The sequence below is a fragment of the Saccostrea echinata genome, unplaced genomic scaffold, assembly GCF_033153115.1.
Source record: "Saccostrea echinata isolate AGI-Se365-2 ecotype Australia unplaced genomic scaffold, CSIRO_AGI_Sech_v1 ptg000030l, whole genome shotgun sequence".
In the NCBI taxonomy this organism is placed as follows: domain Eukaryota; kingdom Metazoa; phylum Mollusca; class Bivalvia; order Ostreida; family Ostreidae; genus Saccostrea; species Saccostrea echinata.
This window is the reverse complement of record NW_026889779.1, coordinates 23,908,751-23,980,839: the sequence shown is the minus strand read 5'-3', so window position 1 is coordinate 23,980,839 and position 72,089 is coordinate 23,908,751. Positions and strand designations below refer to the sequence as shown.

General features: G+C 33.3%; 3 protein-coding genes across 5 annotated transcripts; all 3 read right to left on the bottom strand.

Annotated features, from left to right (window-relative positions):
- Positions 1–17,765: 17,765 nt before the first annotated feature.
- Positions 17,766–42,832, bottom strand: LOC133197564 (SH2B adapter protein 1-like). The gene is made up of 7 exons (XM_061333661.1): positions 41,935–42,832; positions 37,768–37,872; positions 32,860–33,020; positions 31,553–31,602; positions 30,451–30,627; positions 18,990–19,186; positions 17,766–18,587 (listed from the first exon to the last, which is right to left on the bottom strand). The coding sequence occupies exons 1-7, from the start codon at positions 42,736–42,738 to the stop codon at positions 18,177–18,179; spliced, it is 1,905 nt and encodes a 634-aa protein (XP_061189645.1). The 5' UTR covers positions 42,739–42,832; the 3' UTR covers positions 17,766–18,176.
- A 3,148-nt stretch (positions 42,833–45,980) lies between these two features.
- On the bottom strand, positions 45,981–46,838 carry LOC133196968 (uncharacterized). The gene is made up of 2 exons (XM_061332811.1): positions 46,696–46,838; positions 45,981–46,560 (listed from the first exon to the last, which is right to left on the bottom strand). The coding sequence occupies exons 1-2, from the start codon at positions 46,836–46,838 to the stop codon at positions 45,981–45,983; spliced, it is 723 nt and encodes a 240-aa protein (XP_061188795.1).
- A 2,423-nt stretch (positions 46,839–49,261) lies between these two features.
- On the bottom strand, positions 49,262–70,879 carry LOC133197560 (rab GTPase-binding effector protein 1-like). 3 transcript variants are annotated; one of them, XM_061333651.1, is made up of 22 exons: positions 70,689–70,879; positions 70,006–70,110; positions 69,469–69,672; positions 68,725–68,851; positions 67,355–67,469; positions 66,842–67,042; positions 66,331–66,466; positions 65,956–66,114; positions 65,437–65,541; positions 64,756–64,797; positions 64,092–64,123; positions 63,586–63,856; positions 62,727–62,851; positions 61,735–61,956; positions 61,404–61,502; positions 61,235–61,273; positions 60,924–61,025; positions 60,227–60,416; positions 58,881–59,047; positions 57,038–57,154; positions 55,384–55,494; positions 49,262–53,160 (listed from the first exon to the last, which is right to left on the bottom strand). In XM_061333651.1, the coding sequence occupies exons 1-22, from the start codon at positions 70,741–70,743 to the stop codon at positions 52,993–52,995; spliced, it is 2,892 nt and encodes a 963-aa protein (XP_061189635.1). In that variant the 5' UTR covers positions 70,744–70,879; the 3' UTR covers positions 49,262–52,992. The 3 variants fall into 3 exon arrangements, with proteins under 3 accessions (XP_061189635.1, XP_061189636.1, XP_061189637.1); XM_061333652.1 differs by lacking the exon at positions 64,756–64,797; XM_061333653.1 differs by lacking the exons at positions 64,756–64,797; positions 65,437–65,541.
- Positions 70,880–72,089: the final 1,210 nt, after the last annotated feature.

Sequence of the window (72,089 nt, the reverse complement as noted above, 5' to 3'; positions counted from 1 at the left end):
GGACTGAACAGCAAGATAATTCAATGCTAAACAAACAAACATACATCTATACACAGGTATTGCTAAATCAAGGATTAAATAGCACATGTAGATGTTCTAAATTTGTTTCCTGTCAAGAAAACAATCAACATTGCATTAGGGAAAAGAATTAAAACAAATTAATGCTGAATTTAACAGCTTTAACAAATATTTTTATGATGTTCCAGGGCTAGAACCAAGCAATATACCCGTAAGAATGATGCACCAACAAAATAATCATTTTTTAAGGGGGGGGGGGGGCTTTACTTACTGTGAAATCACTAATTCAGAGGGAGTTTAAAAATATTCATTGCATATGTGGTATGAAGAACCTCACAAATTCATTTCCTTCACAAAATTTTAAGTATCATGTTCATGTTTTGAATCATGAAATCAAATCCCCATGAACCAATATTCCTTCCTCAAACCATGTAAATTGACCAATGAAAATGATTTTACAGTAAATAAATATCATAAATAATTGGTCAGGGAACAAATCAAATATTTTAAGTTATATATTCTCTTTTTAAAGTAAATCAAATTTTATCTATCCTAGAGAAAATACTAAGATATTTAATTCACTGTAAACAAATATGCAATTTTTTATCTATTTTAAAAATCAATCAAAAACATCAAAGCTCCTCTATTTTACAGAAACTAGGGCTACAGCTCAAATCAAACATCCTAAAAAAAATGGGGCTTAATTTATTGATGTTAAAACTGGCTAGCTTTCAAAATTCAAATCATTTTCACAAAATCCACATAGCTATTGACATTTAAATAGAGGAAGAATCTTAACAAAGTGGGTTTACAAATGTTATCATCCTGCTCTGTGCTATAAAGTAATCCCCATATATTACCGTGGCCAGTTTATTATCCTTGAGCTGTACCTGTTCAGGTAAGGACAGGTAACACACACTACCTGAATCAGACAGATTAATGTTGAAGTATTTTTTTAATAATGAATTTACTGGACAAGTGAAAATGTCTTATGATCTTAAGGTAAGTAGTACACTTATATTTGTGTTTAAAAGACTTTTCTTTTTTAAAAAGCAAAATAGAATTTATCATTAAAGATTCCTGGATAAAATATGTACACACATCTAAGGAACAGTAACTCTGATAAATATCATACTGGAAGTTTCAAGAGTTGTCCACTCTTAGTTCTGTATTTTAGCAAGCTTATTTCAATAGCCAAATTAATTCTTATCAAATGCATTGATTTACATGCTCATCATTTGACACCTGCTATCCATTTACCCAATCTTTCATTTTAAATCGGTGTAATTCTCCAATGTTCTATCATTCAAACTTTTACACATGACAAAAATTTGTCTACCATTTTTTTCCCCTTCACAACATTTTTATACAATGAAAGGGGAATAACAACTGCTCAGTCACTTAAATCTCTTTTTCTGATAACATGATTTCAAATGAAATCTTAGTCAGGTGAAAGTGAACAGAATATGTAAAGTGCTGCGAGTTCTGTAACATACAAATTAAAATAAAAATGCTTCAGCCATGATCTTAATGAACACAATACATTGTTTAAAAAAAATGGTGGCACGTACCACCCATCTTAGTGAACAAAGTTTGCACCATCAATCTGAATAAACTCAGTGAAATAATGTGTGCACCACCAATCTAAATGACACACAGTGAAATAAATACTAGAGCCATAAATCTAAATGAACATACTGAAATAAACATGATAAATGCTTGAACCTTGGTCTGATCTGAATGAATAATCAGGCCTTTAAAAATCTGCTGGTACATGTATCCAGTATTTTTACCCAGCTGAAAACCATAATAGTACTGTCTAAAATATTTGGAGAAAAAATGGATACAATATATAATTAAAATTGCCTCCACAATTAAGATATCTCCTATTTTTGTAAAAGTACTGCCTGTCTCTAATCTTTTTGAAAGCCCCGAATAATGCTTAAGTGATATACACACAAATCAAACACACAAGGTTATTGACAATGCAATGTTTTAACAAGAGGCCCATGGGCCAAAATGCTCACCTGAGTCACTACCCCCCTACTGTTCTTCAGCAGCATTTTCCCCCCTATATATCCCATTATTCCTATGTAAAACTTAGATCATCATCACATATATAGAGGATATTCAATGTTTTGTAGATTAATATGGAATTTATTTCATGAGTGCGACAGGATTTTTTTATATTTTCACGAGTGCGAAGTGCGAAATGTTTATTACATTTTCTTTGATTTTCCCTTTGCCTCTGTCTTTTAACACAGTGTCATAGGCTTGACGTCATAGTTGAGCGGTTGAGACGTCAATCGTAGCTTAGGAGTTGTGTGATTGAAAACATTACATAGCATGGATTTTAGCAACATATTTGGGAAGAAATTTGCAGTTTTAGCTCTATCAAGATGCTAAGTTACGATCTTTATCTTATGACAGGCCAGAAATTATTTTTTACTTACTTTGATATCCTTTCACACTGTGAGAGAATATCATTTTGGTATCCTTTCATACTGTGAGAGAATATCACTTTTATTCAATAAATAAATCACAGTATTTCACTGCTGAAATTGTAATAATGGGTGTACCTCCCCATCTCTGGGGGGTCATGATTTGAACAAGCCTGAAACTACACAACCCAAGGATGCTTCAGTATATATATATATATATATATATATATATATATATATATATATATATATATATATATATATAAAACTAATTATGACTTTGCTGTTCTTGAGAAGAAGATTTTTAAAGATTCCCCCCCCCCCCATGTTTTCTTATGTGAAACTTTGAACAACAAAAGTGGCCTCACCCTAAAATTTAGCACCTGAATGAAGTCTGGTATGCATCCCTAGATGCATCATCCATGCAAGTTTGGTCAGCCTATGGCTTATAATAACCTGGAAATGAATCTCTTCAAGGAATTTAAATCTGGTAACTAATCTATAAAATGTTGGTCAGATTCAGAATCTAAGCAAGTCTAGTATCATCCATGCAAGTTTGTTTTTTGTTGATGTAGGTTTCATACATGTAGATACTTGAGAAGGGACCAGCTTCAGAAACATTAACTGGTCACTCATCTGGAAAATGTAGGCAAGATCCACCATCCATAGCAGGTCTGGTAGTGTGCACTGTGCAATCCCTAGATGCATCATCCATGAAGTTCATTTACCATGAGGCTTAAAGTCATGACAGTAGACTTACTCCTAAAACTTAAACCTGCACTTTATTTTTAGAGATATTTTTTAAATATTTCAAATTCTTTGAAAATGTAGATTGTGTTCCTTTATTTCAATATGGAAAAATTTGTTAAACAATTGCTGAAAAACAATTTAAACTCTCCTGTTTGATTTTCTTGAGGTGACCTAAGAAATCACACCAAAATCAATTGGGCACTTTTGAAAAGGTGTTCAAAATTCTTATTTTGAACAAAAAAGCAAGCCTGGTTAAATAATTGAAAGGGATATTAAATGAAATCAATTGAATAAAATGCCCTTGACAGCAGAGCTGACATTTACTTCAATGAGCTCAGTCTGGTTGACATACTACTTAATAAACTGTATATGAAAATATTTGTTTTCATTGTATAATGTACATGAAGTGTAAAGTTATTACTTGTATTCATTCATGTATCACTGAACATATTTACAGGATTTTAGAAACAGAAACATACTCTAAATGTGCTAGAAAACCATAAAACACTGTACTACTGTCTATCTCTTGAAGGTGAAATTTAAATTCACATTGTCTGACTTGGATTTTTTTCCCCAAATAATGAGGGTATAATATCTTCATAGTCTTACTGTCCATGTGTTTAAATCAAACAGAACAAATTCAGGATTTTACTTTTAGATGAAAGCACAATTGTATTTGATCACACTCTAATCATGTTAATACAGACAGTCAGAAAGATCATTTTCTTACCAAACATCAGATAGGGATCCAGATTCCTATTCATGCAGGTGTTTACCAAGGTGATGTTCAAGGCATTTTTTTTTTTATTTAATTTAATCCTTTTGAACCCTAATAAAAAATGTGAACCTATCATCCATCCACCCAGAATTATGTATACAGCTGAGCATTCATAAAAATTGGTTTGGTTTATACATTCTGTACATACAAATTGATGCAACAATAATTTTTCTCTCCATGTAAAACATGATTTGTTTACATTCCTGATAAAAGCTAACACCGTAAGTCATATCTTAATTATTATATCTACCAAAGAATTCTGCTCCAAGGAGAAATCAACAAGACTTACAGAAAATGATGCAATTTCTAGTGTCTGATGACTACTCTCTAAAAGACTGTTTTTGCACTTTCTATTTGATCAATTAATTAAAGAGCATTTTTAATTTCGTATCAGCTTACCCAAGATAAAAGCTCAAGTGAGATTTTCATATTATTTGTCAATCCTGATTGACATTTTTTCTATTTTTCACATTTTTTACATCAATAAATTGCAAACAAATGCACATAGACTTTTTTTTTTTTTTTTTTTTTTACATTATACATGTAATACATGTATAACATATACACACCAATATAACACATGGTAGTAACCATGTACAATCAATCACAATTGATCAACAGAGCACTATCAAAACACAGATATCTGATGAGATCAGACAAGGGCCTGCCAAAAATGTCAGTTCTGTCATAAAATTCTGCTAACTGTATGAAGATAGAATGTTTATACCTAATTCTACATAAAAATACCAACATACACACTGATCTCTTTTATAGCACTTGATGTACTTCTGGGTTTTTTTATGTGGAATTTTTCTCCATCCAGCTCAAGTTTTTCCATTTAAAGAATGTTAAAAGGATTGTCTTGTTCTGTCACACATTCCTTTAGTCTAGGGTTTAATTTTAAAGAAAGACTAAATATTTCAAAGCTATGTCAGATTTCAAACATCTTTGATTAAGGTATTCAATGTATAACAACCATATTTTGAACCTAATAAATGAATGGTCCGAAATGATTAATCATGGTAGCATTTTGAAGGTGGTGTGAAATAAACATGCTCCACCAAAGGAATTTACAAATTTTTAATTATTGTCCAATTTATTGCACCTTAAATTTTACATTGACGTCTGTGGGCAGTGCATATTTTATTAAGATATTGTAAAAAGTAATGTGAATTTCATACAAATCTCTTGGTGAAAATATGCATAAACTCTCTTTATATTAAAATATGAAATAAAATGAATCATTTACCACAGATATTTTGACAAAATTAAAATTTTCTTCTTTTCTTCAAGGGCAGATAACTCTTCAAAAACTTTTCAGGTGCAAAATGATCAGCTTCTCACTTGTTATCAGTCATGTAAATTTGGTTCATTTCACTTTCATCGTTATCTAGCAATGTATTTTTAACTAGTTTAAAACGATTCAAAATTGTTCAAAATCCCTTCGTTATACATTGAATACCTTAATTCTGAATATCTTTTCCAGCATGCAGAATGATGCATGGTCTATTTATCCCCCCCTGCTATGCTAGACTGTTGAAGCATTGATTATAATCATTGCACATGCACATTACATGCTTAGTTCCTTTTTTATCATTAATATGTGGAAGCCTAGTAACTGATTAAATGAAAGAAATAATTTGAAAAATGCACATTTCTTCATTCTACACACACACACTGACCCCTTGATTTCATGTAAAATTAACTTCTACAGTACTTCTTAGAATCCAACCCAACTTTGCTAAGATGTACATATACTAACAGCTTATGTATATTTTACTGATACTACCTCTTCAAAACAATGCGTTGTACGTATTTATACAGCTGTTTTATGTCTATTTCTGTTTCAGACGGATTCTGTGAAAATTTAGTACGTTATCTTTCCTGGTTGTCAAGAGCTTGATCATGTTGTAGTAAAGTTTAACATCACTTGCTAGAACAAGTATGTAATAAAATAAGAAATAATAAATTCTCCAAAAAACTGCAACATTATTCATGCATTTGATAGAAGTGCTTATCCCACACTTTGATAAATTTATTTATACATGTACTGATAACACACATGAAAGCCAAATAGCTAACCAGCCATGTTTTGAGTTTCCTTAAATTTTGAAAAATATTACAAAACTTTTAAAATCAACAACATTCAAATGCTTTCTAGGTTCCAAGATTAGCAATTTTTAAGATCTTTTTCCTTGTATCAGTCTACAGAGAAAATGCAATATTTTTTGGCATTGCCTGAGCCACCTAGATAGAATTTCTGTTTGATTGCAAGAATTATCTTGAAATTTTGGATAACTTGGTCAAAATGATGCAAGAAATCACTGTAATGAAATTATGTTGATAAATTATCAGTACAGTTTCTGGTTGCACCTGGTGTGTCAAATCATCAAAATACCGAGCACAGTACCTCACAGCATTCCACACTAGGGCTGTCACAGTTCCCCAAAATAACTGAAAACCGTGGTCCAAATTGTTTGGTTTGGTTTTGATTCCACTTTTCCAGATTTGGGTTCGGGTCTGGTTTACATATTAGAATCTGTTTTATGCAAAAAATGGCGACGAAATCAAAAGAATGATGACGATAATTGAAATTTACTTCATCCATGACAAAACACTTGTCACAGAAGGATGGGATAATTATCAAAACAAGCAAGATGGTCATGTTGTAGTTAATAGTCGGCCTAGTAGTCCTAAACACTGATGTTAAGATGTTGACATGGTTAAGACTTGTATTCAAGGTGAATTTAATGTAGCATATAAAGATTTTTTAAGTTTAATTCATGAAATTAAGGTTTAAAATAGATGTAAATAACCAAACGAAAAAACTTGAAACCCAACCAAAAATTTACAGAACTGACCAGACCCAAAAAATTTTGGAACCGTGACAGCCCTACTCCACACACGTACACATCAAAATTTGTTGCTGGGTATAAACTATACATTTTTATTAGATTTAATGTGTACAATAATTGGTGGAAATTGATTTTTGAAAGGTAGCGTAGATTTGATTTAGCACATTTTTTAATGTTCTTATTTATGTGTATATGCTAGTGCAAGACATTTAGCATTCTACTTGAATTAGCAGAAGTTAATTTCTGCCAAAGGTGCATGCTTAAAAGAATACACAGCCAATCGTAATATGTTAAGAGTATATACCAGTGTATACTTTTCATTTATTGCCTTCATCATGTACATGTAAAATTCCTATGTATAATATATTTATCAGTTTTTTTCTCTGTTCTTCCTCAATGCATTCAAAATTGTGTAATATTGTTCAAGTGTTTATGAACATATACATAGAAATGAAATCTAGAAGGATGAGACATCTATGTATATAATATAAGTACAATTTTAACAGTATCAAGCTCTACTGAAATTCTTCCTTCTTTGTCTCGGGTACTTGACTTAAATCCATTGTTATTTTAAAAAGAAAACAAGTTCTTAAAATATCTGATATCAAACATGTTAAATGCAATATCATATAAAAATGTACAATGTAATATGTGTAATGTTAAATTACTGGGGCAAATCATGTCAAATCTGACTAAGATATCGATTTGTGATATAAAGTTTAAAAGAACATTATGCCAAAAAAAAGCTTACTTCGTAGAATGAAATATCCAATAATGTTTTCAAGTTATAAAAAATGTTACATGCAATCACTGATAGTGTAAGAGCAGAAAAAATATATTGTGTCTCAAATAGTCAGTGTAGTAATTCAACAAAAACATGCACATTTAAAAAAAACTAATGTTTCATTCAATAATCTTTATCAAAATTCATATATAGGCTATCTTTACATAACTTGACTCTCTTTCAATCAGAGACATGTGAATGAACAATACCCTACTTTAACTGTTTAAATCTTGATAATGAGTTATTTCTTTGTCTACTAAACTTCTAAATCTCTAGCTGTGTCCAGTTATTGTCTTAATCTCTCCCTCTCTTTCAGAACCCTGCCATGACTGACCACTGAGTCATGAGGATAGATCAGCCTCATCCGCACCCAGACAATCACGTGAAAAAAAATCCCCTTACCTGTCTGCCGTCTGCTCATCGCCACATGCAATAGACAAAATAACTGATAAACGTTTCTGATGGTGAATTTATTTGTTTGTAAAATAAATACTTTACTTGTACGTTAAAATATTCAAATAAAGAAATCTGTACACAAACCTGTCGCCATCTTCTTATCCGCCAAAGATGTCAAATGTGATTTCCGGTTCAAGGGGGGTAACTCGATTTTATTTTCATTTTTGGTAAGGGGCGGATCTTCATTTTTTTCTAGTAAGTCAGAAATTCTTCGTATATTATTTTTAGAAAACCCAGGAAATTAAACTTGCTCATTGATATGCATCTGCAGTTTGTTGTGTTGTATCGTGTGTAAGTAAAGTGTAAATTGTGGGGCCTAATATCTTTAAAGCTAACAGTTATATATGGCGTATCTGAGCTAAAAACAAAAAAAAAATAAATAAATAAATAAATAAAAATACGAGATTGAGTGTAAATGAACTTGATATTTGTTATTAAAGTTCAAATTTAATTTTTACCGATTTTCAACTTGAATAACCCCTCGTATGTCTGTCATGGTGCCACAGCCATGGACTTGTTTCTGTACTGATTTTTTAACCCACAGTATAGAACAGAACAGAACAGAACATTTATTTTCTAATTTAGAGCCCATAACAGACAAGTATGAAATTATTACAATAATAAAGAAAAGATATGCCAATGGATAGTGTAACAATTTGTAAATGACATTGTTCATTTCAACAATAATATTGTACTATTTCAGTTAAAAGGAATACTATATATAAAAGTGTATGGCTACTACAACATGTTATCATTTATGAATTTGCCCACAGAATTAATAATAACTGTGTTATTATTTATACTATGGTTAACATATTTATTGCAGAAACAAGTGCCCGTGCATGATGCGCCATATTATACTTTTTGCTGCTGCAACTTCGTATTCACAGAGTGCTATTGATTTGTTCGATTACATTTGTTAACAAAAATTCACGATCATATGCAATGGTTAATCTCAAGGGTCAAAGTCTACTGCATGATCTTATCATGATCTTATCAGTTCAGTTTGTAGTTTTGTCTCATTTTACCTCCTTACCGCAATTTGTTTTTTTTTGGGGGGGGGGGGTGTTTTTTTAATTTCTCTAAACAACTCGTATATAGAACTCATACGCACTTATCTAAAATAAATGAAGAGGGCCTTATGAGATGCAGTAATTTTGAAATACTTCAGAAAATGAAGCAATTCCTTTCGTGTCCCGTAGATCCAGAATAGATGCCAGAATGGAACTAGGTTATTCATATTTGAAAACGCTTCATACTCCCCTCCCCTTTCAAAAAAAAAAAAAAAATCTAGCAGAGGTACTAACTGTATTTAATTATATGTATAAGAAATAAGTCCTCTGTAAAGAATTATTATAAAATAAATTAATTTTTGAAACTATTGCTGGCTTTTGGTATTTGTTTTCATAATTTGTAGCTTTATTATCAAAGGATAAGTTTAAAAGTTTTTCACATATCTTTTTTCATGTAACAGTTTGGCACATATATTTTGTTCAATGCAATGATTTTATGCCGAATTTGCACTATAAATGGGTGCTTAAGTTGTGAAGTTTTTTTTTATTTGAGTAAATTGCTGGATACTATATAAAACATTACCCCCACCCCCCACCCCCCACATACACACACACACGCACACACATTTGGGGGGGGGGGGGCTGTACATATTTCGGTAAAGTTTTAAGTAAAATCTCCCACGTTTCTGGAGAGAGCAAGGAACTACTCGCCGTAAAGGCATTTACTCAAGTATGAACTTGCAATTTTTCCTTCTCTTTGTTTTGCAATTTTTTGTTTTAAGATGTATCCTTAAATATGATTTTTATATTTTGAGTCACTCAGGTGACCTATTGCTATCATTTTGTCCATTGTTGTGCGTCGTCCGTTAACATTTGAACATTTTCAGCTTCTTTTTTTGAATCGCCGAACCAATTTCAACCAATTTTGGCATAAAACATATACGAATATAGGGAACAAAGTCTGTGAGTTTCATGGTTCCTATCCCCTGGGGCCTGAGGGGAGGGACTAAAACCATCAAAATTAATGCAATCTTTAAAAATCGTCTTCTTTACTAATGGACTTTGAGCAATTGAACTAGCTGTAGTCATGATTGTAATAACCATTGAGCCCTCTTCCAAAATTGTGAATTTCAAAGCCCCTGGGTCAGGGGTTCTGGCGCTAAGGTGAGCCCTGTTGATTGTATAGTGAAATGCATAAATTTGTTGAAAATCATGATGAAAAAGGGTGACATGTTTAGCAGGCACAAAACAACAGGCCCATGGGCCACAAGACTCGCCTACCCTGCTGTTCTATAGAAGATTTGTTAAAGATTCTTTCCCCTACACACTCCCATGTAAAATTTTACCGACTATTATTGCCCACTCATATCCTAAATGCCATGACTTGACCTAACTTGAATTTGAACAACGAGTTAGCTGAATATCTTTTCTTTCAGCAGAAAATCAAAATGCTTTGTTCCTGTATTTTATAAAACTTTTATTCCCTAGTTAGTATTTTAGCCCATCTTAAGCCCAAGGGCCATAATCCGAACAAACCTTTATCACATTACATGAAGATTAACTTCAATGTGACTTGTCATGGATGTAGAATTCTTGAGAGAATCAATATTTGACTCCTTTATAATTTACAGTTATGGCAAGAAATTTGCAATGTAGACGGGTTCAAGAAACTATCCTAGGACAATAATGTGTTCTAAAACGTCCTAGTTTGAAGACGTGCAGATTCTGTAAGCTTCATTTTCTAAACTTAAGGTTTCGACAAAAGTTCTTCATGAGAACAGCAAAAACCTTGTCCCAGTGCAGGTTTAACTTTAAATTTGTTGTGAAGCCTTCTTCTTTTTATCGTAACCTATCTCCCAGGCACGTAGCATTGTTCTTCAAGAAGGGGGGGGGGGTGTAATTAAAATTTTTGACAAGCGCAAAAACAAACAACGAAATAACAAAACAAATAAAATGCAAACTAAGGGGGGGGGGGGTAAAAAAAATGGGAGAGCCTACTTGCCTTTGAATGTAAATTTCCTTAATTAAGTGACAGAAAATATTTTCAGAAAAAGTGGGAGGGGGTGTTTGTCCTTCTGGTCTCCTAACATTTATTCTTTACACCACTGTTCTCCAAAATATTCCGCTTTGCATTTGTTACAATATGATTAACGATTTGCATAAGATGATTTTTCAATTTGTCCACTTCATCCCAATCAAACCAGCTGAATGAAGATTTCAGGAGATGAGCAAGTACGAATAATAAACGTTCTCTGTCTCTGTTTGAACCATCGTCTCAAGCCACGGTCTGGAGTCCGCTCTCTACAGAATGGGAATGGGAGATGATCGTACATTTTTGGCGTTTGCGACGATGTGTTTGAACCCGAATGCAATTATTTTCGTAGAGGTTGTGCAAACCAATTATGTTTTGGCTACTCGACTACCTTAAATTTGAAATATGTTTGAGAATAATAGCAGTGACATAGCTAGCATGTATACCAGAGCATCCACATTATTTCTAAATACAAATTTCTTCAATAAACTAACGTATACACTTGTTTCATTTTTCAAAGATAAATTGTTTTGCATTTTTTATCTTTACACTGCACAATATTAGACTCAATCTAATACTCCTTAATGTTTTCAATATCTGTGGAACTTCAATGGGCCCCCTCCCTAAAACCGCTGTGTGTATGTGTGTGGGTGGGGAAGCTTAATGCGGTCCCAGACACCCTGCAATCATAAATGCATCCACATCATTTTTTCTAGCTACACCACAGACTAAGACATATGTAACGAAGTGTTTTCGGTCGGTTACTGTAGTGATAGTTTCTGAAAATAGATGACCAAGATGAAATAAATTTCTATGATGTTTTATTCTTGGTGTTCCAGCATAAAGTGACAATTATATAATGTATGATAAAAGATGACATATAAAGACAAAAAAAGATAATAAACAATAAGTCTTTGCAACCTACGCAACATATATATAATGACCACATTACATAATACTTAATGAGTCGTTGCACAATGAAGATTGACGCAACTTATATATATAGACAGCATATTAACCTTGACCTTACATGTGCATGTCATATCATATATAATATAAACACTGTACATATCAATAAAATAAACAATCAAAAGTGGGGAAAATTAACCTAAATGGAAGAGATCACTTGGCTATGAAAAGGTACACAATTTATGAAGACTATTTATAATGTTTGATAGTGATGACCCTTTAAACATGTTAAAGTCAGATAGAAATTTGCTTGGTCATAATAAATTTCAATAAGATTTAATAATTTTGAATGTTGATAAACAATATTTCAATTAATAAAAAGAATAAAATGATGCACACACATAGATTGCATATACTTAAGCTTACAGACTAGTACCTAATGTATACAAACATTAAGTGCACATGCACTATGCCATAACAAACCTCAGATGTTCAAATAAAATGATAATCATGGAAATGCACATGAAATACATGATGCTATAGAAAATATTATATGCTTACATCATAATTCTTGAAGGATCGTATGATAATTTAAAGAGATATTTATCGTTAAACAACAAAACATCTTTCCGCATTTTCAACTTCATGTTGGGCGGAAGTGTAAACAGAGAGTAAATTTAGAAACGATCACATGACTCGAAAGTTTCCGGAGACGCAGTTAACATATTACAGTTTCACAGAATTTGCACAAATTATGAAAAAAAGATTATTACAGAACCAAAGTAGGGTTTTTGTTAAAGATTAAATTATCTGAGCCAATATATGATAATTTTGACATTAGGAAAGTTGTAACGCATTTCTATGTAATTACAAGTAAAATACAAGAAAAATACCTAACAATAATTTGTTTTATAATGTAAATGATGAAATGCATAAAATAATAAATCACATCGACTATAACAGTTTGAAATAATAATTACATTTATAACACAAATATTAAAGTACATAAAAATTAGTGTCCTACCTGAAAATAGATGACCAAGATGAAATTAATTTCTATGATGTTTTATTCTTGGTGTTCCAGCATAAAGTGACGCGCTGGGTACCCGACGTAGAAATTGACTTGGTCAAGGTGAGGGACACAAGGGGGATTAATTAGAAAAATATTGAGTAAACTGTTACATTTTCCTATCGAGGGCCTCATTAAAAAAAGATAGGTACAAAGGCGAGAGGACAAAGGCAGGTAATCCGATGGGCTGACACTAATTGAGTCGATCAATCCGACATCAAACGAACTTTTTAATTGAATTGCATAATACTGCGTAAAGGTATTTTTGGTAAATAATAGTAGATGTACTCATGACAGCCAAAAGGTGATAATATTTGAGAAACTTCTTAATTTTCTTACTGTTAGATACAAAGTTCAAATAGCCATTGTCTGTAATTAAATAGAAAATTGGGGAAAACATGTGACAGGAAAATGAGTGAACCAAATAAAGAAATTTGAAATGAGATAATAAAAATTAATGAATTGAATTTCAAAATAATTATAGAAATATTAAGAATAATAAAAATTTATCAGATAGGTCAATTTGACCTTATGATACATATACGGTAGCTGGACCCATGACCAAGGCAAAGCTTAACTTTTGCTGTCTTCCGTGCGATATTTATTTTCGTGAATACATTACAAAGAATGAAACCAAGACATAACCTAAATTCCCTCCATCTCCGAAGCAGTGAAAACATTCCTCCATACGTTGAAAATGTCTCCCATTCTTTATAGCGACTCCCTTGCGTTACCTGCTCCGGTGACTATATAATGAAGCTTTACGGATGTTCCATCTTTTCTGGCCCAGTGGTTATTGTTGAGATTTTTGAAAGATGCCTTTTTCACTAAATCTCAAGAACCTCCACTTGAAAGAGGGTGTGGACTTTTATTTGAACAAAATTAAATCCCTTTCACCCAAGGATGTTCTGTGCCAAGTTTTGTTAAAAATGGCCCAGTGGTTCTTGAGAAATTGAAATGTCAAAAGTTTACGGACAGACAAACACTGGACCAAAAAAAAAATTAAAACTGTTTTCATTAATTTGTTTTCATTTATTGGTACAATAGAAAGTATATCATATTACATATAGTATAGAAATGATGAAGACCAAAACACTGAATAAGACATACAAGTTCTCAAAATCTCTTAAAATTGTTTCTCTATAGCTATAAAAGTTATGACTTTTTTTACTGTTTACAAGCACCCCTTTTTGTTTATGCAATACATGTAATTCTACATTGTCATTAAATCTATCCAAAGTACTTGTATATGGTACTTGTTTCAATAGAAATACTTTTTCCTGTCAACAACAAACCAGTGTTAAAAATCTTAACAACATTAGCACTCACAGTCCAGCTGGTCTTCAGAATCAAGAATAGACAATAGAACATCAAAATCCAACCCCTTTCATAAGCTGCTGAACACATATAATACTAGCATTCACAGAAATCCCCAAACACAATAATTTCCTCAAAATATCTCGCTCAAAAACGTACAAACTGCATATAACACAGTTAACTCCTTTACAAAATATCTCACTCAAAAACATACAAACTGCATATATCACAGTTAACTTTTAAACATCTCACACAAAAACATACAAACTGCATATAATACCATACAGTCATACAGACATCTAACATAAATACATACAAACTGCATATATTACCCCACCTCTGTTGATTTTTCGATGAAATCCTGGCTTACGATTGGTTGAGGTCTGTCACGTGAAGGGGGTGTATTACTTATACCTAGTCACTTGAAAATCAATACATGATAGATACGGAGTTATCGTTCTTTTGTAACGTTCGAACAACTCGAGTTCACACGATTTGCCGAGCGTCTGTTGACAATGTTACAGTTAACTAATGTAAGTAAAGAAGATGGAACCTTTTTCTCCCTTTACTGAAAATCTTCAAAACTGTCAGTACGTTATTACAGCACGAAACACTCGCAAAACAACATTACGTCACACAACGTGACGTCATAATAGGCATTGTATGAGTGATGAAACATATATATAGTGAGAAAAACAATTTTACAAACCAAGACAATGCATAAATATTTTATCGGTGGGGTAAATTCGTTACATAGTTTTGTAGTGACAGGGTACGGGATGATACCTGGTTGGTAAATTCCATACCTGGCTCGGCTTCGCCTCGCCAGGTATGAAATTTACTAACCAGGTATCATCCCGTACCCTGTCACTAAAAAACTATAACTAATAATACCATACAGTCATACATCTAAATACATACAAACTGCATATAACACAGTAAACTTGTACAAATATCTCACATAAAACATACAAAGTGCACATAAGACATTTTTTTTATTTTGCCAAATTTGGTGACCTGATCAAATTTACAGAAAATAAAAAAAGCAAAATATTTCAGTTTTTCATCCAAGTACAGGTAATTGAATATAATTCAAACATAAAAATCAAAAATGAAGAATTTTGAATTTTATCTTTAAAAGGATCGGGTGTAAAAATCCACACAGAGCAGAAACCACATATTGTTTGGTAGAACTGACATTTTTTTGTTAAAAAAGATAACTGCAGGATTCTGAAATACCCAGTGCTCTTTATGTACATGAATTCCCTGGTTGGAAATCAAATGCTTTGTTCACTATGTCAAATGTCAATCACTCTTTGATGAACTAAATCATTTAGTGCTTAGAAAGCAGGTGATGTCAAACTTCTGACAAAATACATTGTTAACTATGCAATACACTTGTATTTTAGAACATATCTAAATCTTATGATGTTGTAGTTTAATTTTTCAGAATAAAAAAAAATACAACTGAAACATCTGCACTTAGATAGGCTAATGTATTGATGTTGAGGCAGTAAAACTGTTTACAATTGCAAAAAATGTTGTTTTTTTTTTATGGTATTATTAATGTAAATAACCATAAATAACCATGGCAACTGGTTCAAACAACCATTTCAGATGATCCTGATGTCATCAAACATTTTCATTACCGATAATTACTCTCTTACTGAAAAAAATATGTCATTTGTTTGATGAAACAAACAAATCTGGCAATGAAACAATTCCTTATAAATTCTTTATAAGATTTCTGAATAAAAAGTATCAAGGACTTTATCATAATCAAAAAATCTTTACAAATGACTCTCAAAAAGCTTATTTCTGATTAATATTGTCACATTATGCACTGAAATAAAATGATCAGTAGTCTGACTAGATTGTAGCTCTACTGGTCTGTTCTATAATAGAGGAAGATATAAATTGCACCTGAACTTGATAAACCCTTAGCTTTGCATTTACAAAATGATGTATCCTTATTTTAAGTTTTACCAAACTTTACTTAAGCTGTAGTAGGAGTAGCAGTTTGAAAGTCTTCCACAGATTACTCTATTTTTTTTTTTTATAAATAGCCAAGGCAACATCATTCACCAAAATCTTACCTAACAGATAATCAGAACTGTTTACCTCCATATAGGATACCTGTATAGCAAGTTTATTGAAAACAGACCAAACTATGATAAATAGTGTTTGGATAGAATTAAACAGAAATTTCTATTTTATATAACCATGGCAACAGCTTTTAATAAATTTAAAAACCATAAGATAGCATTATGTATCTTGATGTAGTCTACTCATGTACCATGTTTCATTTCCCATACCGGTAAAAAACTTGTTATTCACAAGAACTTTATTTTCACATAATTGAGCAGGACAATCTGCTTTCAGACATTCTCACATATATTTTTATTCATGTAGATTATGCAGAGCAATAACAAGAAATTGTGAAAATTTTGTCCCACTTAAAAATATCAAAAACCCATCTCATGGAAAATTGATATCTACATCAATTTTGTAAAATGTAAAGAGAAGTAGCATTTTGAGAGAATTTACAAATTATCCTACTTTTTGTAATCATGAAAACTCTAAAAAAAAATAAAAAACCTAAGAATTTTGTGTCCTGTTTCTTGCTATCATTGCTATATGATTTAACATAATTCTTTTGTTTCTTTGCTAACATGTAACAAAGAAACCCGCACAGACATCTGACTGGTTGTCATGATGTCATAATGGTATATCATACTTGTCATGTTTTGCCTTAACATTGTTCTACTTGACTGTAAGTGATCCACATAATGGATGACAGATGCTTTACCATTGCATAAGCTCTTCTAGTCTCTAACCAGTGGAGCTAAAAATCACCAATTAACTTTTTACGTTCAATATTCACTACATTATATGAGATGACAAGGATAAACAAAGTTCAAGAAATTCCCTAAATAACAAAGAACATTTAGTAACAATTTATGAAACCACATTAGACAATGGGTATTATGCTCTTGTGTGATTTATACAACAGAAACACATGCTTTTCTTTCAGTTCAATATTTAACATGTTTTATAGTTTATACCATCCCTTTCCTGAAAGGTGACAAAAATATCAAATTTTCTGAAAAATACATATACAAAACATCCAACCTTATTCAAAACAACAATAAAAAGCTAACTTTTTCTAGTACCATTTGAAATACAAAATAAATTAAAAATAACATATAAAACCAAATGTTTATAATTAAAACATATCCTCTCAATTTTTTTTGTCATAGTCAAATTGTAAAAATTATAAATTATCTCCCTTCCATAAGATAATTTTACAAATAAAATGTAAATTATTCGAATGTACAATGCTAAAAAGGTTTATTGAAATAAAGAGTGATTTCTAATTGCTTTTAAAAACATAATAATAACAACAAAATAAGTCATAATCATTTGAGAATAAACAAACTACCACATGTATTCTGGAATAGTGAACATTCACCAAGAATGTACACAACTAAATCAATGTTTAACAAATGCGTGAAAACAACATTCTTTTATAAAGTGATCCACAACATTATCACATATATGTACTGTAAAAATAGATCTCTGTCAAACAGATGTTAGAACACATCTCACTTGCCCCCCCCCCCCCCTCCAACTCAGTAAGGGGACAGCCACAATCTAAACTATGGTGGCATTTCCTCTCGGCTTGACTACTTATTCTGTGACATCTTGATTCTCTCTAACTTTGGTTTTTATTGGCAGTCTATGGCTTAGTATTTCACACAAACGAGTACTGGTTTTCCACTGCTCGGCCATGTGATCCCTGACCTTGGGCCTGCTCTCGCATGACATTTTCTAAGGATTCTGTCGTAGCCCTGACTGATCCACTAATGACCACCACCTCACGTCCATTTGGATCTACTTGGTTTGACACATTGCCAGGGCTCCTTCCTATGCTGGGATTAGAACCTAGAGCCCCACCCCTAGTCCGGGGGGATCCTCTTAACATCTGAGGTGTCCTTGGACGCTCCATGGCCACCACATAATCTGTGAGTGTTACATCTGAGGAGCCACCAGACTCTAAGGGAATAGGGTGGGTGCGGAAATGTTCTAACATGTCAAATATTGATTGAAACCATAAATGCTGAACTCGACACTGGCCATCATTGTTAATTGTCATCCGTAAATGCTGAGAAAAGAAGAATATACAGAGAATATCATAATAAAACATAGCATTTTGTTTCATATTAATCTCTAACACTTTAAGTAACATGACTCTTTATAAAAAAATTCCATTAAACCATATGTCAATCCATGTGGTATTTCAAACTTAATACTGAATGTGTACTTGAAAAAGTGGGCTTCATATTTTAACGGCTTTGGTGCAGATGCGCTAAATTAATGAATACTGCTAAAAAATCATTTATAAATACAATAACGGCACGGACATGTATAGCGCCAATTCATGATTTCACCAACAACTCCATACCCAGTGATTGCGCTAAATTTTGAATACGCCAATTTATGTACACATACAATATCTGTTATTATATTTTATTACTTTAACTCAGAATCAAGAGAACACTGTTACCTTTGCACGTCCTTGGAAGTTGAACGTTAAGACATACTCTCCCTTTCTGGTCTCACTCTGTCGCACGAGGAACACACCATGTCCAATATGACCTTGTTGAAGAACAAGATGTGCTGCCTCCAGACGTGAGAGGGTCCCATGAAACCATGGGTATTCCCTTAACATTTGTTCCACATGGGTCTCATCTCTCCCAGAGTCTGCAAAAATGTGAATCATATTTGATATTTTTTGGAAATATGAGCAAAGCCTTTTATAATTATAATGTCTTTACAACATTCAATATCTAGTGGTAACAAGTTTCAAAAACTCACACAGACCAGATCCAAAGAAAAAAATTTCAAAACCCAAAGTAACAGTACAACAGCTAATTTAAGGTTTTGTCCTCTTCCTCACAACAATGAAGTTACAACTGGGCAGAGTTAAGGAAAATATACTTAAGGGGTGAAGAAGTCTTACATGACCATTCTATCAAACCAAGATAAAGTCACATAAAACAGGTAATCACCTAACACAGTCCAAGCCTTGACTCCAGACCTTACTCATTTCGTTGGCTTTAAAGGGTCATGTATATTTGTGTAAATTAAAACACCTATATCATTTTTTAGAAATAATTTTACGTATGTATTCATTAATCAGTTATTACAGCTGTGTATATATTAATTATAAATATTCCTGAAGGCAATAGAAGATATGGGTATATAATTATATTGCCTATAATTTTTTATGATAATTTTTGCTTATAAACAAATCTGAAGACTGAAAAATATTTACTGAGATTAATCAAAGACCAAGATTTTATTCACTTCTTTTTTGCAATTGTAATCATAAAGTAATCAAGATTACAAGACTTTTTTTCATAGTATTTGATTACATTACAATTACTTGTAATCAGATAAATGCATGATTACTGATCACTCATGATTACACAGTAAACTGTAATTGATTACAGCTGATAACGATTACTGATTATGATTACCCCATCTCTGCCTTCACACATCGATGCTTTGAAGCAAGTTCAGCTCAAATTGGTTCTGTGGTATGTAAAAAGTGTACATCAAAACATCTAATACTATATGTGAAAGACAAATGCCACACACTTTTTGATCAGTAAAGATCATTTACAGCTCAGGTGAGCTAATAAACATTCATCCAATTTACATCTTAGCTAAAAATCACTAACCCAGTAAAGTGGACAATGATCAACAGTGCCTGTAATCTTTAAAGTTGCATAATGAGTCAAAACCATGTGTTTCTTTTAAAAAATTGTATCACAAAACAAAATATTTCTGTGAAATATGAATATAGTGAAGTTTTGACAACTCAACTGCACTGTAAAGCAAGAAAAAAAAAAGAAAAAAAATAAGTGCCGGAAAAACAAATGTTGTATCTATCGCTTTGTTTTTATCGTCAATGTCAACAATGTCAAGGTCACGCATCCTTTATTTTTAGCGTGAAACTTGTAAACAACATTGAATTGGGGCAAGCAGAAGTAAAGAATAAGTTATGATCATCTTTTTTGAAGATTGTATCAAAATTCTCAGTCATCCGACATTTATATCTACGGAATTGAAACTATGGTAAATTCTTCAACTTTTCAGTGCATGCGTACAATAAAGAGGAAGAAGTGAAGCAATATTTTTGTGATGGATTATACAAAGATTTTTTTTACTTTTATTTTTCTCCATTAAATAAGATTTTTTAGGTTCTGAAACCTGTAATTTTCTGAAACCTAATATCTTCAAGAACTAAACAAAATTTGCATGTGTCATGCAAAAATTCTACTGTTGTCAATTTTCCCGTTTGTCCGTCACAGTGTCACTTTAACATTTCAGATAAATCATGTACATTCCTTTTTATATAAGCTTCACACCCAAACTCAATCAATTGGTGCAATTCAAGATATTTTTTCTTCAAAAATCGACTTTTGATTATCCATCTGCTAATAACATTTTCGGATAGATCAACATATCAAGTTTGTATTCCCAAAGATTTTTCAAGTTAAGTTCATTGGTTAAGAAATTACGTCAATTTGAAATAAAGGTGTATTGTTGATCATTATTTGCTGAGAAACAAGCGTTATGTATCATATTATAGTTTTCCTTTAAGATTTTAGGATGAAATAATATAGATTGTAATAAATCCTCAATGTCAAAAGCAAATCAGTCTATTTACTTTCGTGATAAGTCAAAAAAGGTCAATTGTCATAATGTATTTTATGAATTGATGCAGTCAAATTGTCGTATTATATTTTTTTCCTCAAATGAATTTGACATATCTCTAAAATTTTATATTTCAAATATGCCTCAAGAAAAATCAAAACTGCCCAGCGCAAATAGGGGTTCTAAATGAATAGAGGATCCATTTATAGAAACGTTAAATAAAATGTTGTTCATGAATTGTGATCTTGTTCTTATTTACACTTTCAAATGCAACAACGTCCGTATGTAACGAATGTTTCATGAGAAGTAATATTTACTGTTTTTAAGATTAATTCCAACTACATGGACCAATTCATGAGATGTAATTTCTGCTCTACTTGTGCCATGGTATTGAAAATGTCAAAAGAAATCATAATTTGAACTGCATCATATATATCATCGTGTCATATTTTCCTTGAACTGTACTATAAGTACAAACGGATAAGAGATATATGTAAAATTGTCTGTATAGACGTTTTAACAGAACCTAAAATAATGTAAATAACAATTTTTCTGATGACTTTTAGCTTGAAATCATTTAACCATCAATGGAAACTTCTTTCGTATTTCAGCTTGGGTAAATGCCATAGTTCAACTAAAATAAAATGCTGAAACGTACGTTACATAACATAAAATGCGAGTTTAACAGTATCAAAATTATAAGAGAGAAACAAAAAACCCTGATGTAGATTCAGAATAGAAACTCAAGCCTTTGTTTAATCAATATCATATGATTCAATCTAAAAATGTCTTTCAAAATAATTTCAATAAATGTTTTTCTTCAGATTTAATGTGTGTGTTCAATAATGCGTCTCTATAATCAGTTTATATTAAAATTTATGCAACTTGAGCTTAAAATGATACAAATCAATCAATAAAGTTTACATTCGAACAATTAGTCATGAAAGAAAATCTGTAAATATTGTTGCAATTTTGATATATGATTTGTTAAAAATTTTGTAACATTCGTTACCGTTTCAACACCTTTCAAGACTAACAGAGGACATTCAGTTGTAGATTGATACTGGTTGCGTAGTTGTTGTCGGTCGTTATATAAATATTAACAGTTACATATTAATTCATTACATTTGATTCATTGTTATTGTATTCTAGAAAACAAACTCACCAACACTGTAGAAAAAAATCATAAAAAGGCAGTACCGTACTCCGGATGTCAAAATTTGAATACTGGCGCAAAATATTTGACTACGTATATATGCAGAAGATGTTTGAACTCATAAATCATTCCTTTTTCAGAGGTTTGGTAACGAATGTTTCGGTAACGGTTGTTTCATTTAATAATTTTCTCTTAAATAGTAAGCTAACAATAAGACATTGTTAAATAATGGTTGGAGCATGGAATACAGTTGTCGGATAGAAGAAAAAGTATCACATGTTTAACTATGATATCATTCTCTTTCATCTATTAAACTAATACAACGAATGTTTCATGCCTATCCATACGCATGTAAAATAGGAAGATAGAATGTAATTTCAGAGTATGGGTAACATATACAAGGCTTTGTACCATTTATTTTTAATTTTCAAGAAGTTTCCTTCCAAATAAAACGTATTCCAATCTTACAGGCATACAATAACTAATACTCATACTATATTTAATGTCACAGTCCGTTTTTATTTTGTTTCTGGCGACATGGGGATATCAGATCAAAGTTTGGTAATATATTTGTGATTATGCTCAATAATTTATTAAAAGCATTTTACAAATAAATGTTTTGAAGACATATGCTATCTAATTTAAAATTCAACTGTTATTTGTACAAAAAATAGCCATTTAAGTGTAATTATTCGATGTTGGCGACAGTAACGTACGTTTCAAAAAATCACTATATGCCAAATAAAATATCTCAATATGATTTGTTCACTTCATTTTTGTATTTTTGCCTTAAAGGTTGCATATTCATGCATTCATTCAAAAAGTATTTTCTTTGACATTTCATTATTTTTTTACGCTTAACCCCCAGCGACATCATTTGCACCATTTTATTGAGCTTCAGTGTTCAGCCTTATATTGGAAAGGGTGAGTTTTGATAAGGCTGTTTTTCGGCCCCTCAAGAAATATAATGAAATTGTGATATGTTGTAGATAAAAGTGTTATCTTCCTAAAAATATGAAAAAAATTTATACCGCACATTTTCTGGTCACGTGATAATTAAAAATTTAAGTATACCCTCTTCCCTAGATTTTTGGAGGCGTCATATTTAGAGGGGGTAATGGCGTTTATTCAACGTCAAAATCATAAGTGAAATATTACAAATGTGAATAAAGGCATCAAATAACCAATTTCAATATTTTTCTTTACAGAAAATTAATGATATTTATTTTATTTGAATGCGTTTTAAGGTGCAAGATTTTTCTGGTGTTTTAAGTGTAACTCTTCTTTCGAAGAGGATGAATGTAACATATAAAACGTATATGAAAAATAAAGACAGGAATTTTCAAAAAATGAATTAATCGACAGTTTATACTTAGACTTAATAATCAATATATAACATTTTCCCGTATAGAAAAGCAAATGTAAAGATATATATACAAGAGATAGATAAACGTAAACTGTCATTGACAGGTTTTCGACACTGTTTGCAACACATTTTTATCAACTAAAGTTATTGTGCTAATAATAGTATTAATAAAATGTACCGTAATATCATTAAATTGAATTTTAAAAAAATCTTGAAATTAACAGATTTCGGAATTCGGTACGATTAAAAAATGCAGCTATTTATATTTTTAAAGTATATTTAAAAGAATCATACTGCAATGTACATTGTATTTAATAATACCAAGCGTATTACTACCAGTCAAAATATTTTATCAAGATAGTAATTATTAGTCCCATACCGATGAAGCCGGAGGGGTCTATAGGTTTCCTCATCGTCTGTCCCTTGTCCATCCGTCCCTCTGTCTATCTGTCAGTCTGTTTCACTTAGTTTTTCGCACTTTTCTCTTAACACTTGCAGATATTGAGCTGGCTTTGGTATTTATAGTGTATCCTGATGAGAAACAGAGTTTGAAATTCAAGTTTGAAATTCGTTAAATTCTGCTTCAATGATTTTTGACGGAACATTGCAAATTTAAAAGAAGGGGGGTTCGGTGTTTTTCGTTTTGTTTTGTTTTTTCTAAATAATAAAAATTGCATATATTCAGCTAATTTTTGTTTTGGTATATGAGTTATAGATCAAGTTGGCATTTTCTTCCGCTTCAATGATTTTTCAAATAGGGCATTTTCAATTTTTAATGGAAACCAGGTTATACTTGGTGTGCCAATAGTGGACTATTATTGCTAATGCAGTGCTTACAGAATGCGTGAATAAATAGCCAAATGATAAAAAAAAAACTAAAATACATTGAGTGCATGTCTTCTATTCATTCTTAAACTTAAAAGTATTTACGCACATAAAGAGGTGCATTATGTTTTCAGCAAAAATGAGACAATTCAGGCAAGCGAGGACCTACATGTAATTCCTCGCGCTTCCCAACTTCCTTTTGATGCTTATGTTGTTTCACCAACTTTAGTCACTATTTGATTTGCTAGACCATAGCCGCAATTTAAAATACATTTGTAAATACCAAATGTATGAGTTAAATCATATCCTGCAGAAACGTACAAATCAACATCCAGTCTTAAAAGTAATCTACGTTCCATACATGTAGACCACACGGAAATATATGTGAAACTTCTCTAACAGATTTAAGCGATGAGAGTTTCTATTCAAAGGAATGGCTATAACCATATCCTTGATAAAGAACGTTAATGAATGGACTAATCCTCAAACTTCTCTTTAGTTCAGTCAGTCATTCGGGAAAATGTAAGATTCGGCATCTGTTACAGTTCTGGTGATGTGTAACCCTAAATGCATCATCGGTGCATATTTCTTCAAGATAGGGATTATAATTACATGAAAATAAGACATGCTCCAAAATATATACCCTGAGCATTCATCAAGAAAATGTAAGTCAGATCCAGCATCTGAAGCAAGTCTGATAGTGTGCATCCAAAGATGCATCATGAAGCACGTCTTCTCAACAAGTGCTTATAGCTGCACTGCTACATAAACATTAACCTGCATGCTTTAAAAACATTAACCTGGACATTCTTTAACTGAAAATGCAGCATCTGAAACACGACAGATGACAAGAAAACACACTAGATCAGGCGACTCTGATGATATGAAAAAATTGATAAAAAACTTTTAATAACCTGGAACGCCTATAACGATGGTATTACAAAAGCTCCCCAACTTCGTGTAGGTGAGCTAAATATGGGACGTTAACGTTACGAAATAAGTATGGAAATAACTATAGGATACGATTATGTTTTCTAATGTTAATATTTTCGAGAGTTCTCTTTGGTTTAGAAAAAATATGCTACTTTTGGCTTTGTATTTTAACACGGCGTAAGATCAAGTAACCAGGAGCTTCTAATTTTAGATATGCAGATTTTAGACAATTTTCAATTTTTGGATATGAAGTGCACACGCGACACTCATCATATTTTAAGATATAAGTGTGCAGAGTATATCTAATTACTGAACAAAACTAGGTGAGTGTCCCTCATGCACTTCATATTCTAACCATCGAATAATATATGCCACCCCCTTATATTTTCCCATTAGCCTAATGTTAAAGCATTTGAGGGTACATCTAAGAATGTGCCAACTATGGCGTGAATTCATCTCATATAAACTCTTGAAATATAAATAACAAAAATTAACATATATATCTTGAATTCTAAACCAATTTTCAAAAAATAAAACGAAATTTATTTTTATGAAAATAAGTGGGCCGATAAGCGGCCTTATCGAAACTCCCCCTTTCTCTCATGAATGTACTGTAAATATTTCATGCTTGAATGATTCTGAATGATATTAAAGTACAGGTCCTCTCTACTTTACAAGTACAGAGTACTTTCAAATCATTATTATGCATGTATACTGGATTATTGATACTGTATGTAAAATTGACAAAAAAAAGGATTTTATTTATCATTATTGCTTTGCACAATTTTCAGTTTATTTGATATTAAAATATCAAAGAAAATTTGTTCATTTCCTTTCAACAAGGAATATATCTGTCACTTAAAAAAATGATGTAATGGGTATAATATTTACATTTATTCATTGTGTAAATAAAGGCAAATTTTCAAATACTCTACATAAATTTCTATCTTAATGTGTAACTAATACCATATTTCTCAGGTAAATAATATAAAATTTCTTCTAACTAAAGTACTATTATGCAACAGGGACAAGTAAATGAACTCCAGGCAGTTGTGGGTAGGTTACAGGTACTGCTATAATATCACAGTATACCCTCTGTAGTATGGCATAATGAAATATGACAACACTGCTAACATGAGTTGACATGAAGGGGAAAGAGTGCCATAATCTTTACACAGTTTTTCATAATGCATGGTGAATATTTTGATGTACTGGTAACTATAAAATTCATTTGTCACAATTGTTGTCTTAAACTTAAATTTGCTGTTTAAATACTGAACATTCACAAAAATAATTTGTTTAATTTCTCTTGACTGAAATACATTCAATATGATTACAAAAAATAGAATTTGATGTGTAGATAGCAGAATATATTTTGTGCATAATCAGTGATTTTTCTACACCCATTTTAGGTCCGAATATCGGCCCTTTCCCCTATCAAAAATTACCGATTTTTTCCCAATTTCATTTGCTTTTTTCCCCAAATAAAACGTTCTTGTTTTTGTCATATTGATTTTTTTTATGTAGGATTTATCTAAAATGGAACACTATTGTTCTCGGTCAATAATAGTCATGATAGTGAAGAACAGCTGATTATTTTATGCATTTACAAGACATAGAAAAACATGGAACATGTCAAACTAAATGCATCATAAGAAAATGTAAGATGCATGTGAACTGGCGAAACATAGCTTTATTTGTAAATCAAAGTACATGTACTAGTAGCTCTACAATAAGCCTGATTCCAACTGTATCTGTGACATCCGGAAGATGCAACTAATATTGCAGGGTAATTGCAGCAATATGATAAGGGTAACTTAAAAAGCTTTAATAACTAGTTAGAAAAAAAAGGATTTGTTATAAATCATGTCAGGTTATATCACCTTCAATGGCTATTATGAGTAGGATTTTCTCTTATGTCTACCATTATGGGAAAAAAAACAAGAGGCCCATGGGCCTTGAATCGCTCTTCTGATAAACTGTACAACCTATCACTTCTATTTGAAGCCTCGAAGTATCCTGTATATTTACATAAACCCTTGAAATTCCAATTCACACTCTGAGAACCCAAGATGATTAAGCCAATTAGTACCTGAGAGTTGGTCATGGTGACCTACTTATCACTTGTCATTCTCTGAGGACCCATCAACTAAGTTTGATGATTCTAAGCCAATTAATACCTAAAATATTTTTTAAAATTATAATCATAAAATTTTATAAGCAGGTCAAAGTGACCTACTTTTCAATTGTTTTACTCCAAGGACCCAAGATGCATCAACTGACAAAGTTTGATGATTCTAAGCCAATTAGTACCTGTAATATTTAATTAAAGCCATAAATTTTCAAAAGTAGGTCACCGTGACCTACTTTTCAGTTGCTGTACTCCAAGGACCAAAGATACATCGACTGACAAAGTTTGAGGATTCTAGCCAATAAGTACCCAAAATATTTAATTACAGCCATAAATTTTCAAAAGTAGGTCACAGTGACCTACTTTTCAGTCAACCTACTCCGAGGACCAAAGATGTATCAACTGACAAATTTTGACGATTCTAAGCCAACTAATTCCTGAAAATATTAAATACAGCCATAAAATTTCAAAAGTAGGTCACAGTGACCTACTTTTCAGTTGTTGTACTCCGAGGACCCAAGACGCATCAACTGACAAAGTTTAATGATTCTAAGCCAATTAGTACCCGAAATATTTGATTAAAGCCATAAATTTTCAAAAGTAGGTCACCGTGACCTACTTTTCAGTTGTTGTACTCCGAGGACCCAAGACGCATCAACTGACAAAGTTTTATGATTCTAAGCCAATTAGAACCCGAAATATTTAATTAAAGCCATAAATTTTCAAAAGTAGGTCACTGTGACCTACTTTTTAGTCGACCTACTCCGAAGACCCAAGATGCATCAACTGACAAAGTTTGATGATTCTAAGCCAATTAGTACCTGAAATATTTAATTATAGTCATATAAATTGAAAAGTAGGTCATATGGTGACCTACTTTTCAGTTGACCTTTTTTGAGGACCCAAGATGCATCAACTTACAAAGTTTTATGATCATAGGACTTAAAATGTCCAAATTATGCCTCTAAAACACTTTGAAATCGAATGCCTGCAAAGTTCAAAAAGTAGGTCACTGTGACCTACTTTTTAATAAATATGTTTTATGGCCCCAAGAGGCATCATCTTACAAGATTTAATGATTCTAAGCCTCCCCGTATTCGAATTAATGACCTTAATTGTTTTAAAAAAGATTAGCCATAAAATTCAAAAAGTAGGTCAAGGTGACCTACTTTTTAAGTGACGTACTTTGACTACCCAAGATGCATCAACTGACAAAGTTTGATGATCATAGGCCTTAAATTGTTCAAAATATGCCTCTAAATCATTATGAAAAAGAATGGCCGCAAAATTTGAAAAGTAGGTCACCGTGACCTACTTTTGAGTCAACATGATATGAGGTCCTTAGATGCACCAACTGACAAGATTTGATGATCCTAGTCCTTATAGTAAGCAAAATATCAACATTTTAATAAAATGTAATTTTTGGTCAACTTTGAAGTGACCTTGAGACCACGCCCTTTGCCCCTGGGTAAATCCCCGTGCAAATTTTAATCTACAACATATCCTCATCCTTTTGTGTAAGTTTGGTGATAATCTGCCCAGTGGTTCTTGAGAAGAAGATTTTTTAGCAACCAGTACTTTTGTTTCTATTTTCCTAATTATCTCCCCTTGTTAAAGGGTCACAACCCCAGTTTTAGCATAAAAGGGAGCCCTTGAGCCAAGGATACCCTGTGACAAATTTGACAATAATTGGCCAAGGGGTTCTTGAGTTATGGCCCATATTCTAAAAAGTTTACGCACACCGCACAAATGGCCATAGCATTAGCTCTTTGAGCCTTTGGCTCAGAAGAGCTAAAAAAAAAAAAAAAAGGAAATATAGGACAGTCTCAATTAATGATAACTTTCAAAGATTAAAAAAAAAGTTAAAAATGTAGAACTGTGTCTAATTTGTTATTTTGTAGTAAATATTTTGAATAAAAGATGTAACATTTACTTATATATTTTATTTTACCTGTCAATTAAGGTTAATTTCAATCTTATTGATTTTTCCCAATTTGACACAAATGTCAATAATTTTTCCCAATTGTAAAGGCCCAGGCCCCTTTTAAAAAGTGTAGAAAAATCACTGGCATACATAACAGACTTGTACAAGTGATTACTAAGGATAACCTGGAGATAATCTGTATGTTTTCTAACTAAATCTTACTTGGGATCATGCATTTTATTGCTTTTTTTCTATAAATTGCAATGCCTAGTGGAAAATACCCTCAGATGTGTGGGAAATTTGAAATTTTTAAAATATTTCATAAATGTAATACTCAGGTTTGTCCCAAGCACTTAGATACCAGAGTTTATTCATGTAACAAAAAGTACACAATAAATGTACATGTATCAATTACTTAGGCTACAGCAATTTTTTGCAACACTTAAAAAAAAACATTTACAAGGGTCTGTGATAAACCAAGTCATGTATTGACATGTAATATTACAACAAATACGTTAATAGATGCCGGAAGAACCCTCTACAGTAATTGACTGCACATATATATTACATAAATCAAAACCATTTGACATGCAATGATATGTTTTGAACACTTTAAAGCTTCAGCTATCCTTAACATAGCTGTGGGTGCTTTGTCTATGTGGCTCTCTGGTCACTGCAGAAGAAACTGCCTGATTACCACATTCCTTCTTCTGTAAATGTCTTTGCCTTAGGGACCCTAACTTGTCATTTCCAGGATGTGACAAGGCACCAAATGTAAAAAGAATGGAAAACATGCAATGGACAAGACCAGGATTCAAAACCCTGGACTCAATAACTGTAGATAGTTGTCACACCCATTTGGACATCAGTAAATAAATCTGTTTGACTGCCTTTCAAAATATTCCATAAAATCAACTTTCCTATGAAACATTCATTAAAGTGTGCTACACTTTGTGTGTCCACTTACCCAGTTCACTGTGCATTCTACCAGGTGAAGAGGACATATTGAGGGCTTCTGCAGAGGAAATTCTGGTCTGTATGATGTCACTATGGGTACTGATGGGGCGGGGCCTGGGAGGGACATCTGGGGGAGGATTACTACCCAAACTACCCTGAGAGGAGCTACGATGCAAGGTAGCCATTTCTGTAACACAGTCAAAATTAATGTACAATTTGTGAATATGTAACAAATAAACCGAATAATCTAATTCATGGATAAAAATCAACATTTATACATTGCATTTTGTCTATAACACAACAGCTTACAAAAGGATTAATAATATAATGCAGTGTAAAATTTTATTAAGATCTTTTACTTTTGCCATATTTAATTATTGTAGATCACTAAATTTTCGCCACACCTTATTTTCGCGATAAAGTAATTTACTCCAAATTAGCGAGACAAAATTTTCACGAATTGTGGTCATTGCTCTATATACCGTAGATTGGCAAATAATCACAATAGTTTTAATTTCACTATGTTCACGTTTTATCATTTTTCCACAAAATTAAACCCATCGTGAATGCTATTATTAGTTTTTAGAAACGTTTAAATGCTTATACAAAATTTAAATTAATTTCTTGCAGCGTGAAATTAAAATCATTGCGATTGGTACTTTTTGAGAAATTGTGAAATTTTAACATCGTGGAATTAAAACGACTTACAGTAATCTTTAGGAATACTAATATATGCGAGAATAAAATTTTCGCGAGCACACTGCTTCGCGTATTTATGCGAAAATAACGTTCTCACAAATAAAGAGTGATTTACAGTAGCTCTGAAAGATAGACAAACAGAGAATATAAATCTCACACACTTGCTGTTACGAGATGGGCATATAGTTGGAATATATACACACAAAGTTTGTTGCCTACTGTGTAAAATGGGTTATAAATTCGTATATGATTTATGTAAGTCTGTAATAATGAAAGTTTCGGCAACATCTCTAAAGCTAACAGGCAGAAGTGTTGAAACTCAAAATTCTGTTCTGCACTAATCCAAAAACTGCTTAAAATCGATTCAGTAGTTTCAGAGAAGAAAATAAGGAGAATCACAAGGTATTACTTACCTTTGCGATCAGCTACAGTTCCACTGGGTGCAGTTGGAAGTCGTGGTCGCCTGGACAGAAAAAGACAATTCATTTATATACCAGTAATGCACAAAATGTCACATGTTAGAAGATCAAAACAAAGCAAAACAATAACATTTCAGACCTTCTCATTTGTAAAGTAATAGCCTTTTTTTGTCATGAAGATAGTTAGAAACAAAGAGAGAGAGTTTCTTTTTTAATCTACAGTCACATCCCTATAAAGTTAGCAATGGGGATAATTATCAGAATAAAACAAAATAAGATTAATCCATATATATAAAACATCAAAAACATCAGGAATTGGTGAACCTTGTAAATATGTTCTTGTAGCCTCACTCTGTGATGTGGGTGAGTATTAATTACTTATGACATTTGTAGAGCCGAGATCAAAGAGTGTTATAGATTTATTTTCAGAGATATGAATTCCTTGATCAATGCCTGGATTCCAAGATTATGTAACACTGTAATATTCATTAAGAACCACATCATTAGAAGCTGCTATACTAGTAACAGGTGTGTATGGGATTTACAAATAGGTATAATAAAGAATAATAAGGGAGTGTTATCATAGATTCAGTGGTGTTTGACTATCATGCAAATAGCTCTAAGTTCAATCAACCTTAAACACTGTGTAACTTTACCATAAAACTTAGTCTACATTGGAATGAATTATACTCAGTTTGTACATCTATGTATATATTGTTTTTCCCTCAAAAATTAAATAAGAAGTATCTTTTGAAGTCCAAAAGCCTAGAACATGAATGACAAATATATCTTTGATCTGAAAGTCAGTTTTCAAATTCACAATTAAAATTATCTGCAACATATTTCAAATAAAAAAAAAAAATACCAATCCTTCTCTCTGACTAGAGACAAAATCATGAAGATTTTAAGTAACTATAAATAATGCAAATCTCTTGATGAAACCATTGAGTGTATGCAGCTGTACTTGTGCACACTTTCCAGTAATTGTGGCCTTGACACAAGAGTCTAACAGACCAAATAAACCATACTGATAATTTTTTTATTTCTTCACTCTTGTTTCATCATCAAGGTCTTTTAATTAAACTGCTCAAGCAGCACTGTACTCACACCAGATATTTACAACATTTAGATATTGTTTTTTGACAGCTTGACCTTGACCTTTAATCCTGTATTCCAAAAGAGATACATGTACTTTACTTCTTTTCCCAGACATTTCATAACTGGGCTCAAAATTATGTGTCTTGTAATGTTGTGATAGAGCAAGGCTCACAGGGCATTCCACTGTAGAATGCCAATCTTACATTGGTCCCAGCGATTCATTTAGATCCGCTGGGCGGTGGGGTGGTGATACAGGCTCGGCTGGGGTACTTGGTTGGCTGATACATCCGCCAATCATGGAAAGCCACGCCTTCATGTCCTCATGATTCTGAGCCTCAATCACATATTCACTGGTGCCTTGTCCCTACCAACAAATAAAAAAAAAAACGCTTATCAAGAGGAAACTAATGGATGTATCTCCCAAATAATGAATTGATCAGAAAAATCTATTGTAAATATGGATGTTTATATGTACTGGTATTCTTATTTATTATACACCCAAATGTGTACCACCAAACTTTACTGTTGATTTCACACAATCATGTGACATTGTGATCTGACTTTCTAGATAACCACACTGTGGTTCACCCCTCTCTAAAACTGATGATGTAGTAAACAGCATAGTCATGACATTTTTTTCTTGTTGTATCAAAGAGCACCTTGAAAAAATGTTTTATTTTTAAATGGATTAAAATTGTATAAATGATCACAAAAGTTTTCTTTCATTTCTAATTTGCTAATTATAGAGGGGTAACCGTATGTATAATAAATTTATCATTATAACAGTAACCTGATCAGAAGAGCCGTATCATGTCTTGTTGACAGGCGCGCATCATCAGATCAAACTCAACACGTCACACCTCCTTTAATCTGAAGATCAGCTCCTTTCAACTCAATGCGATACAGCTCTTCAGATAAATTACTGTTTTAATGATATATATTTAAATAAATGAGCAGAAAAAAAACTATATCCATATATCCATGTAGCTCTCTGGTCCTCCATTACATTTTTTTCAGAACAGCGAGCTTCCGATCTGCAGCTACTTAACACCTTACACAACACATATTTATTCTGATTCTGTATGGCAAATTCACAATTAGACTTGTGGGATTTCTCCTCTTCTCTAAAGGAAGTTCAATGTGAAAATTGTAATTTTTTTTTTTTTAGCTAAAATGGACAGTATGCTGGAAATGTAAATATGACAAAAAAAAAAAAAAAAAAAAAAAAAAAAAAAAAAAAAAAAAAAACTCCAAAGCTTTCTAGACCTTGCCTCTAGCCTTTAATTTCCTTACAAAATCTTTCAATCTCAATTGTCTTATAACATTCTGACAATGAAAAATTTTTTCCTAAAAAAGATGTTTCTCAACAATAACATTGCCAGAAAGCGGGTACCTTTGAATTAAATTAAAAATCCCTGTCCTGTACATGTATGAATATGTTACCCAAGATCACCAAGATAAACAAAGATAGAAGTAAAACTTTAAAAGTGCATGCAAAACAAATGGGTCTCGTTACACCCTTTCTGCACTCTATTACTGCTACGGTACAAAAATATTATCAATCACAATTACCCGGTAGTACCTTTTACCACTTTGTGCATATAAAGTACATGTAAATATAAATCTGTGTTATTTTTATTCCAGTATTATTTGTGTGTACCCTTATTCACTTAAACATCAAGAAATAAGAGTACATTTAACAATGGTTCTTTTAAATTTCGCTCACATTATTCTAAATGATGTATCAACTGACAAGACTATTATGGATACTAGCTGACTTATTCCCCCTATCTGAGACTGATGATGGTACAGCCTCCATAATTACAGGACTCTCTGTAAATTGTTTTATCCACCATGCCAATAGATCTCTATGATGTAACTATCTCTGCTATCAATGTCAGATACATGTACTTAGTAACAATCTGGTGAAACTCTATATAATGGTAGAAAATCCACGATCCCTCCCTTTGTGGCTATTTTACCTTATTTGATCTCCCCTCTGTAACCATTTTACTTTATTTCTATCTGATTTTTCCTATTTGGTGCTTCCCACACAGTTGCCAGAAGGGGTGTGCTTGGCACGAAAATTAATTTTCAGAGTCTTGCTAGATCCACACAAGTTGTCTGGACTAATTTTTAGTTATAGACTCATACCAGTACTGTACAAGAGTTAAGAAAGATCTCGAAAAAATCAAAAGAAAATCATTTTGTTTATGAGATTTTTTACTTTGCAAATTATACATATAGCCATCATAACTGATTCTTTAATTAAGACATATTACTTTCACTTTTCAAGAGTTATGGAATTAGGGGAGGGGGGGGGGGGGGGGGGGGGGGACTTAGTACTTGCCTCAAAGGTTTTACATTTGTGACATCCTTAATCCAAATTTACTTAAGTTAAAAGAATGAAAATCTTCTTCTCAATGAATGAACTGTAAAGCAAGATGTCATTTCCTATACTGTACTTAAAAAAAAAATGAATATGGTAGTGAATTAAGTGATTTATCTACTAGACCTAAATAATGTACTTATTAATAAGTGGAGAGTAGTCTTACAATCATCTAAACCATAATTCCAACTTATCATTATACCAACATTGTGCTTCAAAAAATGCTGAACAAAGGTGCAAGATATCATTTTCACACATATACATTTAATTTAAATATCAAAGGACTGTTTACATCAACATATCAATTTTACATTTTAAGCAACACATTTTATCTCCATGCAATGACATATCATTTTGTCCTCATGTCAAAGTCCACGTCTAAAACTAGAACCAGGAAGTTTAACCATAGCAAGATAGGATTTTTAATTTTAAACACTGAAATACGAAATTAAATTTTAAAGCATCCTATTCAGTGTGTCTGTAAGTTCCTCAAGCAGGTAATTTTCCTCAATCTGATACTATATATATGCATACAGCAGACTATTATATCTATATTATGTGTAGGCAACAACTGTTTCATTTTCCACATGTTTCATTTATGTGTGACCATTTAGGTTATCTTCCTCCTATTCTGATATTAACACTTCCAGATATCTCTAAAGTACAAACATGACATCACTTCCTGTTGTCTGGGGGTAACTCTTCCTCCCACTGCCAGTTAATGAAGATACCGTCTCCAAAATCAATACTAACAGACAATCAGAGAGTCAATCCTAGACCATACCCTCCGAATCCAGCCAATTAAATCAATGGGAAATAACTAAATGACAAAAAAGGAAAACATCCCACAAGTATGCATGCATCCCTAAATTAGTAAATGACATCTATAGGTGTTAATAAGATTTACTGTTGAAAAACAGAAAAGAACAGGTGTCTCTTGACAAAATTAAATGGTTTTTGTATTTTAGTTTTTGTTTTTTGTTTTGTTTTGTTTTTTTGCAGTATGTGCTGATTGACTGGTTTGAGTGAATGCTGCACTTAGCCAGTAAAAATTTTGTTTTTCTTTCTTTTTTCCAGACAGAATCAGCTTGCAATATTCTAATAAAGAGATTAATGATGGCTCAAGTCTGGCATTTACAGTGATACCAAAAAGAGTGACTGTGATTAGAGTGTACACTGCTGATATATAATTATTTATCCTCATCAATATAGTATATGTTCTGATACAATTTAGATGTGGTCCAATGAATAAAAAATGCTTTTAAATTAAGTTCATAATCAGTGTTTGAAATAAGCGTGCACCTGACCGCCTGAGACGCACAAATTTTGCCACGGGCGATGAGATCTGCACATATGGACGCCCTGCTGGACGTGTTAAAATTTCCAATAAATTAAAATTCATATATTTGATAAATCTCTCTCAGATCAACCAATAGTATCAGAAGCAAAGTGTAAGAAACAGAGGGGGTAGAATTTGTCAGCTTATGGAATCGGGATATAAGTTATGGTGATCTGACCTCATTCATGTTATCGCTAAAAAAAAGTTATAAAAGACAATTATTTTCTTGGGCTACCGTATATACTCACCTATAAGTCGGTCCGCCTATAAGTCAGTTGTATTTTTTAAGCTTAAATTAGAGGGATTGACCAACTAAAAACCAATCTTTTTATAACTCACGTATAAGTCGGATAAAGAGTTTTGGACCAAAGTTTAACTCCCAAAAAACCGACTTATAGGCGAGTATATACGGTGGTAGATTTTTGGCAGGACTGACACCTTTCACTAGTAGTCAGCCCTGCATGTCTAGCTAATTTTACGGTGAGTTTCAAACACTGTGCATAATAAATATAAATTCTTTTTGAAGAGTCGAATCTTCCAATTTTTGACAATCACAGATAATGTTGCTTTAGCCTTGGAGAGTAACACGGATTTATATACTAGTACATGTAATAACTAAATATATATACTATCCAGCCAACTTTGCTCTTAATGACTAATAAGGAAAACATAAAGATCCTGGTTTTTACCTCATACTTTAGTGGGATACACCCCATGCCTGCAGGTTTACATAAACAAGTGCTCATTTGTTGCTTTTATTTTATGAAAACTAGCTGGCTAAGTACAGTCAAACCTCATTATCTTGAACTTGAAGGAACCAGGAAATAATGAGAAATATCCAAGGATTCCCAAATATATACAGCTTAAAAATAAAATTCTTAAAAGAAAGGGTGGTTGGAACTTCCGTCCCTTACTTGGTTATATCATGGTATTTGAGATACTAAAGTAAGAGATACCCCAAAAGTTCAACTGTATAAAGAATAGACATATGTTATTCCTTCTCTTTGCTCCGTCATTTTTATGCCCCCGTAATCAAAGATTTGGGGGTAAATATAGTTTTTGTCCTGTCCATCTGTCTGTCTGCAGAAACTTTAACCTTGCCCATAACCTTTGATTGATTGGTGCTATGGCTTTCATATTTCACGTATATTTCTTGTTACATGATCTTCCTTTGGTTACCAACAAATTTGACCTCTTGACCTTGGAGTTTGACCCACATTTACAAAAATTTACCTAACTTTAACCTTGGCCATAACTTTTGAACAGTGGTACTAGGGCTTTCATATTTCACATGTATTCATATGTATGATGATGGTTGTCAGACATTTATACACTTAGAACAAATTTCTGGTGGTTGTCAAGATAACAAATGTACATTTATACCTTTAGAACAAATGTATGCTGGTGGTTGTCAGGCATTTCCAAGGAAGTTGTTTCCCTTGTTTCAGTGATGAGGAAGCAGAAAAGACCAGCCTTCGGTTTTAGTGACTGTAAAAACAAGAAAAAAATATAAAAACAATATTCTGTTATAGAACAGTTACAGGAAAAAAAAGTATAAATTAATAATTATATCATACATAGGAACAGGGATCGACTTGTCGGAATATGATGCTGACACTATAGGGAGAATCATGTATTAAAGGGGTGCCCCCCCCCCCCTCTTAAAAAATAATGATAAAAAAAATCACCTGCAAATTTTCTGCTTAAAAATTGGGATTAACCTACATAAATATACAAAAAAAAAATCTTTTGAACTGATTTGAATCCCTATGAAGCATATAATGGAACAAGTTATATGAACATGCATTTTACTTTGGCTTCTCAAAATTTTTCCTTTTATCATATCAATATTTTGTTTTTCTAACAATACCTTTGATTTTAAATAAAGAAAGAAATACATGTACCTGTGTACCAATAGTCAAAAGAGTGTTTTTTTTTATTTAAAAAAGAGATGGGGAAGAAATAGTGAGCATGACAGAGGTGTATGGAAGCTTGAACGTTTTACAAATTTAAAGGTCTTTTTTAGGATTATTTTGCCATGTCAAACATTTTCAAATAGCTTATCTACACTAAGAATTATGACTCATGAACAAAATATGTTACATAGACTTATGGATACACTTGATAACAGACTAAAAATACAATATTTTTGACAGATGAGATCTTGGAGGTTATGCTTTCTTGACACAAATGACTCTGCACAATAAATAAAAAAAATATTAACAATAGGACTTGTAGCTCTATGCCATGTGGTTTACATCTAAACTATTCTGAATTTTTTTTCTGGCCATGATTGAAATTCAAATTCTTCAAATCATCTGAAAAATATTGCTCTTATAATTTGATTTTCACAGCCTAGAGAAAAATAATGCATTTAAATGTGACTTATTGATAAGTATGGACTATTTCAAATGTTGATTTATAAAAATCTGCAATTCAAAAACCAATGCTGCAGCAAAACGATACTTAAGTCTGTGAGTCTGTATATATACACATAGATTACATTCATTGGTATTTCCTCATAATCCGTCAAAATGCTCATCCAATTTTCCACATTATTTTGTGAAAACAGATCAGAATGTACAATTTGTCTCTGCTAGAAAATTGATTTGTACAAAATATTCAACCCATAAAATGTCAAAAAGAACTAACAAACAATTATGCACTGGAATGAAGCACAAGGAATCCCTTGCAATGTTTTATCTTTAAGAGAACATATATTAATGACACTGACATTCCTAATCATTATGTCATCATCTGATCCATTTTTTTTTTATTCTAAGAAATATGACCACATATATGCTTATGCATGCATGAAGAAGTATGCAAGCCATTCAGGTTGTCCTGTATGAATGATTGTATTTCAGGCATATTGTGCTGGTCACAGAGTCGTTATAAACCATACGTCCAGTGAAGGGTCAGCCTTCAGTCAGCTCTATACAAATGCATGCCATAAACACTTGTTTACAAGGTTCTATATAAACTGTTTACCCTAGTACAAGGTCACTACGTCAGAGCATGTGTACTGACTTGTTTGTGTATTAGGGGATCTGTAATTAATGGAGCAGGTTTGTGTGTGTCATCTACAAAACTCAGGGTCAGATCTTTCTTCACTAGTTTCCTCCACACCTAGTGATGAGCAATGCAGACAGGTGACAGGATCTCACCAAAAATGTCTGCTCAGTTTATAGATTTATTATGTTCCTACACTGCAATCACCCTGCTTTCCATTAATAGATTTGCTCCACAGTTTGTTGAGGACTGGGTGTATGTTCTGGAGACAGTTTCACTGTGTTGCTGATAATCATATTGAAGAGTGGCTGATGTTGGAGCTGACAAAGAGTCATTCTGGCCCACACAGTAATACACTGTCCACAGTCTCAACAAGAAGCCTATATTAATGGCCCGTCAGGGAATTGCAATTAATACCAAGCATACTGCTCACAGATGTTAACAGCTGCTATACAATATACCAATGGTACCCAAAGTGCAGAGATGCAAATTTTCCATTCAATCACAGGGAAGAAAAAAAAAACCCAAAACCAAAACAAAAACCAAACTTGTGACCATCTATGTACGGATATATATAAATCCATTTTTTCCCATTCACTTTCCATTCATTCTAAGAAAAAAAAATGATTTTGCAGAAAAAACAAAATCTTAATGTAAAAAGCCTATGTGCCTATTAGTCAGGTTACCACTCATGATGTAAGACAGAATTTGAATTGATCTTTTCCGCAAGCTCATTGAATTATCACACAAATTCTGGCCTATTCATACATAAAAGCCACAACAACATGCAGAAGGTGTTCCGTACTACACTCTTAGCCTACATTAGATAACCTGGTTTCATCATTCTGTTAAGTGCATCACTTGCTCGCAATTCAAGCTTGATACTAAGGAATGCATTAAACTAATCATTACAGATACATGCTTTAAAAAAAAGTTAATCACTGTAACTTCAAAACCTTTGAAGTTAATAAAAGACTTTAACAGTCAATTAACTGTATATCATCTAAATTCAATGAAGTATTCATGTCATGAGTCCAGGGGAACAGATATTATAAGTACTTGCGACACAGAAAGGAGAATTCATGTATCATCTGACTCTGTCTAGTCTAACTCCATCTGTTCATCAATGCTAACTTTTCACCAGTGTGACTGTATGGATATTAGGAGTTCCCCACAACAGAAGAAGAGGGTCTACTACTTATAAATCAGTTAGTAACAGATTAACCAAGATTACCAGTAGACATTAATTTGTATCTCTACCCCCTACCATTCCCCACCTGTCTGTCAATACACTATTGTATGACACTGGCAATGTTCTGGTATTAGACATGATGAAAGGCAATATCCCACAAAATCCTGTTCTGAGAAATGTATACCGGTGAATCCCAGCTCCCTCAAGAAAGTGTCAGAAAAGCTTGTTCAACACTCCATGAGCAAAGGAAGAACTTTCTTAGTGCAGACTACTCACAGCACCTGTGATCTGCCTATCAATAAGCAATGCAAGGATCAATACCCTGTACAGAATATTCTATTTAGTAGGCTTGAATTATCATCACAACTTAGGGATATTTTTTCATACCCCCCCCCCCACCTTCTTTCACAAAAACCAGACAAATGTTAACTAGTATGTAAGGTTTTACTCTAGAAATAGGTATCCAAGGAGAATTGATTCGCTCCCTTACTGCCAAAAGTCAAAAGGTAGTTGTACTGAAAGACAGCATAAAAAAAACATAGTGCTGTGAATTTCCAATACCTGCATCAGAATCTCAATGTACTGGGGATAAAGTGCAGTAGCAATTATGTAAAATATTGAACTACTTTTACTTGAACTCAGGGACACCCTTGATGCTACATCATAATTAGCTGACTAACTCCATGTTGGCTGTTTAAAATGTTTCCTTATTATGTATGCAAGGAAGCAAATGTACCAGCAATAAAAACAAATTGTGAAAAAAAGGTATACTGTGAAAAATGTAATGACAATTCTTATCTATAACAGCTAGAAAATAAATAGATGCAACCAGTACAAATTAAAGCTGACAAATTCACGCAAGGCTTTATCACTTCCTGGTGAAAACTTAAGTGTTATCAGATAAAAGGTGTCCTAAACAGATCTGAATCTACTCCTATGAAAAAATCCTATATATTTAATGATTTAAGGCTGTTGTTCTTGAATCCTCTCAATATAGATGTGATGCAGGAGGAGTACAACCTACTATGATGATCAATTCTCTTGAACATTGCCCTGTACCAATGTCCATGAACTATGGCCACATAGCTCAGAAACAAAAATCAAAGAAACATTAGTATAATTTGCATTTTACTATAGGAACACGAAGAATGATAAATGTAATGTTACTTTCATCACAAGGAACTTAAAAAAAAGTACCTTTTAAAAAAGGGAAATATGTTGCAAGGCTGCATGCATCAAAACTTCAAAATTGCTAAGTTATAGGTTCAAGTTGCAAATTTTTTTATTATCTTACAGAATACACAATTACCATATAAAAATTATCTCCATTTCCAACCAATACAAACCTTTGGAGGTGAGTAGAACTCCAAAAGGGAACCCCCACTAACTTCTTTGAGCACAAGTCTCGTTTTTTCCCATCGTGACTTCCCCTTGGAATCTTCACCTGTCAGAACGTTTACTACACTCTCTCGCTTCACATCACCCTGACATTCGGACTTGACATTTGATTTACTCCGTTGACTGTTTTTAAACTTTCTGTGATTTGCTGTTAAATCAACATTATCACCACTATGTTTACCTGATCGTTTATGTTTACGAAATGAAAATCTACGGAGAAAGCCTTTCTCTTTAGGGGAGTGTTTAGACTTTATATCAGGGGAAGTAACTGATGTGTTGACTGCTGTCACATTGTCTGAATAATCATCCACTATGGGGTTATGGGAACTACTACCATTCGTGGGAGATCGTGAAGTCTGTGAGGCAAAACTCGATTCTCGTGACAGATTATGATGCTCATTAGAAAGTCCTGAAAAGAGGGGGTCACTCCCCTGGAACGTGGACTTGATTTGTGTCTGCGACTCTAGGTAGTAAGAAGTCCGTTTGATCTGCCGCTCGAAATGTTGAAGAAAGTACTCCACAAACTTTCTTGCGTACATTACAGGGTCGCGGGGTACAGAATCTGCGGAAGTGTACTGGCTCCTTTGAAAATCGAGGAAGCTGCGGACGAACTGTTCCGAGGCGGTGGTGGCTTGATTCTCACAAAATTCGCACCACCCCACGGCACGGGAGGAAGAGAAATACCCTCCTAATTCTCCGTTATGGGCGGCCATTAAGATTCGGGTCTCATTTTCGCTGATGACTGAATACATTCATCCACGGATGACTTCATTGTTCATTGTACCTTGTCGGTCTGTAAACACGTAAACCTGCACTGTCTAAAGCGGAAGACAAACATCACAAATATGTTGCGCGAACTTTGCTGCGCAGTCAACTAATTACTTCCGGGCAAATTTTATGAATGAGTAAAAATTTATTTTCCCACACTTAGAATTTTTCTTTAGAAAGTTGAATCGTACAACACACAACAATGATCAGTCCAAAAAAGCTCGTTAAAGAAAGCAAATAAAGGATATATATCTACATGTACAGTTCGCTAGCCTACTTTGAATGTAGGGACGGATCCTGATTTTAGGGGGTGGGGATCTCAGTTAAATTACTGTGATCACTCCCCTAAAATCCACTGACGCAAACGTTCACACAAATTGGACTGGTCCATTTTATTACTATAGCATGAATATATATAAATATATATTTTTTGGTCTCATTTTCTATTTATCTACAAGTCAATCTAATTATTAAAAACTATGAAAGTATTTTTTATTTTTATTTACATAAAATAAATTCTTTTATTCAATTTTCCTATCGCATTACTTGTATTGATTTTTTTTATCATCAGTAAATAACAATTTTTAACCAGACATGTCAAGTTTCTTAATTGTTTACATTTGCTCAAGTCCTAGCCAAACACAGTGAGAGAATCGGAGTTAATTAACATAAGCATTCATAAACAGTATTAATTTTGCATTTGAAATATATTTTTGGTGCAGTGTAGAAAAAATAAATGTCATAGCATCATGCGAAAGGGAAATGGGGCAAAAGTGGGGGGTAGGGCAACCAGACTTGCAATGAACATTTTCAAGCAAAAAAATAAATATTTACGTACATGAAAATGGAAAGGGGAGGACATCCCACCCCTCTCCTGATTCTATGCGCATGAATATTATGTTCGCTTTGTCCACCCAAGTATATTTTTTAAACTATACTGTATAAAAAAGAGGTGGTAGTTACAAGACTTTCAATGAACATTTTCAAACTAGAAATTTCTAAAATTTACATTCAGAAAAAAGGTGAGGGGATCCATCCCCCTTCTCCGATTCTTAGTGCCTGAATATTATGTTGACTTGAGTGGAATTCGGATGCAGGCGAAATAAGTTCAGAATTGTTTTCAATCTAATTTCAGTTCAATGTAGGAAAAATAAATCATTATGTTCACCTGGAAGATCAATGAAATGGTCTGTCTTTTATGATAAATTGATAACATCAATCTACTTCAATATACACTGTTCATGAAATGTTTCCATATTGATTTGACAAATGTATCACTGTTTGAAAGTAGAATTTAAAAAAAAAAATCCTCTTACATGTATGTATATCCTATTCTCAGACGACCATGTTAACAGACTTGAATGTACATTATACTGGGATTTTTCTTTATTACTTCTACATATTTGAAAAGAAATTCCCATAGACCATTGTTTATAAATAAAATTGCATGCACATTGACTGTATATATTTAAGACATGCAGAAATTTTATGTCCTTCGTATGTTTGCTTTTTTAGTCCCCTACCGGTGAAACCGGAGGGGACTATAGGTTTCCTCTGAGTCTGTCCGTCCGTCTGTCCGTCCGTCTGTCTGTCTGTCTGTCCGTCTGTCTGTCTGTCTGTCCCTCTGTCTGTCTGTCAGTCTGTCCCACTTGGTTTTCCGCACTTTTTTCCTAAACGCTTGCAGATATTGAGCTGATTTTTGGTATGTGAGTGTATCTTGATGAGTTACAGATCAAGTTTGCATTTCGTTCCGCTTCATTGATTTTTGACGGAATTACGGCCTTTTCAATTTTTACGGGTTTTCCGCAATTTTCTTCTAAACGCTTGTAGATATTGAGCTGATTTTTGGTATGTGGCTTTACCTTGATTAGTTATAGATCAAGTTTGCATTTCGTCCCGCTTCATTAATTTTTGACGGAATTATGGCATTTTCAATTCTTAACGGGAACAGAACCAGATTACACTTGCCGGTAGGGGACTAGTATTGCTCATGCAATACTCTCAGAATGCTTGTTCATATTTGGACGTTCTACTGACTAAAGACGTTAAAGACCAACTAACAACTAATAGTATATTGTCTGACAAACGTGATGACTTCAGCTTTTTCCATCGTCAACTTTCCTTATTTATGGAGTTATATTCCGCTATCATTTGCATATGATGTTTACATCTACCAACTTATTCGATATATACCCAAGCTTTAAGAGTACGATTTTTAATCGAGGCAGGCTACTGACGGATACATGTAAGTTGATGTTACAGGGGTTTCAACAACCTCGTTTAAAGTCAGCATTTCGTAAATTCAATGGTCGTATCAATGACTCTGTCAACAAATATAACCTATAATTGGGTGAGTTGTTTGGTCTTTGATTTTATACTAAATTGGACAACGGAATATCCTGTTTACCTGATTTGTTCATAGGGCTCACGGCGGGTGTGACGGGTCAACAGGGGATGCTTACTCTTTCTAGGCATCTGATCCCACCTCTGCAATTTTCGGGGGTCTTTTTTATGCTCTATTAACAGAACTGTATTGTTTGCGGATATTTTAAAATCATCACTGTTCGTTATCTTCACCTTTTTCCATTAGGAAATATATCCACAGTAGATATTATGTCATTTGCGATACTTTCTACCTCATTTGCACGACGTTTTATGTCATTCAAAATATATTTATTTATCTGTATTACGTTGCATAACTTTCCGTATTTATTTCTAAAAAATTATCTAATTTATTTTTTCCTTCACTTTTTAAAAAAAAGTTGATCGTACTCAAAGCATGCTGAATACTTTGGGAGACATGTTTACCATTGAAAAGCCAGAACATCCCGATTGTCTGTTATTTAGCTATGAATGTCTTATAATCAGTCAAATATCTAAATATGAAACAAATGGAAGACAGTCATAAAGGGAGATAGTGTAAAGAGTTATTATCAATAGTAGCCATTTTGCGATTTTCAATATGCATGTGCTGAGAACACAATAGGCTTAATAGATAGAAATATGCATGTAAATGTAATGCTGTTTTATTGCATTTTAATTGCAGATTTGTTTTCAATTCTGTTGGAAAAGGGGTCATTTTTCAACGGGGTCAATTTTTCATAGGACACCATATGAAAAAAATTACCCCTAGGGCTCTTTTTCAACAATTTTTTTTTTTACGGCTGGGGGGTCATTTTTTGTCGTTGAAAAATGACCCCCCCCCCGTCATTATTCTATTACTTACTTACTTAGTCCTCTTCGTGCTTTGAGCACATAAGGCCTGCACCGAGGACCTCCATCTCTGTCTGTCCGCTGACATCTGCTGTACCTTGCCCCAAGTCCATCCCTGTTCTTTCATTTCTTTTTCTACTGACCGCCGCCATGTCTCCCTTGGTCGCCCTCTGTTTCGTTTCCCTGGTGGAGTCCATCTTAAGGCTACCCTCGGTATATCTGATGTTTCCATTCTCAAGACATGGCCAATCCATTTCCATCGTTTCTCTTTGATCTGGTCAGATATGGCAGCTGTTTGTGTTCTTTCATACAGCTCCTCATTACTGATCTTGTTTGGCCAGAATATCTTTAGTATTCTACGGAGACATCTTGTTTGGAAGGTGTCTAGTTTTTGAGTGATGTTGTTTGTCACCTTCCAGGACTCAGATCCATATAGGAAGACTCCAATGACATTTGTTTTAAATATCTTTATTTTTGTTTTGGTTCTGATAGTTGAAGATTTCCAGATGTTCCGCAAATTGGCAAAGGTGGTACGGGCTTTTGCAATTCTATTTTCAACATCCAAGGTGGAATCTCCATTGGCCGTGATCTTGCTGCCAAGGTATATAAAATTGTCTACTTCTTCTATTCTGTTGTTGTTTGCTGTAACTTCCCTTTCTATCTTTGTATTTATTTTCATTAACTTTGTTTTGTTTACATTTATTTTAAGTCCGATTTGTCCGCTATACTTGACCAGGTCATCAGTTTTGCTTTGGATATCCTTATATCGCTGTGCTAGTAAAGCGATGTCATCTGCAAAGTCAAGATCTTCTAGTGACTGTTGAAATGTCCAGGATATTCCTCTATTGGCCTGACTGGTAGTGATTTTCATAAGCCAGTCTATGCAGAAAGTAAAGAGCAATGGTGAAAGCAGACATCCCTGTCGTACCAGGCCCGTAGGAAGCAATTTCAGTTTGGGGGGGCACAGCCAAACATTTTTCAGTTGACAGTTGAGGGGGCACTACCAAAAATTTTCTGACAAGCAAAAAAAAAAAAAAAGGTCGTCAACTACCAAATATTCCTTGACAAGCAAAAAAAAAAAAAAGAAGTCATCAGGCGGCTTTATTGAGGGGGCACATGCTTATAGTATCTATGTTTACTATAGTAATCTATATATCGGCAAAATTATTGGGGGGGGGGGGCACGGCCCCCCCGTGCCCCCCCCCCCCCCGGTTCCTACGGCCATGCGTACCCCCGTTTGGATTGGGAAGCTGTTTGTTAGTTCTGTGCCACAGATCACCTTTGCCTGGAAGTCCTTGTATAGCATCTGAATGATGGAGATGATCTTGTTAGGGATGCCATAATGTCTAAGGATCTTCCATAAAGCAGGACGATGTATACTGTCAAATGCTTTGGCAAAGTCGATGAAATTGGCATACAGCGTTGCGTTCCATTCATTGCTCTGTTCCAAAATTTGCCTCAAGGAAAATATCTGGTCATTATTCTATGGGGGTCATTATTCGTCTTTACACCGGATCGTAGAATTTTGAATATAAAACCGGGTCAAAATTCAACAGCAGAAAGCAAATATAAAATAAATTGATGTTAGCAATTATATGGTAACATATTTCTGCCCCTATACATGCAAGATAAATTATGTCAACATGCAACATATTATGTAGACATGCAATTTATTTATGTCAACATGCAAGATAATTTTGTTAACATTTAACATGCGATTTAATATGTCAACATGTGAGATATGTATGCATGTTGATATGCAACTTATTATCTTGCATGTTGACATAAATATCTTGCATGTTAAAATATAACGGCGTGTTGTGCGAACTTGTGTTAGGGTGACACGCCGTCGCGATAATTGTTACCATACCAACAATATGACTGCTTGATGTCCAGAGCTAGTAAAGAAGAAGAATTTTAAAGATTGCACTAAATGTTATGGTTTTGGCCCCACCCCTTAGGCCCCAGGAGGCAGGGAACATGAAATTCACATTTGTTCCCCTTCCCCATTGATGCTTTATACTAAAATTGGTTGAAATTTGTTCAGTGGTTCCGGAAAAGCTGAAAATATTCAAATGTTGATTTACACAATAGATATTAATTGGTTAGAGGTAATTACACTCACAGTTTTTATTCACTCGGGGCTCCGCCCCTCGTGAATGAAAAAAACTGTGAGTGTATTTACCGCTAACCAATTAATATCTATAGTGTAACTATAACTTAACAGATGATGCATGGTGCACCACAATGGTCAAAAAAAAGATACCTGACTCAGGTGACCTAACAACTCATGCAATAAACTAGATGTGTCGTTATGGCCATGAATGTCCCCACAAGCAGGCAAAATTTCAAACGCAATATTTAGTTTTAAATTTGCATTCGACCTTGACCCGTATTTTCTGGTAAAATACTGTATATGCAATTTCAACCCTTTACATACATCCCTACAAAAGTTAGAGAGCAGAAACTGAAAATTTCTTATTTTTTCTAATTCAAGAGGTATAACTGTCAAAAATCATTGGACCATGACCAAATTCAAATTTGACCTCTATTTTCTGGTAAAATAAATGCACATGCAATTTCAACCTTATACATACATAGTGAGCGGAAACTAAAAATTTCTTTTTTTTTTTCTAGGGACCTATATATTAACCTATATACTAAGGTCCCTGTTTTTTCTAAGTTCAAGAGGGACAACTCTTGTAAAAAATCATCGAACCATGACCAAATTTGAACTTGACCAGTGTTTTCTGGTAAAATTCCTGAATTCCTATATGCCCCGGCCATTTTAGGGCATAAAAATAAATAATCCAGAAGACTCTTAGCTGAGGATACATGTAGTGCTACTGGTTTGTACTTATAATAGGAGAGAAAAGTTTTCCCTGAACTTGCATCATTGGATACCCATTGGTGACATCATATTTTACTCATCTTAATGACCTTTTAGATTGTCTACTCAAGAAATCTTTAACAAAATTTTTTCTTTTTCTAGCCCATTGGTTTTTGAGGATTTTTTTTTTAAAAAAAAACCTCACCATATTTTCTCTGTTTTTTTTTTTTTTTTAAAATTCTCTCCCCTTGAATGAGGACATGGCTCTTCCATTGAAGAAATTTAAATCCCCTTCACCCAAGAATGCTTTGTTGAAGTTTACTAGTTAAATTGGTTCAATGGATATAGAGACTAAGCTGAATTTAAGATGAGAAGTTTACTTGCAACATCATATGACAGACAGATGCCAGACACCCTTCCATAGAAACATTTGGCTCAGGTGAGCTAAAAAAACAACAACATGGTTTTCATTTCCACTTTATATTTTACCTTTATAATAATTATAAAACAAGATGATCAGGTGTTATATAACAGTCACAAACAATAAAGAGAAGGTTTGAAGCTATTTCCTCCACTTCAAGTACATTTTTAAATCGTCTACATGAATTTCATTGTGTAATCCCAGACGCTGTATGGATGCCCTTCAAATGTGACTAGAATGTTTTGTTCTCGGCCATAAAACATTAAATCTAACATGTAGGCTTCCTGAACAAAACCATTTAATAAAAAATACTGCACCAGTCATTAAATGTTCCACATCCATTAACAAACTGTTTATTTTAAGCATTATGTTGATCAATGTGTATACTAATCACTTTCTACATGATGTCATTTTCTGTAGTATCATTGAGTATAAAGATATACCATATGCATTAAAATAAAGCAAGCATGTGCATAAAGTAGATAAAGTAAAGGTTTGGACCTTGGAAATGAAGCAAAACAAGAGGCCCATGGGCCACAACGCTCACCTGAGTAACTTTGGCCCTGCTGTTCTTCACCAGACTTTCCCCCATGTAATACACCTATTGTGGTCCCATCCTATCCCAGGGGTCATGATTTTAACAATTTAGAATCTACACTACCCCAGGATACTTCTACATTCAGCTTTTCTGGCCCTGTGGTTCTTGAGAAGAAGATTTTTAAAGATTGTTTCTATATATTTCAATGTAAAACTTGGATTCCCTATTGTGGCCCCGCCCTACCCCCGGGGGGTCATGATTTTAACAATTTAGAATCTACACTACCCCAGGATGCTTCCACATTAGTTTCAGCTTTTCTGGCCCAGTAGTTCTTGAGAAGAAGATTTTTAAAGATTTTTTCTATATATTTCAATGTAAAACTTGGATTCCCCATTGTGGCCCCGCCCTACCCCCTGGGGTCATGATTTTAACAATTTAGAATCTACACTACCCCAAGATGCTTCCACATTAGTTTCAGCTTTTCTGGCCCAATGGTTCTTGAGAAGATTTTTAAAGATTTTTTCTATATATTTCAATGTAAAACTTGGATTCCCTATTGTGGCCCCGCCCTACCCCCGGGGGTCATGATTTTAAAAATTTAGAATCTACACTACCCCAGGATGCTTCCACATTAATTTCAGCTTTTCTGGCCTTGTGGTTCTTGAGAAGAAGATTTTTAAAGATTTTTCCTATATATTTCTATGTAAAACATTGATTCCACATTGTGGCCCCGCCCTACCCCCGGGGGTCATGATTTGAACAATTTAGCATCTACACTACCCCAGGATGCTTCCATATAAGTTTCAGCTTTACTGGCCCTGTGGTTCTTGAGAAGAAGATTTTTTAATGACCCCACCCTATTTTTGTCTTCTCTTGATTATCTCCCCTTGTGAGGGGACTTGGCCCTTCATTTTAACAATTTAAATTCCCCTTCACCCAAGGATGCTTTGTACCAAGTTTGGTCAAAATTGGCCCAGTGGTTCTTGAGAAGAAGTCAAAAATGTGAAAAGTTTACAGACAGACAGACGGACAGACAGACGGACGGACGGACGACGGACAAAATGTGATCAGAAAAGCTCACTTGAGCCTTTGGCTCAGGTGAGCTAAAAATAGTTCTTTTCAATATTGTTTCAAAGCACACAATTTAGTTACCTACAGAATTCCAATTTTTTATATGTTTTATATTCTTTGAATTACTGTGTTACTATAACTACCAGAAATAATTTCAAACATGTAATACTAGTATTATCTTTAAAATCAGAGTGAAGGTTAAAAATTTAAAATTTTATGAAAATCAAGTGATCTGATTGACACCTGATCATGAAATAGGTCTACAGGCACCTGACACTGAAATTCATAACATACTGAATTCACATGCATTTAGTGCAGTTGTATATACATCTGCCACTATCATGAATTAATATAGGAAGTGTTTATTTATATCATATTTACTTAAAATTATATTTTGGCAGTGGTCCTAGGTTAGTGCACTGAAGTCTGTACAGGAGACAGCATGAATCCTGCTAACATCAACTCTAATCTGTTATCCCAATACTGTATGCTACATTGTAAGCTCTACAGTCACTGTGCCATTACAGTAAAACCAAGATATACAGAATGTGTTTTTTGAGAAATCTCCTGTCATTTTCATATCCCAATAACTAAAGGCATGATTATTCATGTACAAAGTTTATAGTCATTCCATGACCAACAAAAAAATCATTTACAACTCCACATAAAAAAGAAATTAATGGAATAAAAAGTTTACAATTAATTTAAACAATTTAAATGATTTTTAGGGATTTGATATACTGTAAACATACTTTTTTCCACGAGTCAAACTTCCACAGAATTGCAATTTCTGTTCCATCCACAGGTAGAAAATTATGCGGATTTCTTAGATTGCCTCTATATGTCTTAAATGCACTTTAAGTATGCTGGAATAAATTTCTGCAGAAAACGTGTGATCGTGTACATAGCATAAATTAATACCATGTGGAAAAAAGTTCTACAGTAATTACATTAATAATTGAAATTTACAAGATATTAATAGTAATAGTAAATAGATAGTGAGAATTGCCCTATAACTACTGCACCAACATCAGATCTGAATAATGTCATTAATTCACATGCACTGATATCACAGCAAAACTAAAACAAAAATAACACAACAAAATAGCTGCATCATCAGTTATTTGTGTCTGTGTTTACATCAAATAAGAGCAAATCACTTTCAGTACACATGTACCTAAATCTACAGCTTGACGTCTCATTTGTTTTATCAGAAAAATCTTGAACATATTTCCTGGTAAAATTAACCTTTACACATGTATTATTAGAATACATATCTATATATCTGTACTAAGTCTTACATATACAGCTGTTTCTTCTGACAGATAGAAACGGAATTGAAGATTTTGTAACTAAACAGAGAGTACATTTAAGTTTTACACACTTAAATACATATATAACATAATCATGTCTTCCTCTTGCACACAGTTGTAACATGATTTAAATTTCATGCTTATCTGTCACTCCACAATCCATCCTCCAGCTACAAGTCCTACTTCATACATTCATGTCAACTATTTCACACACACCATAATAAATAAACATAGATCCTGTATTTTCTAGTCTGCACTTGTCATCAATATTTAGGATTTCAGCTCTGATTGTATTAAACAGACAGACAGATTTAACAAAATTAAGAAGCAGCACTTTAATCATATACAGATATGATAGAGCTCTATGCCACACCCATGGAACTTGTCTTCTATTTTCTCCCCTTTAACTTTAATCCTTTGTGCCAATGACTAATGTTTTAATATATATACATAACCATTTAACAGACATACATGCCAAAGTTTATAAATCATGCTTCATACATAGTACTTTCACTTCGATACAATAGATCCCATACATTTACCTCTACTAAACATGTCTCATTCTTTCACTTCTACACAATTAACCCCATCCTTTCACTTCTACACAACAGAAATAAAACTTTCACTTCTATACAATAGGTCCCACACTTCTACAAATACACTCAATATTTGATTTCTACACAATGCACCCCATACTTTCACTGCTATATATTGCATCTAAAAATGCAAAGAAGCATTCACTTATAAATGATCATGTACCTTGCTTGCAGTTGTAAATAAGATAAATAATGCAATATAACAACAAGGGTATATAAATCAACCCTACACAACATCAGGGGCAGACTACTCTGTCTAGTCTGGTGTGCTGGGTGGTTCAGTGCTGAAATATGGCATGGCGTCTTTAACAAGGATTGTGTGGCAAATGTCACACACTCTGAACGGTCGGTTACTAGGGCCACTGTTCACAGTCTTAGATATACAGTCTGAACAAAAGATTTTACCACAATGCCTACAGTGATGCTGTAAAGACAAAAGTAAAATATAAGTCTTAATTATAAATTATAATTATAAGTCATCAAGAGAAGAAATGCATAATCTGTCATTTACAGGCATGTAAAGTACTTAGTATATATAACTTGACAAAGATTTAGCGTACTGGACATGTGTAAAGGTTTCTGTACACCAGTTCTGGTCTCTTACTCTAAAGTCAGGATAGGTTTAAAAATGTCTGTGTCACTGAGTCATCAACCTTTCTCTTAGTAACACTAAATACCTGTTTAGTCTGTGTTTACCCTTCTCTTTATAATACTAAATGTCTTTTTACAGTCTGTGTGTAACAATAAATGTTTGTTTACATTTTTTATATACAGTAAAACACACTTAGAGCAAACACAATTATAATGAATTGAAGCTTCGTTATAAGCTTGTTTAACTGTACATGTACCTTTCTTCTGTTAATACTAAATGTCTGTTTACAGTCTGGCGTGTAATACTAAATGTCTGTTTACAGTCTGTGTGTAATATTAAATGTCTGTTTAAAGTCTGTGTGTAACACTAAATGTTTATTGCAGCCCGGAGGACCGGGCTGCTCTATACATATAAGTTTAAGTGTTGGTATATGGGGATTGAGGTGGGAGAAGTTATTCAGAATTAAAGGTTTTCTAAACATTAAAAAGATTGTTAATCAGAATGTTCTTTCCCTTTATAAATTACGAGATACACCATATATTTACTTCCATAAAGTGAATCTGTAAAAATATATATGTTTTTCATATTTAATATATAAAGTTGCTTATCATTTACTATCGAAAAAACGACAGGTCCCTTTTTTTAGAACATCGAATTTTACTTATCGCATAAAAACGTAAAAACGTACTTTACACAGTTCGTGTTTTATATTCTTAAGGTGAAAGACATTTTTGAAAATAGGTGATGCATGTGTCTGGTTTCAAATTATATTTTATGCAGCCAACATTTACTTGAGGAATTGATAAAGTTTAAAAGGCTATCGTTTTTGTTCGATTTTCATCCGACTATAAGTTTTCAAAATATTCTATCGTCTCCATCATTTAGACGCATGCCTTTTTCACACATATCGAAGCGGTGATGATCAAGACTCATTTCCATTGTTTACTTTATTTATTTCCCGGGCGACAATTGATGATTGCATCAATGTTTTCTTGTTTACAGTTTTATATACCTTTCTCCTTGTAACACTAAATGTTTGTTTACAGTTTTTATATACCTTTCTCCTTGTAACACTAAATGTTTGTTTACAGTTTTTATATACCTTTCTCCTTGTAACACTAAATGTCTGTTTACAGTCTGTGGGATATTAAATGTTTGTTTACAGTTTTTATATACCTTTCTCCTTGTAACACTAAATGTCTGTTTACAGTCTATGTGTAACACTAAATGCCTGTTTACAGTTTTTATATACCTTTCTTCTTGTAACACTAAATGTCTGTTTACAGTCTGTGTGTAACACTAAATGTTTATTTACAGTTTTATATACCTTTCTCCTTGTAACACTAAATGTTTGTTTACAGTTTTATATACCTTTCTCCTTGTAACACTAAATGTTTGTTTACAGTTTTTATATACCTTTCTCCTTGTAACACTAAATGTTTGTTTACAGTTTTTATATACCTTTCTCCTTGTAACACTAAATGTCTGTTTACAGTCTGTGTGTAACACTAAATGCCTGTTTACAGTTTTTATATACCTTTCTCCTTGTAACACTAAATGTCTGTTTACAGTCTGTGTGTAATACTATATGTTTGTTTACAGTTTTTATATACCTTTCTCCTTGTAACACTAAATGTCTGTTTACAGTCTGTGTGTAACACTAAATGTCTGTTTACAGTCTGTGTGTAACACTAAATGTCTGTTTACAGTCTGTGTGTAACACTAAATGCCTGTTTACAGTTTTTATATACCTTTCTCCTTGTAACACTAAATGTCTGTTTACAGTCTGTGTGTAAAACTAAATGTTGGTTTACAGTTTTTATATACCTTTCTCCTTGTAACACTAAATGTCTGTTTACAGTCTGTGTGTAACACTAAATGCCTGTTTACAGTTTTTATATACCTTTCTCCTTGTAACACTAAATATCTGTTTACAGTCTGTGTGTAATACTTTATGTTGGTTTACAGTTTTTATATACCTTTCTCCTTGTAACACTAAATGTCTGTTTACAGTCTGTGTGTAATACTATATGTTTGTTTACAGTTTATATATACCTTTCTCCTTGTAACACTGAATGCCTGTTTACAGTTTGTACATTCCTCTATATCATCCTCGTGTTGCCACCGTACTTCATTCTCTGCCTGACGAATTTTCTCCAGCTGTATCTGTCAATTGATTACAAAAATATGTCACAAGTATTCCATTTCAAGCATATGCATTACCGGTATGTTTTGGTATAAGATTTTTAGGCAAATTTCCACTGTGCTACTGAATGCAAGACTTAGTTACAACAGCATGTGTATCTCTCTCTTGGTGTCATTATACAGTTTTTGTATCTGTGCTCAGTTCATTCATCCTGTTTATCAGCTTCAATATTTTTTCCATGTTGGTTTTTTTTGCAACTATAAATTGATATGTTTATATATGCAATGTGCTTTTTTTTTTAAATTATAACTTGTATTTTTAAAGGACTTGTTACATGTTTTTAAAAAATCTGTAATTTTATGAAAAATATTATCTACAACCTTGTTTATTAAAATATTGAATAAAATAAAGGTTGTTGTAAGCATATTTTAAGAGAAATTTAGAGTTGAAATTCAAATACGGCAATATGCATATTTCAATCAGATTTCGGCACCATACTGCTGTGATATCATATGCGACAATTCAGTGATAGCAAGATGAGAAACTGTATACTTTTAATGAAGTTATCAACGACAAATGCAGGGTAATAAGGAAAATTCTGAATCTTACGTGTTTTTCAATAGCTATAAAAGTATGAAGTTGTTCTAATTTAAGTATAAACATTTATTTAAAGATGAATTTAAAAATATATGCATGTAAATATTATAAACGGACTACAGTGTAGGTATACTTGGTGAAATGATGTTAGTAAGAAAATAAAAATTTTAAATCTCGAAAAAACTTGCTGATTTATTACAGAGCTTGTAAGTTTTAATAACAGTAACTAGTATATGATTCTAGAAGAAATGATAATTAGTAAAGATCCCATCACCTTTTCAAACTATAGGTATTATTATCAATTACCTTGGTCCCGCGTTCCCCTTTTGATTTCAATGACGATTCAGTCACTCAAGTATTTACATTATGATTTGATTTAAGATTATGAAATAAAATGCATTAACAAAGTTCTGTAATTTTTTAAAATTTGTGATTAAGGTTGGTTAATATGTGTGATAAGATGACAAATTATATAATTATATTGTGCAAGCGAGTTTCTTCGTCTTTGCTCGTCTCCCTCGCTATCAACACTGATAACAGGTTAATTTACCATGTTTACATATATTTTTCGTATTTTTTCTTGCTAACAGTTCAAAAAAAAGTTGAATATTCACTTCATACAGATAAAATCAGTGATTTGGTTGTTTATAATGCAGAAAATCCGGTTTGCATAGCATACATTTTAGTAAGATTAACATAAACAGCTGATCAGCCTTTGTTGCATACATGTATGACGTATCATGGTCATGTGATCGCTACCTAATTAACTTGGATTTTTAACTGAGAGGTTTTTATTTTAATCAATAATGTTTTATAACCACGTTATCTCCACAATAAAAACACAAAATTTATAAACGATGATCGTAAGGGACATAATATGCTTTTAATTTCAAGTAATTGAGAAACATGAGACAAGTCCTTAAATGTATTCTGAGACTTAAATAATGTACATGTATTTTGTTTTACCTGAAGGGACTGAGAGAGTTTGACAAAGTCTCTCTGTACAGCCTCACTGTTGTCAAGGTCAATCTGAAGGGACTGAACTTTGGCTTTTTGTTTTTGGAGTTCATTCTCTAAATGTGTCTGAAAAAGCAAATTTTAAATGTTGATATTCTTTTTATTGCAATGCAAAATACACATAACCTACACTTGCCTCTAACCAAACACTGGACTGTTGTCTAATGATATACAAATCCTGCCCATTGGCTCATTATATCTAGGTATTTTAATTAGTCTCCCTTTTACTGGATTCCTTTTCTTATGTTTGTATGATACTACAGATGCTGTACTCAGTCCGACATAAAGATCCTGCACCATAACTGGTAATAGACTATTACAGATATTGTACCTCCTTTGGCATGGTAATGCCAGGATTGCAATGCCTTCCTCAGAAATACTGGAAGTTATAAGAAGATCTGTCTGTCCAGACAAAAGGTCAAGTCACAAACCTGACACAGGACTGTTATAAATATTGTACCTTCCCTTAAAATGGATTTTTACAGATGCTGTAAATGTCCTGACAAGTAATTGTAATATATCTAATATCAACCCTGGCAATTACTATTATAAAATCCATACCTATCCCAGTAGAGAATTGTTGAAGATGATTTACCCTCCCTTGCAATAGATTTTAACTAATCCAGCTGTTTGTTCTTGGCCTGTTTGCTATAATTGCTATATTTACCCTAGCGCTGAACTGTTCCTCCACCTGCTGTTGGAAACCAGATATCAGTTGTTTGTTCTTGGTCTGTATTGCTATAATTGCTATATTTACCCTAGCATTGGACTGTTCCTCCACCTGCTGTCGGAGACTAGATATCAGTTGTTTGTTCTTGGCCTGTATTGCTACATTTACCCTAGCATTGGACTGTTCCTCCACCTGCTGTCGAAGACCAGATATCAGTTGTTTGTTCTTGGCCTGTATTGCTATATTTACCCTAGTGTTGGACTGTTCTTCCACCTGCTGTCGGAGACCAGATATCAGCTGTTTGTTCTTGGCCCGTATTGCTATATTTACCCTAGTGTTGGACTGTTCCTCCACCTGCTGTTGGAAATCAGATATCAGCAATCTGTTCTTGGCCTGTATTGCTATATTTGCTACATTTAACCTAGCTTTGGACTGTTCCTCCATCTGTTGTCGGAGACCAGATATCAGCTGTTTGTTCTTGGACTGTATTGCTATAATTGCTATATTTACCCTAGCGTTGGACTGTTCCTCTACCTGCTGTCGGAGACCAGATATCAGTTATTTGTTCTTGGTCTGTATTGCTATAATTGCTATATTTACCCTAGCATTGGACTGTTCCTCCACCTGCTGTCGGAGACTAGATATCAGTTGTTTGTTCTTGGCCTGTATTGCTATATTTACCCTAGTTGTGGACTGTTCCTCTACCTGCTGTCGGAGACCAGATATCAGTTGTTTGTTCTTGGCCTGTATTGCTATAATTGCTATATTTACCCTAGCATTGGACTGTTCCTCCACCTGCTGTTGGAGACCAGATTTCAGTTGTTTGTTCTTGGCCTGTATTGCTATATTTACCCTAGCGTTGGACTGTTACTCTACCTGCTGTCGGAGACCAGATATCAGCAGTTTGTTCTTGGCCTGTATTGCTATAATTGCTATATTTACCCTAGTGTTGGACTGTTCTTCCACCTGCTATCTAAGACCAGATATCAGCAGTTTGTTCTTGGCCTGTATTGCTATAATTGCTATATTTACCCTAGCGTTGGACTGTTCCTCCACCTGCTGTTGGAGACCAGATATCAGTTGTTTGTTCTTGGCCTGTATTGCTATAATTGCTATATTTACCCTAGCGTTGGACTGTTCCTCCACCTGCTGTCTAAGACCAGATATCAGCTGTTTGTTCTTGGCCTGTATGCTCTTTAATGACTGTTCCGTCTCCTTGTACTTTCCCTCAAACTCAGCCCTTACAGCTCCCTCTCTTTCTAACTCAGACTTCAGACTCTCTTGAACAGCTTCAAGAAATTTACAATTACACTGAGCATAAATTATCCATGACAAGAAAATATTAACCAAGTTAATTCTGTTAACATCCCTTATTTTTTAATACATGTATTTACCATATATACTCGCCTATAATTTTGTTCCAAAACTCTGTGTCCGACTTATAGGCGAGTCATAGAAAGATTGGTATTTTTCTGGATGACTAAAGGTAGTATTTTATAAACAATCCCGCCGGTTACACACGGTGAACAAAATCATTTATGTATTCTTTTTAAACCTTTTTAAAAAATATTATTTAAAACCAGCTTAAAACATCAGAGCATTAATTCAAAATTGTCAACCAATTGCGGCAAAAAGTTCTTCTGACTTATAAGCGGGTCAATGGTAAATAACACCAAGATAACTGCAAAAAGTTGAACCGACTTATAGGCAGACCGACTTATACGCAAGTATATATGGCAATCATATTTTATGGCCTTTCACCCTTCTTCTTGTCCACTAATTTATGTGTATGCTAATATATAACTGAAATAAAATATCTCATTGTTTATTAAAACTTCATTTGTTGCACTAATTTATGATTGTGCTACCTAATCAGTTGAAGAGGACAATTGTGCTAAATTTTGAGTGCACTAACTGATGTACTATTTCAGTAAATCCAAAACAGAAGTTATTGTAGAATAGTAAAAGGAAATCATAAAGATAAGCTGTACTTTACTGACAAGATATCTATTTATTTTTGTAAACTGCCTACATAGTAATATTTGATAAAAAAAATCTTAGATTTTTCTGAAAATTTTGATTTATTTTACTATATTGCTTTTGGTGACTTTTTTGATTACTGCCATTGATGAAACTGGAAAATGATTAGGATTTCACCCAAGTTTGTCTTCCTATATAATGCTTGCTTCTGTGTCAACAATATACATAGTGTATTTCTACTAGTTATTGATGGATCTTTATAAAAGTTATGAACAAATGATGAAATTTTAAAGTTAGAAGAATGCTGATGTATGATTTTTTTTTCAGTCTGTTGTAGACATTGGTTTAGCATGAGAATAGAAATATCAAAACTAGAAAAGTACATGTATGACTGGAAGAAAATCCAATGAGCAAAAGAATGCATCATGGGAAAGCCCTCTTGTTTTCCAATCCATCAACATATTTCTGCATTGCACTTCAGTGCCTACCTAGTTTTTCCTGTAGACTGCCTATTTCCTGATTAAGCGTCTCCTCTAGATTGTTTTTCTCCTGCTGTTCAGCGTGGACCTGTGATTTCAGGAACATATTTTCACTCTTCAGGGAACTCTCAACGTGTTCCTTTGCCACCTTGGCTTGAATGATCTCCTCTCTATACTTCAGTAACAACAGCTGCAGCTCCTGAAATATGTAGAGGTTTAATTGTCACTCACTGTCTTATCTTATAATCAACAAAACCACAAAGAAATTATTCTAGTGCAATGATTGGCTGCTTTTTCACTGATCATTTTGGTGTATGTGACATACAGATGTTGTGTTTTGGCTACTTTGGGTAGTGTAGGGAAAAAAAGTGGATTATCAAACAGGATACAGGGAGGAAGGCAGTGGAATCAAAGCCTGAAACCTTTACTTTGATAAATACAATGCAAGGAATCTTCTTAATTTCACAGAGAATGTGTAATTATTTGTGTGCTGAGGTGCTGTAGATGAAATCTAGCTCTAACAGGTTATATAACTACCTTATTTTCCACCTGTTCATATGAGAATGAAGTCTGAATACCAACAGTATATCTCATTCATTTCTAAATGATCAGGATGATTTTATTCCTGTTTTATACTAAAGTAGAGGCTTAATTTAGTCATGATTTTTGCCAAACATTTACACAACAGTTCTTTATTTTACAGTACCTCCATGTTATTGGGAAGATTAATGTCCTCATTCTGTAGCTGTTGAGCGTACTTAGAGTGTTTTCCCATCAGAGAGTCATTGTCTTCTTGGAGCTTGACAAGCTGGCAACCATAAAATTTTCTTGTCACTAAGTATAATGCATTGTGCACATTTCTTACTTAAAGAAGTTTTTTAACAGTAACTGTTGTACATTTACAGTCTGATAAATAAAATAGGTTTCTTAACAAGCCTTATCATGAATATAAATAGATTTTCAATTTAATTTAATTCTAAATTTTTAAATTTCCTCGTGCCTTTTTTACACACTCACCTCTCTTTGAACAGTTTCCCTGTCTTTGGTTAAAGATTTCTACAAAATTAAAGAAATACATCCTTTGTCATTATTACACGTATCATAATATTTCTATTCCACTACTTATATAATATTGAGCTACTGATCATTATAATTGAGTAGAACTTAATAGATGAGTTTAACTAACCAACATGTCCCTGAGTTCGAGCTGAGATTGAGTGTTTTGTTGTCTGACCTCAGTAAGGTATCGCTCACATTCCTGGATTTTTGTGGTTAAACTGGAAATCTGTTGAATAATATTTTAACTCTCAAATGAATTAACACACAGTTTATAATATGGTTTACAGATTTCAGTTTTAATATTAATACTTTTAATATTTTTATCATATTCTCCACAAAACCATAAAACTGTAAATGTCCTTAAACTCATTTAGAAATCATAACTTACTCCAAGGGTAAGCACAGTCTTAGATTCCTTGAATATTTAGCTATGATAAAAATAACTAACTGCTGCCTACCTGGTTTTGAGCCTCTGTTGCTGAGTTGTTGAGACTGTTTTCTAGATCTGTGATATACTTCTGTTTATTCTCCAGCGTTTGTAACTCTCTGTTGAGCCGACGCTCCAGAGACTTGGCTTTTACCTGCTCCTTCTTATAGTCGTCCTGGACATTCTGTAGCTGGGCCTCGTAATTATTACACATATCACACGGTCTCCCAGCCTTCTCCCTCGCCTCTATCAGCTAGATTTCATAATTAAAACATTTTAATTTATATGAAGTTTGCCTTTGTGTTTTCTAAAACAGGTTCTGAAAAGTTATAGGTTCCGTTCTGACATTTGTAGTTGTCTTGTTTATACAGAACTGTTCTTATGGGACTGATACTCTATCTGGGGCAACTCAACAAAGGACCTTGTTAAATGGGATTGGTTAGTTATAACACCTCATGTAGTCATAACCATCATTTGTGTCAGATATGAAAATCTGAGCTGCTCCTATTCAGAGTCTGATATACATGTCCATGTATGTGACCTTGAACTTATCTGACTATCATATAATTATATACCTCTTCATCAAAAGCAATTTTGTAAAGTAACCTTTTAAAGTCTCTGTCTTATAAATTCAGGAAATTTGTGTCCCTCTCACTTAGGGAAAAAGGAAGAGGGTGGAAGATTTGAAAATTGCAGAATGATGGCCTTAAAGTCATTTTTTAAGTTAAAGAAATTCATGACCTTAATTTTCAATGCAAAAGCTTACAGAGAAAGTTATAATCTTAAAACATACCACTTTTGAGCTCTGTGACCTTGACCCTATGACTTTGATTCAAAATCAGGACATATACCCTGGTCATAAAAAAAAAACCTTTCCATCAAATATTCTGATTTTTATTCCAAGACCAGGCTTCAGTCCATGGGATGGACAGACTAACAGGGTGATTCCTATCTATCCCTTTTATTTATACAATAATCTTTAGCTCCTAAATGGCATAAATAGATCCCATATCAGACTTCTACCTGTTTTTGTAGAAGTTCCCACTCCTTTTCACTGACCATTCTCCGTCCCTCTAAAGAAATTCGGCTGTCTGTTTGTCTGGCGGTAGCCATCAAGTTCTGACGAGCCATTAATTCAGGAGTTGGATCTAAAAATAATAAATTAAAAGTAGGGCAACTGCAGGCACTTAATACGGGAAAAATTTCACTGCAAGTAAGAAATCTTGATCTTTCATAAAAAGAATTAACAAAGAGTATGTACAGTGTCTTACATTGGTGTACTTACTCATGAACAATTATTAAATGTAGATACATGTATATCCCATGAACAATTATTAAATGTAGATACATGTTATGCTTTTACTATATGAATGTAAATGATGAAATTCATGTTCACAAGTTTAAAACCCTATTCTGATGATGGAATTTCATACTGTACTTTCAACACTGAATCTAACTACTGTAGATTCCTAAATATACGTGAGGAATAAATAATCGCGTAATTACGCGAGAAGCACCACTTGCGAAATAAAATTACTCGCTTTTATTTTAATGGTGCTTTAATTTATGTATAATCTCTAGATAAATTACCCATTCACAAATTATTTTTCTCGCGATTTGACGCCCTTGGGCCATTTTGCAATATTTAGTACTCGCGTAAAATAAGGAATCTACAGTAATATGATTTTTTTCTCTAACTACCTGTGATTGTCCTCTTACTGACTCTATTTAATATGATTTTTTTCTCTAACTACCTGTGACTGCCCTCTTTTGGACCTTTGACTGACTCTAATTAATATGATTTTTTTCTCTAACTACCTGTGATTGCCCTCTTTTGGACCACTGACTGACTCTAATTAATATGATTTTTTTCTCTAACTACCTGTGATTGCCCTCTTTTGGGCCTCTGACAGGTGAGGCATGTGAAGGGTTTTGTCTGGACTGATCTGTACCCTCAGACCCTCCCCTGTAGTGGACAGGCCGTCCAGTAAGGTGTCCCCAGTTGTGTCCAGTGTGTCATTACTTGGGGATTTCCTAATTAGACCCACATCTGCGGACAGTAGATTGATGCTGGAGTTCGATCCCTGGGAGAAAGCCTCTGTCTGATTCTGTAGGGCATTACTTAAGTCATGGTTCTCTATTGTTTGCAGTTTCTGAAAACAAGAAAATGTTTCCACTGAATATATAGAAACAATTTGATAAAATAGCTGACATATGTGTGTCACATATTATTCAAGCGAAATTCATGAAATGTGTAGTGAGCAGGTTAAGTTGTTTGCAGTCTTACATGTACACACAAGAGTCTAATCGAGTCTAAATGTTTTTGTCAATCAGATGTACAAACATTAGTTTTCTTCCAGATAAGATTTGTAAATCAGCAGCTCTTACCTCAGACACTTGTTCCATTTTCCTCAGAGCATCTGAAACAGTGAACAACCAAAATTACAATCAAGCTCATCATCCAAATGCTAGCAAACTATCAAACTATGCAGCCTTTATAAAAGACTTGTACCACCAATATAAATTATCAACTTTTTTTAACTAAGAGTCAGCGCTTCATTTGAGACATACAATATTTCTGTTTATCACAAACTAAGGTTTTTTTTCCTCCTTCAATTCCCCAAGGAAGATCTCTGACATGGTTTAAAGATAGTTAAAATATGAATATACTGTAAATACATGTACAGCAGGTAAAATATTGCCTCCCCTATATGTCTGATACAGGTTTGCCATCCATAAATAAGAACACTATACAACACTGGTATCAAATAAATTGAATTTTCTCATGTCATTTAAACATGTTATAATGATACATGTACTTAAATTCACATCTACAGTTGTAGATATAAACAAATAACTTAAGTTTGAAATTTCAGAAATGAAAATAAAAATTATAATCATGCAAATGAATTTTGCTAATACATGAAAAATAAAATTGTCAATGAAATATTTTATTAACTTTCATAATAGTGTTGATGTGTTTGACATGCTAAAACACAGAAAAAAAGCAGTCAACAAAATGTCATGCGTTTGATGGCATTTATACACTTACGTCTGTTTAACCGCCGTAAATTATTGATAAGGGCGTCTACAACTATAGCAACAGAACACATCAACGAAACCCAAAGTAACGGGGTTCAAAGGTTTAGGATAATTCTCATTGAAACAATCCAATCAAAATAAAACACACTTAAAGCAAGATTACAGGTAAATTTATAACATCTAGCAGTTCTGAATCATTTAAAGTTAAATCCTGGAACAGAGTATTCAGTCATGCAGTAACAATAATTACCAGTAATGTGTATCTTTTTTTTTTTGCATGGAACTAAATATATGGCTTGGTCATACTTTTAGTACCAAGCAATCAAACTAAGGTTTGAAAACTTATTACCAGATAAGACTTCAGAATTGAGATTTGTGGGCATTTAGATGGAATCCTAAAAAGCTATGTGCTTATATTTAAGATTTGAAACAAGGAAGAATTTCTTTGGGAGCAAGATCTCCATTTAACCATCTATGCAGCTTAACTTCAAAGAAAACACTTTTAAATTAAAAAGAAATAAATTTTCCGCACTCTCTAAGCCTAAATACATGAATGTACATGTATATTTGGGAAAACAAGTGTGACCTACATGTAAGTAAAAAATGCTTAAAATGCTGTGCAATGTAAAGTTTTCCCTGCCTCTGAAATCTACAGAAATCTATCAGAGTGAGACATAAGCTCCAGCTATACCTAGTTTACGTTGCTCTTGTTCTTGTTGCTGTTTATTCCGCATTTCCTCCAAATTTTTTACCCTCTTTTCTTGAGCCTCCCTTTTTCTGTCCTTCATTTGGAGCTCTATAAACACCAGCAAAATCAAATCCAAAGTCATCAAAATGCCAGGCAACCCATCATTTGAATAATGAAAAATTGCTTTCCATCTAATCAAAGAGCTACTAAAACGTATAACCCTATGTGCAAATGTTAGAATAGCTGGTATATTATTTGTTTACATATTGTTAAAAAAAATATCCCCACCCCTATATATTTCAAACCATGCTTTTATTATCAAATCCATGCATTCTTCATTTACTAGAATCAGGAGCAGTAATAGTTTTATAAAACTGTTTCATGTTGGCATCAACTTTTTTTTCAAAAATAATTTTCCCCCAATTTACATGTGTTTTGGGAATTTTTAGGTAAAATATTGACAAAATGCAATTTAATTGAACAGTGTTTTAGATGATTAATACTGTCCACTGGTCACTTTACCTCCAATCTGTCGCTGCTGTTCTACAGTGAGCACGGACTCCATTCTACGGAGGTCCATCATCATCAGTCTCTGGGATTCCAGGAACTGGTCATTGGCCATCTGCCAAGTCTGTCGTAGATCCTCATGGGATTTCTTCTCATCCTCCAGTATTCTACACACTGCATTAGTCACAATCAGTATTTTAAGATGCATATAAAAAATTCTTATAGAGTTTTTAATCACCTACTGCAGTAGAAAGAATTGCAGAAACAACTGTTAGGAATGAGTTAAAGTGATTTTAAAACACAAGTGTACTTAAGATCTGATAGCATTAGAGATAACTAAGATTCAAATCAGAGTAAATATTTGGAAACATTCATTCTGCTGAACCTTACCATCATCAAAGTCCTTTTTCAGTTTATCAGCCTCGTCCTCATACACTTTCTTCTGAGTGGACAGTACGGCGACATACATCTCCAGATCCTTCCGTGACGATTTCTCTGCTTGTAGATATTTCAGAAGTTCCTTGATCTACAATAAATGAAAACCTAAATATTATACTAATAAATAACAACTTATACTGAATACATGTAGTATGATCAAAGATATCAATCCAATATCATCTTTACATGTTCATGCTTGACAGCAGCATACAAAACAACTCTCAGCTTGGTCGTCAATTACAAATAATGACTAATAAATCACTCTTGTAAATCCTAGTATCTAATATTCTAAATCTATAATTATTTTCTAAAGGTCAGAATTACAAGACTTATGGTCAATACTGGAACAAATGCTAATACATATATGTAAAACTATAGACATCAGTTGCTAAAAATGTCTATTAGTAGAACATTTATCAGTAGAATTAGCCACTTAATTACCGTCTTCTACTCTGACCCTTACCCTTTCCTCTGGATCTTTTGACTGGTCCATTTCAGACAGTGACTGTGTGTCTGGGGTCATGTTTTTAACACCGGGTGAGGCCTGAATCCCCTGGAAGTCCCTGGTTTTTTCCCTGGCCTCCTGGAGCTGTTCCTTCAGGGATTTAATCTCTTCCTCTAATGGCATTACTACCGACTTCAAAATCTCAGCATCCGCTTGAGCCTATAGCATATTGTACACTACATTCTTTTAAAAAATGCCAAAATCTTCTTCTTTGATAAACTTATCAACCATATCATGCAATAAATGAATTTCTGACCTTGGCCTTTGACCTTTAAACCTCAAAATCAATAAGGGTCTTCTTTAAATCATAGGTAGTTACAATAGACAATTTCAGTGCCAAAGCTGAAGGACTTTCAGAGATATCATTCGGAAATGAAAACAAATTAAGACTAAGACAACACTTTTCTACAACCATAGAAAGACCTGAAATAAATGAGTGGGATAAGGTCTTTATGGTGTGTTTATACCGACCTTTCTCATGTCGTCCTCTAGACTCTCATGTTCCTGAGCCAGACTGGAACTGGTTCCTACTGACCCTGGTGCCATCTGCTTCAGTTGCTTAGCAACAGACGACAAAAATCCATCTCTATAATGAAAAAAGAATTGATCTAGATATTTGAATAGAAAAATTTCCATATCATTACTTATAAAAATATATTTATTACATGTCATATGTGACTCAGTGAAAGGTAGTAGTAGGTGATTTTTGGGACATGAACATGCAGAACAAAAAAATACACTATACCAAAAAAAAACCTGTATCATTTGTTTTGATTGTTTATGTTTTTATGATTTTAAATCCCATTTCATTTATATTTTTACACTGAGGACTGTGGAAATTGAGAAGTTATGGAATTTTTTTAAAAAAATGTACATGAATTTCACTTCAGTGTTTTCATATTCTAATTCATGAAGATTCTTTCCATTATTATTGATGGTAATAAAATTAATATACGTACATGTATCGGTACATTTTTAGCTACATGTATACACAGGTAATTAGACTGTTATATAATTATGTGAAAGAATGAAAGGAAATGAAAATATACAAATACATGTATCAGCTTCAATTCTCATGAAAAAAGAATGAAATTCAGCTTTTGATTTTGACAAATAAAATGTGCAAGAAATTGTAAGAATAAATTAAACATGTAAGCCCTCTAGAAGATTTTTTTAAACAATTATAGATAATATACACACATATAGAGTGTTATAGATCAGAACTTCCATAAAAAGGTACTAAAAAAGCTACATATACCTGTATAATATTTCTAACACAAAATACCTAAATTTAATGGACTTCTTAACTTTTAATGTATGTGTTGACTCATAAAATGACAACAGGTAAAGTAAACCTTTGTGCTTATTTCCTTATACAGTGATTTATAAATGGGAAAAAGAAATACATTTAATACAGAATACAAGCATCCATTATGGTCTTATATACATGTACATTTTTCTCTTGCATGTCCAAGGAAACCAATACTAGAACCCTTATACCGTTACATCTGTACAACTGTATAATACATAACATGTAGAAACTCTTTGTGTTCTAGTATAATATCTAATGTCATGCAAAGTTAATTGTGTGCTATACCTTAATTGTAACTTCTGAAGAACTCTGAGAAAGTACATACAAGTATATCAGTACAAAGAAATACTAGTAAATACTATACAGATGAAATATTGTTGACACAGACAGTACATTATTTGTTAGTAAACCTAAAGTTTCTGACCTATTTCTGCACATTTCACCTAGATTTCTGAATTATCTATAAGTATTGCAAATTTTCACTTTACATTATACCATTATATCATATCTTTTTTTAATGTATACACACCCGTCTTGGTTTAGCCGACCACGTAAATCTCGAACCTCTTCCTCATACTTTTCACAGAGTTCTTTTAGCTTTCTTTGTTCTTGTTCATATTGCATTGCTGTGGTAGTAGAGGCTTCAGTTCTTACCTCTGTTTAATATAAAATCACATATCATAATACATATACATACACTGTAAAACACCTAATACTTAAAAATCATTAATTCTCATGTGTTCAAATTTTAGTGGCTTGAGGAAAAAATACTGAGTCAAGGGATTTTATTTCATGGTTTAAGAAAAACATCATACTGAAGTATGAAATTTTTAACATTTCGTGGGGAACATGAATTCTGAGTCTCTTCATACACAAGACCCAAAAAAATTGACCCCTCATGAAAACTACTGATTTCACAATAATCTGTTAATATCCCTTGTATTCACTTTAGCCAACACATTGCCTTCATTCTGTAGTACCAGAGTTTGGATACAGGTCCATACTTTACCTTTGACATACACCAGTTTACAGACCTTACTCTGCTCTTTGTGTACAGATTAAAGCAAGTTACCAAAAACCTATTGAATTCTTCTGGTAGAAATAGATGTATGACCGAGTTTCATTTATATTTCAAAAGGAAACAGACATTACATTTATTCTCAAATTGCAATGCTTCATTAAATTAATTTTAATTTCTGTTGTTTAATAAAGTAAGGGAAAAAACCTTTTATTTGTAAGGAACAATTATAAAATTTCACTTTTATTAATTTACCATTGAGAAAAGACTGTAGTGTTTCTATTTCCTCTTTACACTGCCGTCGGATGGCCTCGATCTCATCCTGTTTATTAGATTCAGAGTAAGCTACAGCTGTTTTTATCCCCTCAAGTTCCCCCCGCAGTCTCTCCAACTCCTCAGTCACCGAACTCAGCTCAGATTCAGTCTCCTGATGCTTTTGTTTTTCTATCTGGAGTTCCTCTGTTACAAGTGAGGCAGATTTGTAGTAAATCACATATTAGCAATATATGTTTGATCTTGTAGCTCTTACTATTGCAGGCATTTCAATGCTTGAAACTTAATATTGAAATGTTTGACTTCCTCATTTAAATCAAAACATGTACAATATAATAAGGAGTCCCTTGAATAGTTAGAATAATCTAACGGTGTCTCGGGACAGGTCCCCACCACTTGGTCCATGGGACATTTATCATTTTAACGATGGAACATTCTAGTATCTATCCCTTGTAATACATTCAAATATAAAAATCTTATGAATATGCCTATATTTAAATAAGAAATGAACTGCATTACTTTCTTTTTGTACATAAATCTCTTTGAATTTTGCTCTCTTCTGTCCAAATTCTGCTTCATGTTCCTCAAGGACTTTAACTCTTTCTCTCAATTGAGTAACTTCATCTGTATGAGAAACATGGTAAACAACATTATAGACATGATAGCAAATACTGCTTATTTTTTTATATAATTGTAAAGCAAAGAAAAGACGTGAAACTGTATGCATACTGAAGAATGAGTTTAAGAATATAAAATATAAATATATATTTAGTTTACTTTATGACATGTCATGGAGGCATGTCATGTAAAACTGACCAAAAGAAAAGAAAGAAAAATATATATGCATTGCATTCATAGAATTTAATACATCCTAAAATTGACCGCAGTAAATGGACTATAATTTTATAGAATAATGATTAATATCAACATTATTGTTGAATTTCCTGTGTATCTAGGCAAAATATGGACACTGTCAACATAGCACATCCTGCACAAATGCTACTTTCGTTGGCGTGTCCTATCGCCCGTTTACGTAAATGCATTCTTCTTGTCGATTATTTACTATCACGTTTCATATAAACTGGCTTTATTAACTGAAGATTTAAGCGAATGTAAAATTATTCATTCATGCTGGACACCGATCGATAATTAACGCCAACCTTCAGTTACTGATGCAGAGATCTGCCAAAACCCTTGACTACCTGAGGAAGATGTGGACGCTGTTTCGAGTGGCCCGAACTCTTCACCGTCTGACATTTTGCAGTTAAATTCAAAAGTGTTCACGTCTTCTCACATGCGATCGTTTTCTAGATGTAAACATTTCCATCACTAATTTACATCACGTCATTTTGCATCTCATCGCCACCTACTTCCGTGGTTAACTCTCCTCGGTTTGGAGGTAAAAATATTATGAAAAGGCGCGATAACTCCAGGGTGTATTTTTCGTTAAGATAATAAAATACATACCAATTTTTTATTTTTATTTTATGTATAGACTATAAAACTTTCTCTAATTGTGAATTCAGTTTTTTAATTCCAGTACGGTCAAACCGTAAACACGTTAATGAATGAAAAACATTTTTTGTATAGAGAGTTTTTTCCTAACCCTAGGCCCCTTCCCGAAATGGGATTGTTGAGCTTGGTCAGAGATCCCTCTTTTTTCTTTTTGCCTGTAATTTCTTTTGGGGGAGGGGCTTTTTCTGTTTGCTTGTCCATTATTTTCTGCCTGCCACCCCCCCTTAAAAAATAATAACAAGACGCCCAAGGGCCTTAAGGGTCGCCTGAGTACAGTATAGAGGATCCATAAAACTGATAAATGAAGCTTTAATTGTTGCCCAAAAGAAGAAAAATAGTGTTTATCTGCTTAATACCCAGGAGCAGACCGAATTATTTTAGAATTACTGGCAGGCATTTATACTATATTATTGATAAAGCCCCACCCTTACACCAGCTAACCCAGGGGTCATGAAACTCTAGAAGCACCCTTGCTCATCATAACTATACACTTGTTTCTTTGCCCCCCATCACCAGAACCCCCAACCCCGGGGCCATGAATTTCAAAATTTTGGAAGAGGTATCCTTACTTATCATATAACCATGCACTTTCTTTGTTTATTTATATATATAATACCTAGGAGCAGAGAAGAAGTTTTTCAAAGAATTAATGCATTTTACTAAATATTCAATAGAGCCCCTTCCTAAGGGACCAGGCAAAATTTATCACAATGATGGGACCGGTACAAACAGGCATGGGACAATGAATTTTTTCATCGAAGAAAACCATGGGACAAAAACATTTTTTAGATTAAGTAGCCATGGGACAAACACTTTTTTAAATGAGTTACAGTACTTCACTCAAGAGACACATTTATTATATTTAAACATATTTTATCTTTAAAGTCAAAAAAGGATACAAAGTGCAACATAAATTTTCAAATATTAATACTGCATGCAAAAATAACAAAGTAACAAACAATGTTAATAAGAGTTATGAACATGAACAAACAAATTATTTCAATAAATCATTCAAAATATACTGCTAACAAATTCTAGAGAAACATCTCTTAAACAACCAAAATCAATCATGTATTTTACATGAATGG

Excerpts from the sequence above, each read along its gene's own strand:
- LOC133197564 (XM_061333661.1), bottom strand. The coding sequence starts at position 42,738 with ATGTATTCAGTCATCAGCGAAAATGAGACCCGAATCTTAATGGCCGCC. Across the intron at positions 30,628-31,552 it reads AACTGTAGCTGATCGCAAAG|AAATGGCTACCTTGCATCGT; the intron begins GTAAGTAATACC and ends ACTGTGTTACAG. Across the intron at positions 18,588-18,989 it reads ACTTCCAAGGACGTGCAAAG|CATTTACGGATGACAATTAA; the intron begins GTAACAGTGTTC and ends TTCTTTTCTCAG.
- LOC133196968 (XM_061332811.1), bottom strand. The coding sequence starts at position 46,838 with ATGAAAATCACTACCAGTCAGGCCAATAGAGGAATATCCTGGACATTT. Across the intron at positions 46,561-46,695 it reads AAAACTGATGACCTGGTCAA|CAAGATCACGGCCAATGGAG; the intron begins GTATAGCGGACA and ends ATACCTTGGCAG.
- LOC133197560 (XM_061333651.1), bottom strand. The coding sequence starts at position 70,743 with ATGTCAGACGGTGAAGAGTTCGGGCCACTCGAAACAGCGTCCACATCT. Across the intron at positions 61,274-61,403 it reads TCGAACTCAGGGACATGTTG|AAATCTTTAACCAAAGACAG; the intron begins GTTAGTTAAACT and ends TTAATTTTGTAG. Across the intron at positions 59,048-60,226 it reads CAGTCTACAGGAAAAACTAG|CTGTTCAAGAGAGTCTGAAG; the intron begins GTAGGCACTGAA and ends AATTTCTTGAAG.